Source organism: Copidosoma floridanum, unplaced genomic scaffold (genome assembly GCF_036245765.1).
Source record: "Copidosoma floridanum isolate Cflo_tuat_1 unplaced genomic scaffold, Cflo_Japanese_pri ptg000011l, whole genome shotgun sequence".
Classification (NCBI taxonomy): domain Eukaryota; kingdom Metazoa; phylum Arthropoda; class Insecta; order Hymenoptera; family Encyrtidae; genus Copidosoma; species Copidosoma floridanum.
In genome coordinates this window covers 11,028,603-11,100,691 of record NW_028321888.1, presented here as the reverse complement: position 1 = coordinate 11,100,691, position 72,089 = coordinate 11,028,603, and the positions used below count along the sequence as shown (strand labels likewise).

General features: G+C 34.6%; 4 protein-coding genes and 1 pseudogene across 4 annotated transcripts; 2 read left to right on the top strand and 3 right to left on the bottom strand.

Moving 5' to 3' along the window:
- Window positions 1-18: 18 nt before the first annotated feature.
- On the bottom strand, window positions 19-4,629 carry Aptx (aprataxin). Its single transcript, XM_089589970.1, has 3 exons — window positions 4,294-4,629; window positions 4,064-4,197; window positions 19-176 (listed from the first exon to the last, which is right to left on the bottom strand). The coding sequence occupies exons 1-3, from the start codon at window positions 4,566-4,568 to the stop codon at window positions 19-21; spliced, it is 567 nt and encodes a 188-aa protein (XP_089446096.1). The 5' UTR covers window positions 4,569-4,629.
- A 2,066-nt stretch (window positions 4,630-6,695) lies between these two features.
- On the top strand, window positions 6,696-10,204 carry LOC106639260 (BAG family molecular chaperone regulator 2). Its single transcript, XM_014352776.2, has 3 exons — window positions 6,696-7,132; window positions 8,893-9,005; window positions 9,882-10,204. Exons 1-3 carry the CDS (start codon window positions 6,922-6,924, stop codon window positions 10,113-10,115), a joined length of 558 nt encoding a protein of 185 aa, XP_014208262.1. The 5' UTR covers window positions 6,696-6,921; the 3' UTR covers window positions 10,116-10,204.
- A 4,185-nt stretch (window positions 10,205-14,389) lies between these two features.
- On the bottom strand, window positions 14,390-15,959 carry LOC149375179 (sentrin-specific protease 7-like). Its single transcript, XM_089589969.1, has 5 exons — window positions 15,943-15,959; window positions 15,539-15,835; window positions 15,337-15,450; window positions 14,591-14,780; window positions 14,390-14,527 (listed from the first exon to the last, which is right to left on the bottom strand). Exons 1-5 carry the CDS (start codon window positions 15,957-15,959, stop codon window positions 14,390-14,392), a joined length of 756 nt encoding a protein of 251 aa, XP_089446095.1.
- Window positions 15,960-21,877: 5,918 nt separating this feature from the next.
- Window positions 21,878-22,869, top strand: LOC149375178 (uncharacterized; annotated as a pseudogene).
- A 12,961-nt stretch (window positions 22,870-35,830) lies between these two features.
- Window positions 35,831-64,048, bottom strand: Rab23 (RAS oncogene family member Rab23). Its single transcript, XM_014352775.2, has 6 exons — window positions 63,824-64,048; window positions 49,507-49,628; window positions 45,496-45,658; window positions 40,026-40,105; window positions 37,812-37,999; window positions 35,831-36,141 (listed from the first exon to the last, which is right to left on the bottom strand). The coding sequence occupies exons 1-6, from the start codon at window positions 63,854-63,856 to the stop codon at window positions 36,011-36,013; spliced, it is 717 nt and encodes a 238-aa protein (XP_014208261.2). The 5' UTR covers window positions 63,857-64,048; the 3' UTR covers window positions 35,831-36,010.
- Window positions 64,049-72,089: the final 8,041 nt, after the last annotated feature.

The following is a 72,089-nucleotide window of genomic DNA, read 5'->3' as shown; positions in this document are numbered from 1 at the left end:
AGTAGAATAAACTTTTTACTACGAGGTACAATGCTGAAGTAGATGTTTCTTGAGATCTGGCATAGTCTTTGGAACATATGAACACTTATGACATTTTAAGTCCATCTTCAAGTATTCCTTACTTTTACTGAGGTTTATATTAATTCTTCCACATTCCTTAAACTGCTTGCAAATATCTTGAAAACAAAACAGTCATCCAATTTAATACCAATTTAATATTTTATGCAATATTCAGTTGCGTATTATTTCGAAAACATTAGTAAAATTGTAATAAATGGGCTTCAATCATTATAAAATAAAAAATTTTCAGTTAGGCAGCCAATGATTTTAGCCCCTCGTGTAATACTGAATAGCATGCTGAAATGAAGTTTTCAATTTTCAGTGAATCGAGTAAATACTAAGTACTAAAATTCATAATAAACTACTAAAACACCAGAAAGTTTAAGGGTTATTTTATAAAAAAGTCACACTTAGTATCAACTAAGATTTTTGACATAAAGTATCATTTAAAATTTTTTCAGTTTTCTTTAAGTTTGAAATTCGGTTTTCTAGCTTGTATAACAAAATTTTTCCAAAATTTATGATAAAATGTTAAAAAACTATTAAGAGAACTAGTCATTTCAGGGAAAATTCAATTTTTTTTGTCTAGTATAGTATTCTGAGACTCAGCAATTTAAAATAAGCATCCAAAATTCTTAATAATAAAATTGGTTTCAAGTTTGAGTACAAAATTTTATACTTAATATATACTTCTAATTATTTGTTTAATAATTTATTAAGTTTTAATCAGTATAAATTAGTTTTTATTATACTTTTTGACGCTTATCCTATTTTTTTTTAATAAATCATCTTTAAATCCCACAATAACATTTTGAGTTGAAAGCCATGAAATTATAGTTATACAGACCAGATAAATCAATGTTTGTGTACTAGCTATGTCTGAAGTACATGTGCATAAAACCTAAAAACATTATTAAAAAATTTTTAATTCAAAATGTTAATTGATTAACTTGCAATTTGTGAAAGTAGCAAATTTTAGTGAAATTCTACGTTTTAAATTTATAAGACACACTCTTTCGATCTGAATGCTCTCAATTGAAAAAAAGAACCCTCGAAAAGGGGCCGATTAGACGGTAGTTTTATAAAAGTTACTCTTTTGATAAAGTAATTTATATCCTTAATTATATGTAAAGAATTTAAAAAATTATAAGTTAAACCTCTATTTTTACGTACTTATGATTTTACTACCCACATTGCTGGTGGAAAGAAACGTAAAAATTGTCTTAATAACTGATGAAATATTACTAAAACTTTTAAAAGAAAGTACAACGTTGTTAATTAGAAAAAAATGAATTTCTTAAATTCATGCTAACAATATTAGCGTTATCATAAGTTATGATTTATTATCTACCCTGATTGTATTAACAAAAAGCATGTATGCATGCTTGGTACTCCCGATAAAATAGTGCACAACAGAAGTTAAGGAAAAAGTACTTCACTTTTTGTACACTTTTTTTTTTTTAAATCTGCGTAAAAGATTAACTACGTGAAAAGGTAAACAACTTTGATTGTATATCCATGTACTGGCTACGACGTTTTTGTGCCTATGACCTGAAGTTGGATAAGAGCTCCACGTTTGTCCAACTACTACGAAATCGTGAGGTGTACTTGAACAGCTAATTTTAAATTATAAAAAAATTTTTTGTCCACGATGACATTAGAAATATTGTTAATTAATGTAAAAGTTGTAAAAGAATACCATACAGCATACATAAAAATGCATTGGATAAATTTTAACGAGCATTACCTATTATCAAAATTATAGAAAACGGAGAAAAATTATCGCACTCTTATGGCGCCTAAGGTGAAATTTAGAATCATTCGCTTGTATTAAATTTTGCTAAAATTTAATAAAAAATTCACGTGATTTAAAAAAAATAAAAAATTTTTTATAGAACACGTTAATTAAAATTTTATTGATGTATGAATTGCTAAATTTCAATTTATAATGTTAAACTATGAAATGTAGACATTGAAACAATTAACGGAATTGTATTATTTGTAATTTAAAAAGTACAAACCATTTATTGTACAAAATATATCAAATTTTCTATTGTATAATACCTATTGGGTACTAAAATTAAGTATAAGTTATATTGAACAGTTGTGATAAAAATGGTACATTACTACACGAGGGCACAAAGTACAACCATGAGCGCCCGAAGGGCGCGATTATTGTATGTTGGTGCATAAGTTGCGTATGTTTTTCTTACCGAGGACGCAAAGTGCAATTTTGTGCTTGTGGGCACACTTTGCGCCCGGTAAATCACTTTGGGCCCAGAGGGCGTAAAAAGTTTATTGCTCGTGGGCCCAAAGTGATTCCAAGGGCGCAAAGTGTGACCCGAGAGTACAAAGCGGCAGTTGCACTTTGGGCCCATGGCAAGAAATAGTAGTTTTCCTACCTCGGGCGTTTTTGAGAGGCTGGTCGAAACTACTAAATATTTCGGCGGATAAGTGCCATCGTCTCTAGGGCTATTTTGCGCCCGAGGGATTTGCGAAGCAGGGCCCGAGGTCGGAAATGGTAGTTTTCCTACGAGTTTGAAAAGTCTCTGTTTGCGAACCGAGAGGTTTGCGGCCCGAGCCGAAGGCGAGGGACGTAACGAGGTTCGTAAAGGAGACTTTTTGAACGAGTTCCGGAAAACTGCTTTTTTGCCCGAGGAGGTACAAGCCTCCCAAAACCACCTGAGGGCGGAAAATGTACTTTTTTAAATTATTTTAGTAAAACCCAATTTTAATAATGTTATACATTACCGAAGTTGTACAAACATAAAAAACTACGTGAATAGTCAATGGGAAAAATTTAATTTTTTTAAAGCAATTAAATTAGTTTTTTTTAATCACATGATTTTTTGCGTAATTATTCATGTAATATTTTTCAAAGTGGGATCTGATCAATTTCTCTTAACAGCTATTGTAAAGGTTATACATATTTTTTCATTTTATTGTACCTTTTTTCAGCTTCAAAGAAGTTTGGTTCCACCAAAAGAGCGAATTTGTATGCACAAGTTTTGTGCAATAACATTGCAAATATTAATTCTTATTTTACCGATTTTTTTGGGCCAATTTTCCTACTCTTAACCTTAATATTACTTGTGTATCATGTGTCGCGGCAGAGAATAAAGATAATATCTTTATGTATAGAAGGCCAAAGTGGCCAATTTCTTGATGCTGAAATTGGTCTTGCGAGGAAATCTTATTATTCAAAATTTGTGTATTTAAGTTGACAACTATAATTATTTTCGTTATTTTTCTAACAGAATATTACTGTTTTATACTGTATTCGTAGTTATTTATGTAAAATATATTGGTAATATAGGTGACGAAACTAACGCTACCTGTCTTATGGGGGGCCGACTACTCCTGGGGGACGTGAGTTTTCAGCATCAAGAAACTGGACGCTTTGGGCTTGGCCTTCTAACTATGCCTAAAGAGATATATTTTATATAGAGCGCGCGGTGGCTCAGTCGGCTAGGTCGTGGATTAGCATACAGGAGACTGGTGGTTCGATTCCCGGCCAGTGCGACTTGTCGGGCAAGTACCTCTGTGATTTTTCAAATGTGCTTTTTCACCACGCAATGCTCCTCGAGGAGGGTTTTAGGCGACCTTCTCGCAGCAAAATTGACTAATTTCTCTCTACCCTCCTCCTTTAATGGGAGGCATCCCACCTCCCATCCCTCTTCCCTAATTCCTTCTCTAAAGTGCTAAATGCCCATAGGAGTGCCCTTATATCAAAGGAGTTAGACGTAGAGAGCACTATACTATAAAAAAAAAGGAGATATACTCTATACACCCCAACCCAAAATGATTCTCTGGTCGCAGGATACGAAGCCTGAGCCCATTATCTCGTTAATACTACAAATTGTGATTTTTTTTATAGGATTGCATATTTTTATTTCCTGTAGTCAATTTTAGAGAAACTAAGGAATAAATATTTTAATTCTTTGACTTTTTGAAAAGAATAATTTTAAACATCCAAGGTAGAATATTGCATGTGTGATTTTACCTGTCGAAGAAATAAAAAATGCGGTATTGAAAGAGTTCCAATGAATTTTTGTTTTCAGACATGGACTGTCGAAGTCTGTACTTATAACATGTAAATGCAATTGTTTCATACTTGGAACAGCGTGATAACCAACTCTAATAAAAAAAAAATGCATTATGAGTCGTTGTTAAAAATACATGTATATATACTTACAGAGTTAATTTAATAAATTATGCCAAACAAAAGCATACTTGAACTCATATTCATTGTGTAGACTAACAAATTCTCTCGCCACTGCATCCATATGATAGAGAATTTTCAAATCATCCCTTGTTACTGCAGTAAGGTCAGAAATATTTTTTTTTGGTAAAATCAAAATGTGATGACGAGCCTTTGGATATTTGTCTTTGATAACAACAATTTGATCGTCTTCTTTTAACTTGGCCTCGGGATTATTCATATGAGTAAGAAGACCTAAGGACCAGTGCTTTTTAATCAAACTTTCTCCAAGGGCGGAATTACTCATATTAGTTTCGTTTTTGGGCAAACTTGTAATAATATCACCAAAAAATTTGTAAGGTGTATTATTTAAAGGTATCACTACTATAAAATGAAATAGGTTAGTCTATAGGTTTGTTTAAGTCACGAAGAAGAACGGGGACGTTTTTTTTGTGGTCGGTCAGTTAGTCCCATTTCCTATTCCTCAAGAAAGTATTAGATTCGTTCACCTTACAATCCAGGGACGGTCGGGGACGGTGTGAGCGAGTCGGAGACGAAAGTGAACAAGTGCTCTTCTCCGATCGTCCGCGATCGTCCCTGACCGTACGCGATGCGCAGTTGTACACGTTAGGTTAGATTAATGCAGTATGTAAACAATAGTTTGTAAATAAAGAAGTGCAAATACAAACAAGTTTGTTTACTTTTTGCATTAATCTAACCTAACGTGTACAACTGCGCATCGCGTACGGTCAGGGACGATCAGGGACGATCGGAGAAGAGCACTTGTTCACTTTCGTCTCCGACTCGCTCACACCGTCCCCGACCGTCCCTGGATTGTAAGGTGAACGAATCTAACATGTATCACGTGTCAGTTTTTTTCTTTTTTTTGGAGTCTGTCTAATTGTCTATGCAGTACCTGGTACGAGAAAGTGGAAATGAGAAAAATAATGTTCACAAACATTAATGGTAGACAATATAGGCAATGAGACTACCTAAGGGTGCGTTCCAGTAACGCTCTCCGACAACTTACCGACAACTTAATTATGTCTTACGATATCTTGCGTCATGTTTAAGTTGTCGGTAAGTTGTTGGAGAGCTCTACTGGAACACACGGTATATCTTACACCGTGGGAATAAGGTGTTAATGTACTATACTTACCATACAAGGTTGAAAGTCCCGAGTCCCGATTCCCACCAGATATTTTCAAAAAACTATAGTACTTCGACACATTGACATATGTGTATAAACTGCTCGTTCTTTCATTATCGCTGCTGATCAGCTGATCCTTTCATTCGTCATGTTAACCTGGTTAACCCACAAGTGGTGCATCTAGCAGATGTTAGTAGAACTAAAACCTGACACTATTTTAAAGTTTAAAATTAAGTGGCACCAGGGAAACCGTAATCGCAATCTTGCCAAGCAGATGGCATACGAAAAATAAACAATCAGTAAGTATACACCAAAGAAGCAATATTTTTGTTGCAGTGTATTGAATTGCTCATACAAATATTTCACATTATCTTAGCTTTTTTACCCTATTTTGGTGCTGTGTCAGTGCAAATTGCATTATAAATTGATGACTTCTCGTACTTATGTTGGTAAACAATGTCATTAAAAATTTTTCTCATTGTTTTCTTTCATTTTAATGACCTCCAAATATACTTCGTTAAATTTAATATACAAGTGCACCTGTTACATGCTTACACTTATATTTTCACTTTGCCTATAGCCTTACAACTACACGTACAATCCAATCGTTTATTATTTTTTCTCTGAGTTATGGTGATATTAAGTTAATAGGGGATACCGAATAAGCCACTGAATGTATTAATAAAACTAATTAAATAAGTCATGTGTATTATTTTACCGGGCTACATTTAAACTGAAACCTAATGTCAGGTTTTAGTTTTACCAAAAATCCGCTAGATGCGCCACTTGTGGGTTACGATGACGAATTTCCGTTATCTCTTAATTCTCCACTCTTATCGTATTTGCGTGCAAGGCACGTGCAAAGGCCCAATGTAGAAGTAGCCTAAGACTTTTTTGTGGTCGGTCAGTCCCATTCCATAGTATACCTATGTTCACCATGAATATAGATGTACAGATAGAGGAATCGGACCGACCGACCGAACACAAAAAAAAAACGTACCCAATAATTAACACGAGAAACTTACCTAAACAAACTTGTGTGTATTGTGTACCTGTAAGTATAATAACAGTAACCAGTGGGAGTCGAGCTAGTCGAGTTTAGTTTGGTTGTCAAGTTTAGTCGAGAAAAGTTGCGCGATTAGCGCGACGCCGGCTTTAAAAATTTGATAAATCATCCTTACCTGTGAAGTATTGAAAAAATAAAACAAAATAAAAATAATTGACTTTCGTCGTAAGAACGGAATATACATAAGTAATACGATTGCCGTCCACACATGCACATATAGTCACAGAAATCAGTGATTTTTATCCTGTATAAGTCACATAGAGAGAAAGGCTAATTCGAGAAATACGTATAACAAACAGACGCCCTCGCGAACAGTGAGGATACGGCTAAAGACCAACCATAATAGCAAAAGAGGAAGTCGAGGAAGATCGAAAAGGAGGACAAAACGGCGCCAAGATTACTGACCAAGTAGACGGCAAGGTTAGGGTTAGGCTAACCGAGGCCATGGATGGAAGTCCGCTGCCCCATATAGTAGAGAGTATGGATGACTTTGGGGGCAAGCCCAAGGACCGGCTCGTAACTGTCCTCGATCGCATCGAGGTACTCGTCGAGCAGCTCAGGAAGGAAGCCCTCAGAATTGAGGAAGAAAAGGACGGCTTGCTGACAACGCTCGACACCTTGCGCAATAACGACCTCGTCGTCAATCTTGATGAAAGTAAGTTGCATTATTCCTGATGTAGTTCTGTGATATGCCCACAGCTGTACTTTTTTACCTTGAAATACTTAACAAGTCAGGACTGATTGGCTACTGTATCAGTGAATGGTGGTGATTTAATTGTCAGCTTGATCCAAAGTGCCTGGAAGTGAATTGTGCATACATATTCTTGCTTATTTATACTTAGATGTTGGGTACTCTTTAGCCATACTTCATAAGATTTATCCATTTTTAATGCGGTTGTAATACTGATATTTAAGTACACAATTTGTCTTATATTCAATAATTTGCACTTGAACTTTGTTTAGCTAGGTAATTGATGTAATTAGCCATTTTACATACATATTTTACAAAACTTTTCTTGCCAAAATCATATTTTGCTTTATTAATATGCATAGAAATTTTAAACGTTTGAAAGTAACGTTTAAAACCCAGATCTAACGAAAAAGTGTAACAGACAATACATCCATATCATTATTTTCATTTCTGTCTTATTCTAGTCTTTTTTTTTTCATTTCATTTTATGCATAAGGTAAAATTAGAGTTTTCCATGGATTTAGTAAAATTCTACTTCATAATTCATGTTTTGTATGCTGCAGTGTCTGCATTGCTCTATGTATAGATTGTATAGGTGCATATACACACACACATGTGTTATGTTTGTACCTTTAACGGCTTTAACTCGCGAACTTACACGCATTTTCGAGAAGTTTCTACACTTTACCAGCTGTTATACCTACATGCTCATAACCTTTTTGTTTATATCGTCTTTTTCTCGACTGTGTATGTTATGTCATTCTTTACGCTTTTTCTCGTATCGATGAATTTATCAGTACTTGTTATGAAAACAGTTTTATAATTTTTCTTATTGTCAGTAATTACCCCTACTACGTTGCTTCTCTATCTAAAATTCGTTACGATAAAAAAATTATAGCCATATATGATGAAAAATAATACCAAAGTATAGATATATTGTCCAATTCTTATTTACTGTAGTTTTTGCTTTGGAGTTTTATAATTTAACTTTTTATTTCCTTATAAATTAGCTTGATATATACCAGCATTGCTTTACAACTTTTCATGCACAATTTTTCTGGTGTAGAAATTCACCTTTTACAATGTATTTCTTTTACATTCTAAATTTTGTTAAATACATGATTTAGATTTATTATTATAGCTATTCTTGCACACATTTCCAATTTTATTTAATAAATTAAAGTCTTACGATTGAACAGCAAACTATCAATCACTCATCATGATTTTTTGCCCTATGTTAGAACTTTTTTGACATTTAAACTACTAGAAGTATTTTTTTTACATAAAGATTTTATTCCTTTAAGACTTTTCTAATTTGAATTAAATTAGAACTACCTTGTCAATATTAGAAAAAATCTTTATTAATCTTGTAGTTTTAGACTATGTGTGGCTAATAGAGCACCTATAATGTAAGCTCTGAGTAACTTATTTTGATTCATGCACAATATCATTCCTGATTGTTACTTTAGTATCCCAAGTTATTAAATTACACATTTTTTTACTTACACTCGCTTACTTGTTGACTTGAAAATTTATGTGTATTCATTAAGTTAAGTTTGAGATGTAGGTGCTTCTGTATATTTGTAAGTGCTTCAAGTATAGCCAGTAGGGATACAGGGAATAAAACTTACTAAATACAATAATGGTGATATTCAGATAGACATTTATAACCATTAATCTTAGTATTGATTTGTAAATTAATTGTTACAATTTTATTATTTCAGCTGATAAAGATGATATTATTAAATACACAGAGAGATTGTACACGAGATGTTTAACTATTGATGTTCTCGTGAAAGTACCACGCGATGATATCCAAGAGGATGCATTACATCAGGTAATCTAAACACATTTAAAATACTCTCTGACTTTTAGTTTTAAATTCGTTCTTAAGTCTAGTTAAGAAATTATAAAATATTGGTAAGTGATGTTTCAACAAGTTTGACAGAATTTTTGTAACTTGTAAGTGTAACTTTTTAAATTGTCTGCACGGCTGATTCTTAGTATGTGATCTTGTAGTGGGCAGTTATGAAAAAATAAATGCCAGTTTGATCATAATAAAAAACGTTGCTGTCACTTGATATCAGGCATCAGTAAAAACCAAGTAGTTAAAATATAATAAGTATGGTTAGTGAGACAACAAAGTTTATGTGGTCAATGTTGACCCAAGACTCAATAATGGTTCTCATGAATCTCAGTATCGAAGTAGAATTTTTATTGAACTTGAATAATGCATTTATTTTTCATCTTTGTGACTTTTATTTTAAATTACGAGTTATAAGTTGTGTATCAAATAAGAATAATTAATTGACATCATTGGCAGTGATTTTTTAAAACTATTATTTTTTCTTGAATTCATTGAACTAAGTTGCCTTGCTGACATAAAGCTCCTTACAGACACTTAAGTCGAAACTGTATTACTAGTAAAAGGGCAGTGATTAATATTCTTACAGGCGATTAATGGAGAATTTAATGATGAAACCTATCTGAACTTAACTTATATTTAGCTTCAATACTATTTAAAGAAACTCATAAGTATGAACGTTATCATGTTATAAGGATTCGTGTGCTCTCAAAATTTTTTGTTACTAAAAAAATTTTCTCTTCTTATCCCTAAAAACACGTATATTTCTATAACTGTAAAAATAAATAAATTATTTGTAAGCAAAATGCAATAGGTATAGAATAAGAGTAAATTCGTTTTGTATTGCAGGTAAATGGACTCATAGATAGTTTAATAGTAAATCTTCGAAATGATCCGAGTGGTACGCGGGAACGCTGCTCCACCTTTATGAACGCGTGCTCGTCTCATGTAACAGGCTACTGCGATAAGACTTTCGAGACAGCTATACTTGGCTGCACGCTCGATGATCAAAAGCGAATCAAGAAGCGGTTGCAGGGCCTCCTAGATTACATCGATAAAACACATACTATTACGCTTGAATAAAATATTTGTTAACTTGATGAGGTCAAGACTTGTAGCATGTAAACATTGTGGATACATCTACGTTTGTTTTTTGGAGATCTTGAACTGTAGTAACGTAATTCCTACAGGAACTTTTTTTTTTTACATCGTATTATTTTTAATTCAAAGAAAAATTGTCTTAAGATGCATCAACGTTGTTTTACCTTAACATCATTTGATTGATTCTTCTTAATAATAGCTGTTATGATTTGTGTATAAATAATCTATAAGATAGGTGAACATTTGTCAACAAGCTTATCTTTGATAAAAACAATTCTGCAAAACTGCAATCTTATCCGTCAATATCATTGTTACATTATTTAAAAAATCTTATTGCAAAAATGCTGACAAAGCTACAAGATTACAAACCTAAGAAATTGTTACAATCGCATAAAATACAAATACAAATGTTAATTTCATTACTTTCATTTATTGCACTATCATGTGTTTGAGTTTATGTTGCTTAGTTCAAAAAACTACAAGTTATACTTATTGAATGAATAATTTAAAAACATCCAAACAGCATTTCAAATGTTATCATTTTAAACTTTAAACCAAATCTATGAATTATTCATTTTCTCCTATGCAGAACTACAACTAGCTCAAATGTAGCTGATTACATATTTAAACTAATTTTTCCAATCTTAGACTATTTACCATTGAAAAAGTTTTAAAATATTCCAGTTACTGCTGGTCAGTCTAAAAAAATACAAAGTAAAATAACGCTGGGCCAGAGCCATTTTCAGCATGGCTTAGTTTTTTGTATCCATTACGTGGATACGTTATAAAGTTTGCATTTTAATAATTCTCTATTATAAGGCTGCATTTTTTCACAACGTTGAAACTATAGTTGTAAAAATCTTTATCAAATTAAAAACCAACCAAAAACTTTCTCTTATTTATTTAATGCAAGAAAAATAATTTTTGACTAAAAAATTGGTAGAAACATTCCTCTGACTCTAAGCAACCGATATTTAAATAAAGCAAAATGTAATCGTAATAAATTTCATAAATCATAATGCATTAAAATATTCATCACAATTTAATTATTACTCTAATGTATGCAATAAAATTATTTTATTGACTAGTACATTTTAATACTGTAAAAATTATCGAAAACATTCAATAAAAAATTTTTTGAAATGAATTCTTGTTGCTTAAACTATTGATAGTTCTTGATTTAATAATTCTTGGAAATACTAGAAAAGTTTTGTATGAATTAAAATATTATTACGTATTGGAAATTTTTTTTTTTATAACTTTAACATAAAAAAGTAACATACTGGCCAAAAATGGCTTTTCTAGAAAATCGTTTTTGATTTCTAATTACTTTATATAAATGAAACAAAAAAGAAAATTAACATACGCTCATAAACAAAGCTCTGGTTTTTGAAATACTGTTAATAAAATTATTAAAATAATAATTTCAATCACTAGATTACAATGAAATGGAAAAAATATCATGATGAATATTTGTTACATGTACAAAAACATTTATTTTGATAGTAAATACCACACTCTGGATTATAATTTTAAAGGTCTACATTTTTAACTATTACTTCAACTTGACGGAAAAATAAACAAACAATTTTTGATGTATTATAAGAAACTTTAACTTCATAAAAAAAAAATTTTTTTAAACTAACAATTTATCTCTATTATTATTATTATTATTATTATTATTATTATTATTATTATTATTATTATTATTATTACATAGTATATTACGCACAAGCTTGCAAAGGCTTCGATTTACGAACCGAGAGGTTTACGGCGTAACGAGGTTCGTAAAGAAGCCTCTTCGTACGAGTTTCGTGTACTACTTAAGGTAAAAGCACCAGTACGTGAACACTTTTTCCAGAAAGTCTTTGTTTTCTCATTTTTATTGAATTTCTGATTTGCATAACAACAAAACAGTCATTGCGCCAGTAAGTTTATATTTTTTCCTTTAAAAAAAAAACAAAAAAGTTTTTCTAGGTCATGTGTACAATTAATAAATTAATTTTAAAGTTTTTTTACCAATGACCCAGTAGATGAACAGCGTGTTCAGGTATTGGTACCGATACGTATTTTTGACCGAGTACTTGAACATCCCATGTTAATTAAATGGGAGAGAGGTTATGTTAGCTGCCTTCTACTGATTTCTATTTTTATTATGTATTGCAAATAACCAAATCGAAAAATTTCTTTCTAATTTCGTTGGTGACATATTATAAAAACTATAACGACTGGCTTGACTTACTATTATTATTGATTAACAGTGATTTCAATCATTTTTATGTGTTCGAGTACTGGGTATAGGTAAAACATAATGGTACCAGTACCTGAACAGTCTCACAAGCCACCTCATACAAGTTGCACAAATAAATAATTTTTTTCTCGTTGAGTATAAAGACTTACTGAAATATAAATTTTGTTTTATCTAAAGAACGATCAAAGGATATCAGAAACATTTTTTTTTTTTATCCACTTAAATTGAAAATAGTTTATTCAAGCTGTTCAATCTACTGGTGCAATTTTAGGAAGTGTTCACGTACTGGTGCTTTTACCTTAAGTACTTTCCCGCCTGAGAACCCAAAATCAAGCCGCTTGATTCAAGCGGCGAAGGTGCTATTTTGAGGTTAGAAGGCGGAAAAATCTGTACACAGCAATGGAGAAGTATAATATTCCGATCGGAAAGCTTTAGCGGGGGTCTAGCCCGTCTAGCTAGTGCCTACCTAGGCAGCCTAGCTAGCCTATACCTAGGTCCTAGCGAGAGTAGCGAGGCAAGAGTATAGAGGCAGATGGAGTGAGGTAACCAGTGCTCTCGCCTGCGGCAGAAAATGAGCTTGACCGTTTACTGACCGTCACTAAAACTGACGCCAAGCGTGATCTCCAACTTGGCTTAAGATAGCGCGAGATTTGAAAATACAACAAATGAGTAAACTTGAAAAATATACATTGAATCCTGTAGCTTATTTATAATTAGTCTTATATTCTAATTTTAATATCATTTGAAAATTATGATTGACACAATAATAATCTATGTACCAGTTCTTTCGATCAATGCATTTTTTTAAATGTCGCAATATGTTCTCCGAAAGAAATCTGATTAAATACAACTATACAACAGTAATTAGTCAAAATGATTAGGGATACTTTTTTTTTTTACATTCTTACAGATGATTATTGCATGCAACGTTTACCATTTATTGAGCGCATTGTATTATAGCTATATATACACATTCATTACTTTTAAGTTGAAAGGTTGGCAGCATCTTGAGAGTTGAGAAAAGGCCATCAGCTGTCAAACTGTAGCAGACCGGCACATTGGAGAATTTGGTTAACTTTGTTACAATTGCTCATTAGTTTTGCCTAATATTTAAATAAATCTTGAATGACATGCAAAACTTGAAGTGGAAATGAGTAGATGGCTTCTTAGGCTATATGCTGATATAACCTACAAAATCAGATAAGTAATCCACATTAATTTATATATCAAAATACTGTGCTATAAATGCATTAGGCATTAATGCTGTTCTTTGTTCTTTAATGTTGTTGTTGTTGTTGTTGTTGTTGTTGTTGTTGTTGTTGTTGTTGTTAGTTTACAATAAAAAGGAATAACCATCAACTAATCCATTCAATTACATTTCTGAACATATAATTATGTTGCAGTAATTGGTTTTAAAAATTTAAGTCTTGCTGTTTGACCATGTTTTTTACTTTTTTGTTTGTTTACTTTGTGTCAAATGATAATTTCAGTACTCTCCTACATCCAAGGTGGTAAGGCTTGTTTTCTCCAGGATTTGATTGAATAATCAATAACAGCTGAAACTCAGGGATCTCATCGAATAGCATCCTACCCATATCAATGACAGCTGGAACTTCCAAGTCTCATCGTATAGCCTCCTACTCATACCATAGATAGTAAGTCTCTTCGTTCAAATAATTTAAATGTAAGTTGGAAATCTTACTTTTTAAATGTGATTTTGAAATGTGTTTGAATTTGAAGAAAACAAAATTAAGAATATATACCATCTGTACATAAAAAAAATCAAACAATCACAAGTAAAACAATATATTTATATCCAATGCAGTCTACTACAATTTTATCGATGAAGAGCCATTTACCTGTGCATAATTTTTATTTGATAATTGTTGTTAATAATTACAATAATACTTTTAGGTATTACCAGACCTTGAGGCAGGATTCAGATGTCAACCACAAAAGATTAATCATAGCAAAATGAATACAATTTGCATTGTGTTTAAGAATCTCATGTCCTATACGTACTGCGATACTCCGATGCCATGTTTAAAATGAGTTGCCTAATCTCGCATCGTTTTTGGATGACTTCTTCATATTTAAACCAGTTTGAGAGATTTGGAAGTTCTATAAAATTCTGGATAGGATTCTGTAATATAAAAGTAAAAATTAACGATTGCGGAAGTAACTTCATTTATACGAATAGGCTTACCTTATAAAAACATTCCACATATTTTAATACATAAATGCCACAGTCAGTGGTATTGGGCTGTTGGGGAACTTGTAAATTGTATGTTATCATACTTTCATTATCAAATATTGTATTCTGATTTCCCGTTTCTTTTTGGAACTCATCATTTAAAAACTGTAGTATTGTTTCCGATGTAGTCGACGAAGCGTAACTTCCAAGAGAATTCAGCATTAAAATACAGGGTCTACGTACACATAATTATTTTTTTATAGGTTTACTTTTTTTATAAAGTTGTTTAATCATAGCAGACAAACAACATGACTAGTTTGACTACGTTCTGTTTTATTGATTTAAAAATTAGTAATATTTCATACACACACGTACACACATATTTAACCTTTCCGGTTTTTTAATCGTTTACTGTACCCTTGGTGAGAAAACTTGAGTTCCTACGTGTGGCTGTTCCAACCACGCCAAACAAATGTTAACTGTGGTTTGGATGTGTACCAGGGCAATAAAAATACCCAAGAGACCAAAAAATCAAGGTCCTAGGATTCACTGCATTTGCCTTGGTTGTATACGCTACAAGTAGAAACATAGTTTTTTTCTTTCAAGAGCTGAACGGTTTAAAACAATCAATGTAAGAAAAACCTGGAGGAAAAGTACTACAACTAATAATTTATTTTGCAGACATTTTTACCACTTTTGTAATGATAATTTTGAAAATTAAACTTATGAAAAATAATAAAATAAATTTGTACTTTTACCTTTTTATTTCATTTGAAATTTCATTGCTGTGTTTTGACCTTTCCAGTGGACTCAGATTTTTCCATTTTTGCACCAGACCAGGAAAACATGCGATAACAAGAAACCAATGGACACTGAAATTATTCACATATTTTGCTTTTAATTTATAAATATTTTTAATTAAATATTATAAAAAGTCTTTAAAAAAATTTAATCAATTACTCCTGATTGATGGGCACAATTACGAAATCTTTCTGAAATATATTGATTTTTGAATTATTTCTTCTTGTTATTCCGTCTGGCTTTGATAATTTCCTCTTCTTTAACGAAGAGTAAAAGAATGAATCAAATATGACACTTCTCTCCCGTTGTTGCTCATTTATAAGAACGTTATACAAATACAGCATGTAGAAGTTAATAACTATGTCATTGACATGAGCGCTTTCGTTCAAGCAGCTTAGATGTACTCTACGAATAGATATGCCATTTCTTGCAGGAGGCATGGGGTATATCAATAATCTGCAAAATTATTTTTATCATTATGTTTATTTGTATCATCAACTAGTAGCGGTGATACTGATATTATAAACTCACATATCGTTGCCATCAATATCCTTCTTGCATACCGCTGTTTGTTCGTCATGTCAACAAGTGTGGCAAGTCTCAAGTGCCACTATGTACGTATAATGTTTTCGAAAATATAATAAATATATAGTTATAACTTTTGAAAGTCATAGTTAAAGTTAGAATTTAGATTAAGAATAGCAAGGTAAAATAAATAAGTGTAAAAAATGCCAGTGATCATAGATATATTTGGACCCAAAATTATTTTGAGCTTACTGTCTCCCGGCCAGGTTCACAACGGTTCTAATAATTTCAGCTGAATGGTCAAGTCAATTTCTGGTTTTACTTGTATGTAACATGAGAGTACATACCCATTTTTTAAAGAACAATGGCAAACCAATAGTTCACGTCAGGAAGCATTTTCTGTGCTTGTGGTATTTCTGCATACCTGGTTTTTTTAAATATTAAAAAAAATTTATCTGTTTTTTTATTTACAAATTTTTTATGCCATTTTTTGGTACAACTACTTTACATAAGTTATTTTACTTTATTTACAGTAATGTTAACAATTTTTATTTTGTTATTTAATATTGTGTGCTCTAAATCATCATTATTCTACTGTAAATAATTGACAAATGAAAGTAAATCTTATAATTCTTGTCAAGAATTAATTGGTCAAAAATGTATTTTGCATATATCTTTAAAATACATAACATACTAAACAAACATGCTAAAACACACGTACAACCATATGCGTTAATTACGTATTTATTATTATTTATTGTATTTCTCACAGGACCTTCAAGATGAGAAAAAAAGTAGAGTATACGAAGCACAATTAAGTAGAGAAGAATGGCTGAAAATTCCTGCTTTCGCCGGTTGGCTCGTTCTCCTTATTAATCGCTTAAAAGTATGGTGCTCAGCGTGTGAAAAGGAACTAGGGGCAAAGTTTGAAACGTTAAAGTATCATGCGAGCTGTAAACGACATCTAAGAAATGCAGGGATTGAGGAACCCCCTACTAAAGACGATTTCAAACTACCAAGTGAGCCCTCCACAAAAGAACGAAAAATTGCAGAAGAGGAACTGAAGTTTGTTTCAATGATGATGTCATTAAACATACCTTTTAAAAATGCAACCGCATTATTAAAATGCATAATGTCTATGGACCAAACGTTATTGAAGGAGCTTCACGTTGGAGCAACAAGAGCTCATGACTTAAGTGTCAATGTAATTGGTGCTTTCCAAAAATATCGATTAGCGGAAATTTTGCGATCAACTTTCTTTTTCGTCTGCCTCGACGAGGCAACGGATGTATCTAAAGATAAATCACTTATTATAACTTTACGGTACACTGATAGAGAAGATGGCCAGGTAAAGACAGCCTTGTGGGATTTATCACCATTGTATATCGAAGGTCAAAAAGCTAGTGCTTGCTCAGAGCGATTATGTGAAGTTGTCCAAAACTCATTTAGAGATTATGGTATCCCTCTCAAGAATATTTTAGGTATTTGTACCGATGGATGTTCATCTATGACTGGAAGGAAATCCGGTTTACAAGCGCGAATGGAGGAAATAATTCCTAATATTATTAATGTTACGTGCCCAGCACACAAGACACACTTGGCTTCTAAACATGCAATGATGATGCTACCTGACGAAATTAAATCATTGATTGAAAAAATTTACACCATGAATAACAAATCAAAAAACAAACATGATTTCAGCAATACACAAACGAAGCTTGTAATTCCTAAACATCAAATACTTCGATGGGTGAAAATAAGATGGCTGCAACTGGAAGCATGTGTTGACCGTATTTTGGAGCAGTGGTCGGCTATTTTAGATTCAGCCCAAGAGCTTGCTGTAAAAAACGATGAATTAGCTACAGAAGTTCTTACTTTAATGAATAAAAGAGATATGAAATGTTACCTTTTGATGATGCAACACGTTCTTAAGAAAATAAACAATTTAAATTTATTTTTTCAAAAAGAAGAAGTCGTAATTCATGACGCTAAACGTCAAATTGAAAGAACGTACAAAGATTTATTATCGTGTGTAATGGATCGCACTGCTATTCGTCACGTACCAGCAGAAAAGCTGGACCCATTTAATGTTCTTTTGTACGTACCTTTTGCCGATTTTGACTTGGTCGAAGAATTACGTCATGTCCTGATGTCATCTACTTCTGAATTATCATCGTTTTACAGAAACTCATTTAATTTTGTGATTGCTCTGGCCGTAGAAATGCGAGAAAGGTTTGTTGACAATTAAGACACTCTGTATAAAAGTATTAAACATCAAATTATTAATTCTTATGAGTCCTGACATTCATAATTACAATTATTTCAATAAACAGTATGACACTCTTTTTTTAGATTCGATGAATTCCAATGCCCAATACTGGAGGCCGCCTCCTGTCTAGATCCTCGCAATGCTGTATCAAGAGAATTTCGAGAGGCTAAGTGCTTTGGTATATTTCTAAAAGTTTTTCAAACGGTAGTGAGTGAGTTGGATGCTTCATTAATTGAAGAACAATGGAATCGACTACCATTCATTAATCACTGGGCACACTTTGACATTGAAAAGATTAAAGTCAGTGATTTCTGGCGGTTTATAAACACAGCAGTTGACAGTCATGGTCGTCGTACGTTCGAAGAAATTGGATCCGTGGCACTTACAGTAATGGCATGCCCACATGCAAATGCTAATCGAGAACGAAAATTCAGTGAAAGGAAAGACATTAAAACAGCTAAACGGAATTCTCTTAATGTTCAAAGTGTTGATGGTATTCTGAGAGCCCGTGAAGCAATCAAATTGTTTAGCCATGACGGCTTCTTTACACCACCAGAAGAGATGGTTTATTTTACCTATCAAAGCTGTAGAAAAAAAAGTACAAAACATAAAATCAGATACGACTTTACATGAAAATATGGGTAGAGAATTGCCAATGCTTTGTATCACTATAATTATATAAATATGCAAGATCAGTCCATCACGTTATAATCAAGCAATAAATTTCAAGATTATATTTCAAATCTAATTTACTTGCTGATGGAAGTACCTCGTTTCAGTTGTAAAATAATACGTCTGCATCCATTTTTTACTCCCAGTTCCAAGTTCGCCTTTCCGTCGATAAAATTGTAGTAGACTGCATTGGATATAAATATATTGTTTTACTTGTGATTGTTTGATTTTTTTTATGTACAGATGGTATATATTCTTAATTTTGTTTTCTTCAAATTCAAACACATTTCAAAACCACATTTAAAAAGTAAGATTTCCAACTTACATTTAAATTATTTGAACGAAGAGACTTACTATCTATGGTATGAGTAGGAGGCTATACGATGAGACTTGGAAGTTCCAGCTGTCATTGATATGGGTAGGATGCTATTCGATGAGATCCCTGAGTTTCAGCTGTTATTGATTATTCAATCAAATCCTGGAGAAAACAAGCCTTACCACCTTGGATGTAGGAGAGTACTGAAATTATCATTTGACACAAAGTAAACAAACAAAAAAGTAAAAAACATGGTCAAACAGCAAGACTTAAATTTTTAAAACCAATTACTGCAACATAATTATATGTTCAGAAATGTAATTGAATGGATTAGTTGATGGTTATTCCTTTTTATTGTAAACTAACAACAACAACAACAACAACAACAACAACAACAACAACAACAACAACAACAACAACATTAAAGAACAAAGAACAGCATTAATGCCTAATGCATTTATAGCACAGTATTTTGATATATAAATTAATGTGGATTACTTATCTGATTTTGTAGGTTATATCAGCATATAGCCTAAGAAGCCATCTACTCATTTCCACTTCAAGTTTTGCATGTCATTCAAGATTTATTTAAATATTAGGCAAAACTAATGAGCAATTGTAACAAAGTTAACCAAATTCTCCAATGTGCCGGTCTGCTACAGTTTGACAGCTGATGGCCTTTTCTCAACTCTCAAGATGCTGCCAACCTTTCAACTTAAAAGTAATGAATGTGTATATATAGCTATAATACAATGCGCTCAATAAATGGTAAACGTTGCATGCAATAATCATCTGTAAGAATGTAAAAAAAAAAAGTATCCCTAATTATTTTGACTAATTACTGTTGTATAGTTGTATTTAATCAGATTTCTTTCGGAGAACATATTGCGACATTTAAAAAAATGCATTGATCGAAAGAACTGGTACATAGATTATTATTGTGTCAATCATAATTTTCAAATGATATTAAAATTAGAATATAAGACTAATTATAAATAAGCTACAGGATTCAATGTATATTTTTCAAGTTTACTCATATGTTGTATTTTCAAATCTCGCGCTATCTTAAGCCAAGTTGGAGATCACGCTTGGCGTCAGTTTTAGTGACGGTCAGTAAACGGTCAAGCTCATTTTCTGCCGCAGGCGAGAGTACTGGAGGTAACGCGGCTTAGCTTGACCAGTGTTGGTTGAAGAGGATATGAAGGAAGCCAGATGGTTCTCTCCAAATGTGACTGGCAAACTTGCGGGAAATTTAAATTGGCTATATGGAGCAAGACGCAAATCCCCAGATAACTCGACACAATTTCATGCATAATAACTTAGTAAACTAATCCCAAGCTATTCAACCCAATAACTCAATGGGCCAAGCAGCCTCATGAGTTTAAATAAATAATAAAATTTTTTTGTTAACAAAGCAAGCAAGCTGCTTGGCCCTACCGAGCGGAAAGCGGAACTCAGCGGAAGTACGAGTCCTGTTAGATGGCGCTGATGCCGGTCTCCAAGTTATACCCAACAAAGCAGACGACAGTAGTGTGTTACACTACTACCATGCAGTGTACATACACTGTAGTGTACTACTACCACAGTGTACTGTTTTCGAAATAAACAAAACATATATTATATAAAAACTTACTGTTCTCGTCTGCGGTGCTAAATATTTTAGCCGATTGCAAACACAGAGCAAAGTATTTATCTAATCCCGTTCTAGAGTTTTTATGATGACCATATAGTAAAACATGATTCAAATTTAAAATTATGCTCCCTTCTTCAAAAGGCTTTACTCCACCATAACATATTTCATTTACTTAAATATTTTTATTGTAGGACACGAAATTTTGGTGAACATTAACAATAATATAGTATTAAACTACCAACATTGTAAACAAGTTTTGTACATGCCACTCTGTATCACGTGGTCTTAGTATAACTTTGAGATCAGCATCAGTGCCATCTAACGGGGCTCGTACTTCCGGATAGAATATATTTTCTGCATATCCCACCGAAAATGCTTTAAGTATATTATGTACGTATTATGTTCTGCTCTGCTCCTTAACCTCGCTCACTAGGTGTGCGTAATATACTGTACTTCAAGAAATGAATTCTTAAACTAGGAGAATAAAAAATAGTATAATGTCTTACAACAATGGAAACTTTTTTATTAAAAAAATAAATTATTTTTACAAAGCAAAAAATACAGTAGGGAAAAAATAGTGTCAATTTAATAAGACTGTGAGAATATTTTAAATGTTTTAGCCCTCAGCATTTTGCTTTTGACTCTATGACCAAATAACCCATCGTTATTTGCACGAATATTGAAGCCATGTATTTCTTTTTCTTCTTCCTTTGCAATTGCACGTTTTATAGCACGATATCTCTTGACCCTTTCCTTACTTAATGACAACGATCGTTTCACTGTCTCACTCATTTTATAAAAAAAAAATAAAAAAAACTATTCAATAAAAATGCAGAGAACCCTTAACATGTCAGTTATACATCGCTGCCTTGTTCGAAGAGATATATATATATATATATATATATATATATATATATATATATATATATATTGTATAGTACCACTTTCACCGCTAGATGACGCCATAGTTAAGAGTAAAATTTCGAAAAAACTTTGAAAATCTAATCAACGGCGTGCTCTCACGCCTGCTCGCTAGCCCTCATTCCTTTTTCGGCACTCGGTGACGACACAGGGTCTTGAGAGATGGCTCATATGCAAGCGTTAGCAAGGAGAAGGTTAGAGATCCAGGAGGAGATGGAGGTAATCGAAGGTAGACTCCAGGAGCTACAAGGAGGACAGGACGACGAGGATGCCCTGAATTATGAGGATAAGATAAGGTTATTAGTCCCTCCTATGCCTTTGATTGCAGATTCGCGCAGGTTCCCGCTCACCACTACCCTATCGCGCGGCAAACGCATAAAACGTTTAATAAACGTAAATACAGAGCTGACCCCCGGATCCATCCCCAAGAATAAGTCAGGAGGTGGTGACTTTGATGGTTATCCGGAGGCAGATGCTTAACCTCTATACCGAGCCTCGATAGCTAATCGTTGACGGTAATAGCAAAACGACTCACAGTCGATCTGCACATGTTACAGACATTCTCCTAATAAACCAGCGCGAGGAGGAAGTAGATTATTCAGACCTGGAGGATGACAACCAGGAGGCGGAGGAGGAAAACGAATCAAAAGAGGTCAACGAATCGGAAAAGTTGCTGGGGGATGACCCGTCAAAGGAAGTTCTTGACGAATCGATCTGAGGCACAGTCCTGGTCGACAGGATAAAGAAGTAGATCGAGGCGGGTCTGCCAAAAGAGGAGAAAGAGAAATCCCTTTCAGGTATTCGCCTCAAGGGTAATGTCAACCTCGAGCCTCGAGCCTCCGAAGCTAAACACAGAAATAGCAGCGAGTGTAACGCTGGCAACGGTTAAGAAAGACTCTCATTTCCGAGACCATCAGAGGTTAGTAGCGGCATCGCTATCGGCGGCAGCCGCGGCATACTTGCAGGTCAGTGCCGATATGGACCCATCACCAGCGAGGACTACGCTACTTTCTAACCTTGCGAACTTGATAAAGCTCTCGGCAGAGCTCGTATTCCAATTAAATACGTCAAGAAAGGTGTACCTGGTTGGAGGCATGGAGGAAAGGATCCGGCCAGCGCTTAAGGGAGCCAAAACCACGGAATGGCTGTTCTAGGGACCTTCAAGAATAAGAATAAAATCGTGAACACGCGATTCAGGTCTCGGCACAGTGTTTTTTTGGCATGAAAGATAAAAAAAGTCGATTTTCACTAAAATTTGATGAATTCTTTTCTACCGGACTAATTAATATTAAAATATTCATACAAAAAATTGATAAAGCATCATTCTTACCATTTTCGAGGTCGCTCTTTCCAATGGTGCAATCCAAATTTTTGTAACGTTCCATTTTTCACCATATTTTTGCAAATTAATGTTAAAAAAAGAATTTTTTTATTTTTCTTAATACTAGATTTCTTTAAACGTTAACATTATTTTACCTATGGTATAATGCGTAAATGTTATTCATAGAAATACTTTAGGTAGCTAAGAATGTAGCTAAAGAATTTTACGTAGTTATTGGTGAATCATGCAAATAAAGTAGTCCAGGCAAATTAGTCATGAATCGACTTTCATAAAAAAATAGATTGGGAAATACTATTTTTGTATTTAATTTTAGAAAAAACCTTATACATCTACGTTCAACTAGATTATAAATTATATGTCGCACACTGTCGCGATTCTCACTTTATACAAAATTTTTAAGTACTGAGTGGAAAGTCGCTATAGCTATCAGCACTTATAGTAAACAAAAATTTCATGCTTCAAGGGACATGCTGCTACGGTCCAATGTTTTGTTTACGTACGGCTTGATGTAGCACTAAACAAGAACGAACCTGTTGTTCAGTATGTTTTTGCTTGGATTTTTCTGAGTAAAAACATAATATCTGTGCTAATGCAGTATAATGTTTTGTAAAATTTTGTATAAACAAAAAAGTAGCATGCACTGACCTGTACAGTGTCTATCGTGTGCTGACAGAGACAGGGTCTGAATTATAGGAGTTAAAATTTTGTGCATTTCAATAAATTAAAGTTATGTGACCAGCGATTTCTATTGTTTATTTAAAAAACTTGAAATATTCTTTAAAAAAATAATTATTCAGTGAGTGAGATGTTTATCAAACCGAACAGAAGAAAAAGCCAAAGATTGAAAGCTAAAGCGAAACGAAGCCAAATTTTGAGTAAACGGATGATTGATAAAAAAAAACAAGCTGATGAAAAAATTAGATTAAGACTAAAGTATTCACTAGGAAAAACAAATACTGAAAGGTGATTTATTAATATATTTAATAATATTGTTAGTGTATTCATCGACTGCAAGTCGATAGTAATATTTGTTTATGCTTAATCGTAGAATTGAAACATCTCAAAAAGAATCGGCTATTTGAGAAAATTCAAGGTTTAATGATCAGAGACGTGTAGTAAATGATGGTTTAGTCGTCGAATGTGTCGATTTTGATAATTTAATTTTGATAATTTAATTCAGAAGGATAAAAGCATAGGTAATAAATACTCTGATCATGTATAAAAATACATCGTTTGAGAAACCCATAGAATTCTTACGAAGAATTTTTTTAGGTAAAGTATCTAATGCCATCAGTTTGTGTACTGAGAATTTTCAACGAAGTAAACCATCACGTGCCATTGAGATGAAATTAAGGAGAGAACTTGAAGATGTTAAAAATGAATTAAAAATCGAAATTTAGAGATCGAAAAGATTAAATGATAGTTATAAAAAGTGTAAGAAATCTAAGCGATTGCTAGAAAAAAAAAAAATTATTTTATCTAAAAAAAAAATACGTAATAAAAATTTTATCAGAAAGTTGAAAAAAAACTTTCTAAATTTACGTCGTAAAGATAAAAAGTATTTTCTAAAGCTTTTTTAAATTCTTTTGATAAGAAAAAAGTGACATATGGTTACAATTGTATTAATTCATATTATAAGAAAAAAAATTATTCTTCCGGCACTAGTCAGTTTGAAGTAACAAATATAACTGTTATTGATTCAAATGTTTCAAAAAAAAAAAAATCATAAGCAATGTGTAATAGATTTTTTTTTTTAAAGATGCCAATTCACTGCCAGCTCCAGGCACACAGGATGTAATAACGCGAAATAAAAAAAATGAGGAAAAGATTCTTTACAGATTCTGTACGTAATCTGCATGAAAAGTTTTGCGCTGAAGAACAAATAAAAGTTTCACGAGATTTTTTCTATAAATCAAAGCCATTTTGGGTCGTTAGAAAAAAAAATTACATCTAGAGATACGTGCTTATGCAAAGAGCATTATAACTTTCAGTTAATGTTAAATAATCTTTTCTATCTTAAAATTGTAGATACAAAAAATATACATGATTTTTTAAACTCAGTGTATTGCGATAAATCTTCTGAAAGTTTTATATTTACAAACTGTGATGTATGTAAAGATCACAAAATAAAAAATGATAATGATAATGTTATGTTAGATAGAAGTATAAGTTACTTTTCATGGGTTTCTGAGCAAATTAAAAGGCCTGGAGCAAAAAATCAGATTTATAAAGTAAAAATAGTCACGAAAAAAGAAATTTTTTGTACGATTGAGCGATTAATTGAAATTTGTAATAATAGTTTACCTAAATTTATGATACATGTTTATACTTGTAGTTATCAACAACAAGCATTAATTGATATAAAAAATAATTTGAAACAAAATGAGGTTTACTTAGTAGTAGACTTTTCACAGAATTATAATTGCAAGTACAATGAAGAAATTCAAGCAGCACATTTTGGCACTGCCAAAAACCAAGTGTCTTTGCAAACAGGAGGTTATTATTATAAAAATAATTTAAACGCTTTGACTTTTCAATCATTTTCTGTAATGTCTGACTGTTTGCGGCACGATGCAAAGGCAGCGTGGGCGTTAATAATGCCTGTTTTTGAAAAAATTTATTTGATAACGCCAAATTCAAAAACAATCCATTTTCAATCGGAGGGCCCAACAACCCAATATAGAAATAAAGTTAATTATTATTTGTTTAAATACTTTTGTAATAAATTTAATGTACAAAGTGCTTCTTGGAATTTTACAGCTGCTGGCCATGGTAAAAGCGCCGCCGACGCTATTGGCGGAACGATAAAACAGATGTGCGATAATTATGTTACTTTTGGGCAGAATATTTTGTGTGCTAAGGACATGGTTAGTTTCATTAATTCTTCTGGTAGTCAAATTGATGCTTTTATGGTTGAAGAAGAGAGTATAGTAAAAATAGACAAAATTATTCCTGATAATTTGAAACCTGTGAACGGAAATGCGAAAATTCATCAAATTTTATGGTCAAATTTAAAGAAAGAGTTGACGTTTTATTATTTGTCGTGTTCCTTGTGTGATTTTGAATCTGGCTGTGAACATCATTTAATTGTAAAAGCTGTGAGTAATAATTCTAGAAATATAAACCAAATTGCTCCAGGGTGTAGAAATACACCATTTCAATCGTGTAGAGACTTTAATGTTGGAGAATGGGTTGTGGTCATATATGATCAGTGGTATCCAGGAAGAATCGAAAAAATTGAGAATTCCGCACTAAATGTAAAATTTCTGGAAAAAACGAGAGTATTACAATGGCCAAAAAATCCCGACATCCAAACTGTTTTTCCCACACAGGTACTGTGCAAAATTCAAAAACCAACAAAAAAAAATAAAAAAAAAATGTTTGAAATGAACAATCATGATTTAAAAAATGTTACTTCATTAGTTAAAATTTGTGTGACATATAATTTATAATCTAGTTAAACATAGATGTGTAAGGTTTTTTCTAAAATTAAGTACAAAAATAGTATTTTCCAATAAATTTTTTTATGAAAGTTAATTCATTCATCGTAGCAGCAGTAGCTTTATTAACAAGTGACCAGTGGAGTGAGACGATTAGTACCAGTTACGACGACCTCAGGTGTTACATTTTAAATTCGTGTGAACGTCTTGTTTCGAGTTGTACGTAAAAATTTTTAGTGAGAACCGTAATTTTATAAACTTAGCAACATGTCTTGTGCGGAAGCAAGTGAAGTGGTTTGCAAGAATAGTGCCGTTATCAAGCTGCTGAAATGCAAGCCGAAATTCCATTACCGACAGCAGCAACCGCATCGTCCACAGAATGGATATTTAAAAAATGTCATGGGTGGCGGTCTTGCAATTTCACCATCGTTTAAAGTAAAAGTGCTTGACTTTTATTTTAATAACTGCAAGCAGGATGAGCGCGAAACCGCTCATAAATTCAATATACATCGGTACCAATTACAGAAGTGGCTCCGAAATGAGAAGACTCTGCGCGAGTCTTGTCTATACGGAGTTAAGTTGGCCTCTAGCAACGGAGTTGCTGTTCCAACTCCATCGGCTTTGAGTCGCAGATTTGACAGACTTCAGATAAAATCTGCAAGCTCTACCTCCTCGCTGAAGCGTGGACGATCGAACGAGGAGGATAGTTGCGAGGAGCATCCCCTCGTCCATCCGAAGTGGATTCGCAGCGGCAGCTGTGGAACGGCCGCAACATATGATGTGGACTTGGGTGAGATACTGGAGGCTTCGCTGCCATTAAGTGCAGCTAAGTCCAGTGCCCCGTCGCCCAACAGCCAAACGCTGAAAAAACCATGCAAAAATGCAAAAAGCGATAGTCTTGTATGCCAGAAGCCAGGCCTTAAAATTAAAATACTTGATGCTTGTGCCATCAATAATAAATTTTCTAGAAAGGCCACGGCACGTAAAGTTGGAAATAAGGTTACTCTAAAAAAATGGGTGTTGGAAGATAATAACGTCAAAAAACTTGTCAATATCACAAATATTGACAAGTTTCAGCGTCCGGGACCAGTAAAAGGGACACAGGAGCCAGTCGTTGATTCATTTTTGGATGATGCGGATGCCACCACGGCTTGCCCGCTGACGCCACCCAACAACAGCTCTGATGGACCCGAGCCGGACTACAGCTCACCACCCACTGTTGCGAGGTTGCGAAAGTGCCCAATACCGTCCTGGTATTTGCCGCCAGAAGAAGACAGTGAACTGTGCGAGGTAAAGCGAAAGAAGGATTTTTAAGGACGTTAACAACCTTTGTTGCGGGGTATGCGTGTGTATATATTTATGTATGTTAAACTTTATTAAGCCATGCGGTATAACCGCGTATGGCTCCAAAGATTATTATGCCTAGCAATATTTTCACTTTTACTTAAAATTTGTATACAAGAAAAAAAAAGAATCGACTTACATTTTTATTATTATTTTTTATTGTTATTATTTTTTGTTATTATTATTTTTTATTATTCTTAATTTTTATACACTTTTAACGAAATTGAAATCGATTTTAACTTTTACTGCGTGTTTTGGTACAAATTGAAACAAAACAATCTATTCATACTTATTTTCAATTCTTACTTATATTTAACAATTAAAATGTATATTAATTCATTGTTAATGTCATGTAAACTTAACATAGATACAATGTAAATATTTGATGATATTTATTTTATAAAACTGATCCTTTATAATAAGATAATTCCTGTATAAAGTAACTATGTTGGACTCTACAAAATAAAAACTTTTGTAAACGACGACCATTTTAATTACTACTTCGAATCCTTTTTTTCCTACATACATTTCAGACCTGAGTATCAAAAGGGATTTTTTTTAGTTATAATAAAACCGAGTGAAACTGAACCTGCCGAAAAAATTGTGAGACTTTTTGTTTCCTACCATGTGGGTTGGAACTAAAGGAGTAATAAATAAAAATACGACAGCTTAAGTATTTGTAACGATCAAAATGAAATAAAAAATTAACTTATGTGTGTAGGACTCGTGAAAAAATAATTTTACTTTTAATTAAATAATTTTTTCTTCAAAAATTAAACTTTTCAAAATCAACGTTCACTTACGATTCATTTAATGATCAGATCTCAATGTCCATCAATATTGATCTTGACCTCGGGTCCGACTTATGTAGTCATGTTAAAGGAATACGACACATACCTTGTGGGGATCAAATTCTGGTACTTGACAGAACTGAGAAGTGCTGTTTTCCGCGTCACATTTCTAACTTGACAACGAGAAACTTATAAAGGAAAAACAGAGAGGTAAGAACGCACAAGTGCAGAAACAAGAACTCAACAAGAAAGAATGTTTTTTTTTTTAATTTTATCTTATGATCAGAATTTAAAAAAAATGTATCGTGATGAAAAGATATCTTGGAAGATCATACTCGGTGACGGTGGTACGACAATTTATGCATCAACATGTAATTAATTACCAATATGTTTTACGTTCAGCTTTTCCAAGAATTAAAGCAGATTTTGCTTGTTTTAGTGGAAGATATCTTATCTTGGAAGTTTTTGATAATTAATAGAACAAATTACGACATGAGATTAAGACTATTATTAAGATTTAAATATTTTTACTGATTCAATTTTTTTCTCTTTGATGAGTGGGTAGAAGTCAATAAAGTTAGTTTAAAAAAAACAGTTTTCTTTGTAACAACCTGTTTTACATATTTTTGCAAAAGTCCAGTTGGCTGCATAAAAATAATATAACAACTAATTTAGTTATAATCATCTAACATAAAAGTTATATAAATTCTTAGAAATTAGTTAAAAAAACAGTTTTTTTCGTGTATAGAAGAATGAGAAAAGAAAAGTATTATCAATAATTACAAAAATATGTCAAGCGTAATTAATCGTCGAGGATTAATTATTTAAAGTATTTTAAGAACAGCACGAATTTCCAATTGTACACAGTATCTATGGATGATCAACAGCTGAAATTCAACAGAAAAAAAAAAAAACTGAGTTACAACCTCCAACTAAGAACTTAATAGTTATAATCTTTTATCTGGAAATTGTCACATTGTCACCGCAATCTGTTAACAGACTGACATAATCTATGTAGTAAGTAAGACAATTTCGTAACTGTTACAGTAATGAGGATAAGTGTATGTAAAATATATATCGACTGGTTGTATTAAATGCTCTTTGTACATCCCAAACTACTATAAGCACTTTTATAGTTACTTTTGTTATCCAAATAGCGCCCCCCCCCCCCCATGAAATGGAACACCGTAGTACGTTTCTAGTTAAAAATGTTACACCTAGGGTATTCCTGACACGTCTTAAAACTAAAATCTTCTTATTAAAAACATATTTTTTTGGAATCCATGCAGTTTATTTTGTCAAATAATAAGCTGATAAAAGTGAAAAAAATATAATTATGCTAAAATGACCGTGCATTCCTTACGCCATAAAATAATTGTTGGCCCTAAAGGGCCGTTGACTTTCACTTTCTGAAATGTTAGAGCTAGTTGTAGAGCTCTTTACCAACATCTCCTGGTGTTACTCCGAAGATGTTGGTGTCTAATGCACCTTTTTTTGCAGAGCTCAGTCGTTTTGGTAATGTAAGGAAGGGAGATTGATTCGTGATGCTTGCCCGTTCAAGACTAGTCTTTTAAAGGTACTGTCGCGTTTGCTCAAGTTTATTTTTCATTCATAGCTGTTAGGCTCGCCCAGCGCAAACCTTGGAGAGGATCGGTGATTCCTGGTTGAATGCTTAGAGTCAAGAGAGTAATGTAGGGTTGTCGGTCGCCGGGGTTCTTAGCCTTGTAATGAACAACTTCGCTCGTGACGTCTATCAGTGAATGACTGACATGGTTTAATAGTGGCCAGCTTTATATTGTCTGTTAGTCGACGAATCGGTTCTGGAAATGGTAGTAAACATGTATTTATTGGCAAGGTAGTTCAAACTTAGGTGGCCCTTAAAAGAACCGATAAAATTGATAGTTTAGTGGGGAATGTAAATACTTATAGTGGCCCTAAAAGGGCCAGCTGTGAAACTTCCAGATATTCCTTATTATTTTTGATGATGAGGAGCCAGCTGCGGGTAGCTTGAATCTTACCCTTGAAGTCTCTGTGTACGGAGACCGTGATGGAGGGAGGTACGCCGCTGACCAAAGAATATCTCGTCTTCGGGTCTTTCCTTGGATAACCAACCACTCATCGGTCGTCGGAAAAGTGGGCCTGAAGAATACCTTCTCTTTTGACGGAGTTGCCACGAATCACTGAGGAGCCTGTTATGGCTGCCCGAATTCAGGTTTGTTCTCCATGGTTTGCTGTTGTAATATAATCTGCTCTGGTATAGCAGCACCAGGTTGGTTGGAAGGATGGCCATAAAACCCCAAAATGCTAGAGCAGATTGTGCTCTGTCTAAACGTCTCGTGGTATTTCACCGCAGACGTTGAAGTTCAGAACGTCTTTGTATTCGTGGCTTAGTGGCACTCGTCAATCATGGTGGACCAGGATGGATAGGAGTTCGACGTGAGTTGCTTGTCCATTACAATAAATGTCTCCTGGTAGAAACGTTACTACATAAACTGGCTAAAAACTCGTCAACATGTTATAATCCCATCAGTTACTCATATACGTTAACGAATTTCTAGCCAGCTAATGTAGTAATTTTCTACCAGGGTCCCTATTCGTGGAACATGTCCTTATTCATAAAATATGAAAATTCATGTCTTTGTTATGCAACTTAATCGATTAAAAAGTTGTAGTAGTTATCTATTTTATGTATCATTATGAATTTCAAAAATAATTCGAGAAATAGGAACAAAGTTACACATAAATACACCTATCTTTTGAACTGTACGTATTATGGTATCAAACTTCAACGAGTAATTGATATAATTTTAGTGAACAAATAAACATTATAACTATTTCTGTTAAATACAATATTGTTATGCAAATGAAAAAACTTTGATTATCTTAGAACATTATACTAAATTTACGTTTTTAAAACAATTTCATTAACAGGGACGTAACATAAAACAACAGGTACAATATTTCATAATTATGTAAATTTTAACCTTATAATTTTTTTATAAAACAAAGTAATTAAACAACTAAGAACTATATTTAAAAATTAGAATAATAACTATAAATTTATAGCACACCAGCTAATACCGAAATTTCTACTATTAAAGCTCACAGTTAAGAAAAAAAAATTAAAGAAACAAGTATGATAAATTTGTGGTCATAATAGGGTCATTTACCTTAGTGAACAGTGTTGTAGGTAGCCGGAATACCCAGCTGCATGACTCCTACCTCTAGGCTTCATGCATTGCCGGTGAATGACTGTGTATGTGATACGTTGTTCGGGCCTACTATAACCACACTTATTTTATTTAATTGCAGGTTGTTTCGATTTTACTTCAACACTACCTAGCAGATTCAACTGAACTATAGCGCAAAGCTAGCGTATTTTTCGTTGTGTACAAAGGTTGTGTAGTTTTCGCGGTTAGCAATTACAACGGTTTTAGCGACTTTGCGTTATATACTAGTAAGATAACATAAGCATAACACCCTACCAAAAGAAAATACAATTAAGCGTGCGTTTTTTTCGCTCAGTCTTAGTCTGTAGAAACGTACTAAATTTGACCTGTACAACCTTTAAACTAACACCAGTGTGTCAAATCTTTTGTTTTTAGATTCAACTGTCATTATATTAAAAGATAACTAATTTTCAGAACCTAATAATAACGTATGCATGTATGGTACATTAGATAATAGACATTCAAAAATAACGTAATTTTATTTTATGATATCTTTACTTCAACAAATTTTTTTCTAATTGTCTTTTGTAGTATATAAACAAGTCTAATGGTATACTCTTGATTAAATTTATTTCGTAAACATTATAATTTTTGCTACAATTTAATGCAATTGATCTTTGAAAAATTTCGCTAAGCAATTTATTCGATGTTTTACAGTGGGTAGTGATTGTACTGTCAATAGAATCTTTCTAGCGCAGACTATAGATTTCTGAGTTAAATTCTACTAGTTTTGCGATCACTGTCAGTAAATTGAAAGACAGTGAAGCAGATGGTAGTTACGTCAAAGTCATTTTATTATACATGGATGTAATAATTTTTTTTGTTTCTCTATAAACATGACATTTATATACACTATACATCACACACTTGTCTAACGCAGTAAAATTATTTAAGAATAGCACAACCAATCACTGAATTTTACCGCCAGCTTTACTATTCTTTGACCCACTGTATGTATCTATTTCAACTATTCTTACTACGAAGAAAAAGGCTTGAGTCACACGATAGTCAATATTTTATGTTAGAATGAGTATAATATATTATGTACATGTTATACACGTATAATTAAAGAGAAGTAATGGAAAAATATAAAATAAGTTTTTTTTTATAACATAAAGTACAGTGATTCTTAATACCAATTGTCACATAATATATTTACAAGTACAACTATTCAAACCCGATTTCAAATTCGTACTATTCTGTAGGTACTCATCAGCAGTGCTCCAAGTAAAGCTGGGAAAGCATAGAGATTGGGTTTTAGTTTGAGTACGTTTATTGGCATTTGTAAAACATACATATAGCCATTGGGATTGGGATCGGTCACATAGCACTGACGCCATCTGTGAGTGATCTTGATAACTATGGAGAAAAGGCTTTTCGTCAGACTGAAATTAAAGTGTACGTACATATTGTATATATGGTGGATTAAATTATTTACAGTCAAGATTGTGTTATCTCTGTTGTTAAATATTGTGTAAAGTATGAGGTATTTAAAAGTGTACATATTAGTGGCATTGTAATAGTTGTATTACTAAAACTGATTCACTAATCTTTGATTCTTTGCAAATCAAATGATTATATTTTATGTCACATGCAGACTACTCAAGCTCTTAACACAGAAATCTGGCTTTCGGTGTATGAAAATGCACTTAAAAGTAGATAAAATGTTCAAAAGCCGTACACCAGTTTGCAGGAATTTCATGAAAGGAAAACGACAAATCTACAAAAAACTATTTAATATAAATACTATAGACGCCGATGTAATACCAACATACGTTTTGGAAACATTGGGAGTTCTTGTATTATATACATCGGATGTATAATCATTAGATTTGTAAAGAATCAAAGATTAGTGCATCAATTTTAGTAATATAATTGTCCAAACGCAATTAATGCGTACACTTTTACAGAACCCCATACTTTTCACAAATTTTAACAATAGAGGTAACACAATCTTGATTATAAATAAATAAATCTACTATATGTACAGCAAACAGCATATACATTTCACTTTTAGTCTGACAAAAAACCTTCTCTCTGTAGTTTTCGATATCGCCCATAGGTGGCGTGAGCGCCATGTGACTAATCCCAATTATCCCAAATTGGGTTATTAGGGTTTCCAATACCCAAACACGCACTCGACATTAAATTTAAGTAGCTCATAGTCACTCGACGTCCAATAAAGTGTGACATTTTTCATACTTACTTAAATCTATTTGATATTTATCGTGTCACGTTGGTAGTGAACATACATATGTAGACCATTTCACAAAAAATATAAAGCAAAAAAAAATTTTCAACACTTAATTTCCATGTATGAAGTACAATGTATATTACTGAATATTACAGTTATTAAAAGTAAAATCATTTTATTTTATATGCGTAAAATATGATACATTACGTGCATTATATTTTTATTATGTAATTTTTAAAATAAATATTTTCAGCCTGCTAACCTATCACTGAATGTATTTGATCAATATTTTAATCTTAAAACTGTATTTGATACTTTACCTTTATAAGTCAAAGTATCATATGCGCAACAATTGATGTACAAATTAATCTTTTTCACGATGTTGATAAAATCACGGTGTAAGTTATATTATGTTATTGTGGATCCTTCATTGTATTCAGCATTTTGTCTGCCCTTAATGATACTTACGAACCCATAATTATACCATGCAGCACCCGAAACACAACTTTCAAACCTTTTTTACATGAATATTGATAAGTTAACAATTAACAATTTTAGTTGTTATGAAGCTTAATAATATTGAAACTAATTTAAATAACTTACTAATAATCCAAAAAGGGAGTTCCAATTATCTAATGATCTCATTTAAAAAAAAAAAAGAAAAGGTTTTTTAAGCTAATCTCTCAAAAAACTGAAATTATACTGCACCATTGCTTTACCAGGGGCTTTATCGCAATTTTTGATGTTTCGCAAAACCATGCATTTTGACATGCATGTAGAACTCACTTGCGTTGCAGTTAATGCAATTTTGGTGTACGCCACGTTATGTTAACTTTTGGATACATCACGTCTCCCCAGGGGACCTATCACGATTTTGATACATCGCAAAATCCTAAACTGTTCTCGATAGTTCCTACGAAATATCAAACGCCCGTTATATGCTTGTTCAGTTTAGAAACTGTCGAAAAAAAAAAATTATTCTTTGAGTGTTTTATCACGTTATGCAATGCATGGCAAAATAAAAAAAAAAATTTGTTAGTCCTTATGAAATAACAAAAATTAATACTTGTGTGGAGTTTAGTAACTGTATATTTAAAAAAATTTACTTTTGCGATTTATTGAATACCATGAGAGAACCACTGAAATCTGATTCCAACTCCTCGATATCTTACAAGTTCCTTTGAGTGGATCGATTGCTCTGTTACGTAACTCTTTCTATCTTTTGGATGGGCTTAATTATGTATATAACGTTTAATCGACCAACTTGCGGCGTTTTGGGAAAATTAGGATCAGGGGTCTTATTTACTCCTTTGACATACGGGATACTGTTCGAGATTGATCGTCACGAGAGTAAATTTACACTTTGGGCTGTTTTTAATGACAGTTAAAAAATCTATGTAGATGAATAAATGAAACTGTAACGTGACGGTCAGTGGTATTCCGCATACCGTAACAGTGAATCAGCCCCCAGACCTCTGGTTAACGTACTAGGAGTATATGTCTTAAAAATCAATGTAGATACTAGCACTATGAACTGGTAGAATTCTGCGTCATGTAGGAACTTATACTTTTTGAAAGCTAGTTTTTACCATGATTGGCAGTAATTGCTGCTGTGCAAACAGAAAAAATAGCTATACTCAGTATTTTGAATAGTAAAATTACTTTAAACAATAAAAATTTCCTAGCCCACGGAATATCAGCAGTATGCGCATAGAACTGGTACCATAATTTTCAGTTTTACAAAGCGTTATTATTTTTATTTTTTTACTGTTTCGTTGCCTCATTACACTTATCCATACGCATGGAACTTATGGGTATTTAAGCTCTCATTAAAATGTTAGTCCAAAAAAAATAAAGATACGAGAAAAAAAGAGATTGATATTGCGTTAATAAATAACGATCGTACATCAATATGTAGAACAATTTTATATCTCTTATAAAGCCGATAGTTTTGCTAAAGTAACCGGCAGGCATTCTTTACAAAGTTTCGCTTCTTATGATGTCTCATCTTGCTGCTCGCTCGCAGGACGATCGTTCCATTGCTCGGATTCCGGCCGCCCACCGAGCCATTCGGACTGAAAGCACCTGCAAAAATATAAACAAATTACAATTCAGTATTACTAACCAGGAATTGATCCGAGAAAAAATTTTAGAACGTTATTTGTGTTAAACTAAAGTTTTACTTAGTACGATAAATGTATGAAACTTATTTAGTATTAGCTTTCCATGACCATGACTTTTTACGATAATTACATGGTCTACTGAAGGCTTCACTAAATAATTCCTCGATTACAAAGCACATTCAATTTTTTTCATGGGTCAAAATATTTCGTAAAAGTACAAACAAATAAAGGAAAATAAATGTTTCGCATACGTTGCGATCGCAAGTAGAGTCTTAAGACGATTAAGTCATAGACGTTTGTAGCACATAATAAAATGTGTGCAATTGAGTGCATGAGGCATGTATCTCTTCTATACTATACAGGTATTTGCGTGAGGCACTCAAAAAATTATCCCCCCCCTCCACAAAATAAGGAAAAATTCAATAAATTTCTCCGTTATTTTAACCCAATAAAATAGTAACTAAACCCATCACCGACCCCAACCCCCACTATCTCCTCACTTTTCTCCGTCACGATTTTTCCTCGGATTTTTCTTGTCCCCCCACAAGCCCCTGCAGCTCTCTACATACTCCCATCGATCCTTTACTCCATTAATTGGGTGGGGGGTAAAGGGTTTACCTACTTGTTTTGTCACCAAGGGCTGCCACCTTTGGATCCCGCACAAGTTTTATTGCAAAACACATACTGATTTACATTGCTTTTAAAACTTTCATCTTTAAATAATGGAAAAATTGACTATATTTATTATTTACAATGTCTATAAGCTTGCATATATGTATATTATACATAGTTTATAAGAAATATACTTAGAATACTAATAAAACAATAAAGGTAATGAGTGAAAAGTGTTTTCATCTATTTTCCACAATGCCCAGGAGGCAAAAGGATGGACTTAACTCATATAACTATAATTGAAAAAAATGAATAATCATAAAAATAGTTTTTTAATTTCTTATTATTTTTTATTACTAAGTATTTAAGTTGTTCTAACTGGAACTTTTTATTCAATCAGTACGTCTTAAGTTTCTGGTGCGTTGAAGTAGTGTGTATTAATAATACATTCTTTTGGACAACTACATTTATTGTAAAGAGTTTATTTAAGTCTAACTGCCGCACGGAATAGTAGTTTTCGTCAGATAAGTGCCATCGTCTCTGGGGCTATTTTGCAGCTCAAGGGACTTGCGAAGCAGGGCCCGAGGGACGTAAGGTAGCCACGGAGCGATGGCGCTTATGTGGCGAATGCTATATTTTTCCTACCGAAGGCACACCTGCAGCCTCTCAAAAACGCCCGAGGTAGGAAAAAGTACTTTTCTATATAAAGCATTTTTCCTCTTGAATTTTCTATAAAATACCCATGGAAGAAAATGTACAGGTATATTCGAAAAACCTATGGAATGAGCTGCAATGGTAAACAATTGGTTATATTGGTTCAGTTGCAAAGTAACGGATGAAATAGCAATATTTTAAATTTGTTCATGATTAATAAATTAATGATCTGTAATGTATTCTCATCTATACACCCTAATATAACGTCAAGAAGGACTACCACGAGTAAATATTCTCGAACAGGCAATCGAGTTAAAGTATTAGATATATTAGCTACGAAAAACGATTTATAGACTATGCACTCACTTATAACGGAGGCCGAACGAGGCCCGGACGTGTAGAATCTAAAGTCATCCTCATCTTCGTAGCGACGCATTTCGTAGATACATCGAGCCGCCAGGTGCCGGAAGACGCTTATTACGCCAACGTCCTCCTTTACCGAGGTGCGTAGTAGCTTGCAGCCTAACGCTCGGCCCAGCCTTTCTGCTTCGTCTCTGTTGATGATAAACATTACAATAATAGAGAAACATTACATCCTAAGAAATATGTTTTTTTTTTTTTCGAGAAATGCACCTCGAAAGTTCTTGTACAAATGACTATAAAAAGATTGCGGAGGAATAGAAAAACTTTTTACGTAGGTCAATCCGTGTGACTATACCTCATAAGTTTAGAATGTTTCTAATGAGCGATTTAATTCTGATTTGAACAAACCTTACATATCCCTGTCGTTAATGAGTAACGAAAATAGTGGAGCACCACAATAAATGTAAGATTAACAAATAATGATATTTCTTCCAGAATTCCACGCGACTATCAACTCTACTACAGAACTACTAAACTTTACTACAGGACTAAGTATCTGTGCATATTGCATTATATTAAAATAAAAATGATTGTATACGTATATTTACCAGAAAAAAAAGGCTAGATCGGAGAATCCAAATCATGCAATGACTTTCCAAGGTTTGCGATTTTTTTCTTTTCTTTCTTTTTTTTTTTTTTTTTTTTTTAATATACACGAATTGTTTCTATTTTTCTCATACTCCTTCTCTCTGTTGTTGCTAAAAGTATATGTTAAAACAAAATAATATTCTTTATATGCTGCAACCAGAGTTTGAACGTATTCAAGCTTGGCAAAGGATTATTGAAGATATCACTAGTCTTTTAGCAAATTGTTCGAAAAAAAAAAAAGAACTTGCAAAACTCTCATTAGCATTAATTTTTTCAATCGTTTTTAAACTTTTAAATATTTGTTACTTTCCTCAAAATGGTATCAAAATACTTAACAACCCTTAACTAAGAAGCATTTAGTTGAAAAATTGAGAATCCTGCTTTTTGTGTCTTGCAGTTCTTATATTTTTGTCTTGTATTAAGAGATATCTATAAATGCTGTATTAGAAGTTTTTCAAATGCTACTTGGATATAATTAAATTGAGATATTGAAACGTTTTCATCATCAACCATTTTTAAGTATTTTTAAGATACTAAGATAACTATTTCCAAAAGAGAAAATAAAGTTTTTCAAACCTCTGAGGCTAAAAATTATTACTTTTTCTATTATTTTGACCATCAGGATTATGTCACGTAAATTAAGGAATTCACAATTTTCCTCGACTGCGTATGGGCCTAATTTACCCTGAGCGAAAAATTTGCTCGTCATCTTTAAAATTTTTAATAATTTATGAGTTATAGGGTCTTAAAAAAGTGTAATGAAAACAGTGAAGCTTTTTTGTTTCTACAATTTTATAATTGAGATTATTGAGATTAAATTTAATGTGATTGGAAAAAAAAGATTTGGATTTGAAAAAAAAAGGTTTTTTTTCCATTTTTAAAAAATTTACTACCACACTGACAGGAATAATAATCATGTTTTTTTTTGTTTAACAAAACAAATGAACCAGGAACTAGAGATATTACCACAACCAATAAAAATTTGATAAAATACAATTGTAATAAGTTATATGTAGCTAATGGAATATTTCATAGCTATGCTCTTAACATTCTAACGTACTAGTATGTATTTTGTTTGTGAAAATTTAGTACGTTGAGTGAAGTTTCTATAACTACGAACTTCAAAACCAAACTGTTATGCTGTAACACATTTGTAAAAAGACGGAAAAGTTTTTTAGGTTTTTTTTAAGTAAAAGTAAAGAATATCTCAATCCTAGATTAAGACTTTCAAATATTCACTAGCAAAAGGCAAGATTACGTTTTTTTCTTTTTTCATTATTATTTTATTATTCAACAGTCATGTTTTATACCTTTAAGCCACATTCTTCCCGAGTAAGTTTTCTTGCAAAATAATTACGTTACGAAAATAATTGAATAGCTATAGAAATAAATAATATTTGTTCAAATGCTAGTTCTCATAAAAACCAAAATGTTACAATTGCCGAACAAAAATTAAAAACAGCCGAGCTGGTCTACGGTAAATATTCTAAAAAATTAACAACAACAAAAAAATTTGTTGGAATAAGTTTTAAAATAAATTCTTAAACCCTTAAAAAAAATTATACTTACGGATCAATGACGCATTGCTCCACCAAGTCCATTTTGTTCTGCACTAAGACTGTTGGAATTTCACCACACTCGTTTTCTACCTGTAAAGAAGTCAAATTATTAAAAGGATGTATTTTCATAATACATTGGTAAAGGATTTATGTTACAATATTTTAACTATTCACGTATTTAAAAACTTACAAATATACCGATAAAAAGTATTTATTAACCGCATACAATGAGTTAACTTGGTGTATCAAATTGAATTAAATAAGCTTTATAATTTTTAATATTCTAGCTAAAATGGGTAAGTTGGCAAATTTCAAAAACTCAAAAATTGTCAGTCTTTTGGAAAACACTGAATTAAATTACTGTTTTTTTCTTCTCTATAACGATAAATTCATTTAATTAGTGATTATACAGATAAAAAATGAATTTCATAGAAATTTTTCAAAAATGTTTTGTATAAATTATGCCATTATCGATATCATTTTTTACAGACCATATCAATATTCTATATTTACCATAGGCCCCTCACTCTGGGACTTTAATGTTCTTGATCTTTGTGAATTTTTTTTTAAATGAATAGTAAAGTGTCCAAAGTTTTCTGATATCCATGACAGACGTAAAGGAATTTTGTCAAGCGACATTCGAATCGAGTTAAATAAAAAAAATTATTTTCCTAATCATGCAGCAAAGTCTTTGCGCCCTCGGAAAAAACTACGTTCGGACCTTGAGCACTAACATACAAAAACCCAGATCTTCGGACGAGACTTTTCTTACTTTGCGCCATGATACGAAAATTTTTATTAGTTATTCTTTGTTGTTTTTTTTTTGAGCTTTATTTATTTAATAACTCTCCTATTTATTTGGCAGCATAAATATTTACTACATCTCAGTGAATTCTCCAATTATTTGCTAGCGATAACCTCCACCATAGTATGGACAGCGATGCGAGACATTAAGCATGAAAATCAGCCTAATAATACTTAAAAACCGTTAAAAAATTGTTGGGCAAGTTGAAAATAACGTTTTATGTACGTAAACTGTTACGAGACATAGTATGGAGATGTTACTGTATGAAATGGGTGTCAAAACAGCCGCTTCGAGCGAAACCAATGTAAATAAAAGATTTAAAAAAAGATCGGTTTGATACGAATTTCATTTAAACTATTACTTGTATACATGAATAAATTTGGAGTTTCGTAAAAGTAACGGAATTTCGATGAAACTTTTCATGTTTTCATCAAAACATCCGGCATAGAGACGTAATTGACCATCGCTGTAAATACTAAGAATCATACATGCAGCCGTGTTAGTTTTGTTTATACTTTTAGCCGTTACCCATATGCTATGGTTGTTTCGTCTGCTCCCACTTTTCAGCTGCATACTTATAGAGCAAATGGTATTATGCCTGTAACTAGTACAGCTACACCTTAGGTACGTACAATAATAAATAATATGTTATAGCAAGCTTGCGTGATGGTCAAATTGGATACAGAGCATCACTCCTTTTACCAAATACTTGTGGTAGCGCTGGCCCGCAGTTCCTCAGTTTGTTTTTTTTCATTGCAATTGGTGACATCAGGTTATACACAATAACTACAAGTAAGAAAGCCATGGACATGCAGAAGATTATGTGGAAACGACGAGAAACTCTGCGGATGGAGTTAGAAAAACTGGATGCTTGTCTGCTTCGAGAAGAGATGCAAGAAGTTAAAGTCGTGATTAAGGTGGAAAAGTTACAGTACCGAAGTAAGTAATTATCCAATAATTCCATAAAAATTGTCTCTTCATATACCCATCGCCTTAATTTAATGTTATTATTGTTATACATGGGAATGCTTGGACCTTAATAAGTATAAAACCGAGCTTTACAACTTCGATATGTTGTTTTTGCCGTGAGAACTATTACCTAACCTATACAGGTATCTTGTCTTTGTTCTGAAACTTGTTTAAATACACCAGATATGTGAAATCCAACGCCTTATTCATTAGTTAACTTAAATTCTGGTCAATTAAACATGTATATTAGTTCAAATGTAAGCGCTCCAGATACAATTTCGTACGAACACAAAAAACAATAATGTTGACTCTACATTCCATTACTATGTTACCAGTAAATTTTAAGTTATTGTTTAAGTTCAAACTACAGGGCTATATAGGCTCAAGGAAAGTACCTGAAAGTTAATAATGTTCAAAGTACTAAACATAATAGACTAATCGCTCATGCAGTTCGTATAGAAAAATTCAATGACAGTACTTTTTATTTTACGTGCCTGGTGCTCGGAAAGTGAACGTTTTCGTCTGCTGCGCGGACGACAATATTTACTTCCTGGACACCGGGATACGTAAAATCGTATACGCACCACGTTCGGAGGTTAAAAAAAATGTTTTAGATTTCAAGTTAAACGCCCTCGGCTTCGTTTCGGACGTGTCTTAACGTGAAATCTGCGACATTCTTAACCACGCTACCTATAGGTGCGTAATAATATACTATATCGTTATTTGTCGTTGTTTCAGTGATCGTTTGTTCTAATTATCATAAATTTTTCGTTGAAAAAGATAGCCATTTAGCCATATACCGCTCTGACGTGGTGTGGAAAATGTACGACTTACCACTTTTTTCCAAAAAAAAGTTATCAATGCATTACTCAAAATTGAAACCCAATATCATGAAAAATCGATGTTTTTAATAATTCAAACTTACGGTTTGCCATAGTTTGGATGAACATTTACCGATAACAAGTGGCTTAATGCATTGAAAATCACAACTCAGTTGACAACTGCTAACAAATAAAGCTTGAATTCTTGAAGCTTCAGTTGATTGAAGCTTGCGGAGAAAAGTGGAAATTACGATTTCTCATTACTCATCTAAAATCTTAGCTTCCATTCAATAAACAATATTATATAGCTATGAAATAAATTTAAACTTGTCGATGAAATAAAAAAACTTCAGCTTTCTCCGAACTTCTTTTAAGTCTGTAAGTGATATTTCTTTCATGACAGATAAAATCTTAACTATTCACTAGTTACTTGGTTTTTAAGTTGATTCGTCAACGAACTCTTTTTTCCTATATACAGAGGGCCAAACGTCCAAAGTTAGTAAAAAAAGCCTTAAGTAGCAAAAAGTACTTTATGCACCTGTGGGTGTAAAACCTTTACCTAAATGTAAATAAAGTCACGAGATAATCTTACGTTAAACGTATGGAAGAAAATAAAAGAAAGTCTGTTGGCAGTTCATTTTCACACGCAGTGTGGGATTTCTTTTCAAAATCGTCAGTAGTTATAGATCTCGTTAAACTAAGAATCATAATCTGAATTTGGCACATCTTTTCTCATGACCACAAATTGCAGATAAAAGCTACGGAATTTTTTATCATAAAGCAATTTTTCCTTATTTACTATACTTTTTACCATGAAACAACGGTTATTTTTCCCCTGTACATATAACGCATAATAAAGTACAGCAATCACGTGACTTAGTTTTACCATCCTGATATAGTTAAATAATTATAAATAAGTGAGCATTGAACGTTTCCTGAGTATATAATATATGAGCTTACAATAACTTAATTAGGATTTTTTAGTAAATATTTTGTATTTACCTCTCTTTAAAATCGTTCCATTTCTACCATAACGTAACTTGAAATCAAAATGTAATAATGTGTAAGTATCTGTATTATCGACTGATGTAACTTTTTTCTCAATCAAGAGAACAACTACCGTAGTTTCAGAGTAAGTATAATGTCAGTAAGGATAAATTCTACAGTAAATAAAATATTATCGTAAAGCTACGGTAAAATTTACCAAACATTACATTAAAAATTATAGTTAAAATATTCAGACCCAACGTAACCATTGCTTTTACAGTAAAAATTTCTGTAGCTGTTTCTTGCGTGTATGCTATGTAAAAAAGTTTGGATTTTCAAAAACGAATTTTCATTTTTTCATTTTTTTTTCTATTTTCTAAGCAACGTGTTCTAGTCATAATACCGAAAAGTATCTGTCTCGGGTTACACACTATAATTTTTCAGTACAATTTCACATCTTTATCTACTAACGAGTTAAACACAACTAAAATATCATTTGGCAGTAAGCCGACTACAACTCGCTTTCATACAGCGCCTTCCGGGACACCGAGCACTCCGCTACTTACACCCTCATTCTGAAACCACCGAACCTTTTTAACTATCAAACTCAATTCACGATAAGCAAGGTATTTGGCCATTTTTATCGCTCTTGAACTTAAAGTTACAGAATCGCATTAAAAAACCAAATTTGTTTACACCTATGCAATTATTGATGTTATTATATTTTTCGCACATGCACTGCAATTACATAAATATTAAGTGCACGTATACTGCATCGCATAACTCAATAGACGATCTCAAACAATTTTAATTACCATGTTTGTGTAGTTGTGTGTAAGTCCCATAAAATTATTAGTCCACGACAGTTGATCGAAGTTACGTGACACGTTTGCAAGATTGGAAAATACAACGGATTTTATTTTTCTCGTTGTGCCAATCGAAATATATAAATGACAAAAACAAGGAAGAAAAGTATATGACGAAGGAACGCAAGCATACAGAGGCAGAGTAATTTTTATCACTAGCAGTGCAAGATAGTATCTTTAAAAGCGTTCCCGATTGGAAAATGACGCATTACCGGTTTTGAATTTTTATTGACTCCCGGCGATCATGATGCTGCATCCAGAAGATCCGTACAGTACTGACTCAATCGAGCTGCTAAAATAGTCTACTCTCAATACCAGTATATTTTTCACGTTAATTTACTACATACCTACTTCGTTATTAAACGGAATCGCAGGAATCGTATAGTATTTCGTCCGATCGCAACTTGGAATGCAGAGATAAATTAAAAGATGATGAAATTTACTTTTAGACATTAAATTTTTAACGGGATTAAGATCAAGTGTGAAATACTTTTTATTCGTGCCTTTTATGGGTCACTACCACATGAGCTGTGTTTGTATACGAAAACTTATAAGCAAAGTTTTTTTGTTGCTGGTTTAGAAATGCACTAAATGATATTTGAAATTTTACAGTTGAGTTTTCTCTAAATTTTTTTTTCAAAATCATCCATACAATTACAAATTATTATTGCAATAAAAAATGTGAGGTTGGCAGACACTTTTCTTGGTTCGTTTGAAGGTAGCCTAAAAGCTATCAAATTTAATAGTTTCATGATAAATCTTCCAAGTAAATGTATTATGTTTCAAACTATGTTAAATAAATTTTTTGTTAATTTTAAAACAACATATTTAGCTTGCTGTAAATTTTAAAACTACTAAAATTTTAAGGCTCAAAGTTTTTTCCAACTAAAAAATTTTTTCCTCCAACACTATTATAAGTAAACGCATCTAAAATCGCTACAATTTATTTCGTGAATAGACTGGTAATTAATATTTTTTAAAAACATAATTGCCATGGGAATTTATTCTCTATGTACTGTAAAGTAAACCAACCTTGATTTTCCACGAGGGAATGGCCTCGAAGGAGTCGCGATCTGTTGCTGAAAAAGCAAGGACACAGGCATGGGCTCCACGATAGTAGGCTGCAGTGATGGCATCGAACTCTTCCTGGCCAGCCGTGTCCCACAACATCAACCGCACGTCCTCGCCATCGATTCTGAAAATTTTTCAAACCAACTATTAGAATACCTTGATCATTAGACTTGTTAAAATGTACTGTTATTGTTCGTACAAGAATAAAAAAAACCATCAGTACGCTTATAACTTCCGCTAAATCAGTACTTCGTTTGGTAATATAAATCATTCTTACATCGATTTCCTAAAGACAACGTGGTCTCGCAAAAAAAAAAAAATTAGATAGAATTTTCTTGAGAATAAAGTCGTCAACAATGCATTTTTTTATGGTTACAATACCCATAAAGGCTATACCGTAATCTTCACAGGCTGGCTCGAATTTTTTTCAGAAAGTCGGGTATCTACGAGCATTAAGTCTATTTAGGTACATACTGCAGTCATAACCAAACTGGAGGAAAGGTAAAAGTTGTGAAATCGAGTGTGAAACCACTGTCAAGTGCGATATTGTCATCAGGAAAGAAGAAATGATATTTCTCTTAATGGGCATTAGAAAAGGGAACTCAGCTATGACTGATATTGTCGCAAGACACGCTGCGAAATATTTCAAGCGAGACTGAATTAATAGGTCTATGCACCGGGAAAAACAGGATGAAAATGAGTTATTAACAATATTGCAAACATGTACAGTGGATACAACCAATTATCAGATTTGCGTAAAGATATGATTCAATTTTTTATTTAACATAAAATGGTCTTTTTTACTTGTATTTAAAAAGAATATTGTTTGTAAATAATTGTAAATAAAATCTTACTAAGTACCAATGTACTGTTTCAACTATAACATTTTAAACACACCCTACACAATTTTTTTAATTAAATTACTTCATTTCAAGTTAAAAATTTAAAATAAAATGTCAATTTAAACTACGATAAAATTTAATTTGTGAAATTACACACATCAAAATAATGTCAGTCAAATGTAAAGTAGTTAGATAAAACTATTTTGCATAAAGCATAAGTACGTCTAAAATAATTGTTATTTGACAAATGTGTTACAAATATTATATCAAATACAAATGTATTTGAATGTTCATTTCAATCACTTTAATGTGATACAAACTGGCATTCACGCACGGGCAGTGCCACCATATTGGCAGCATTGACTGCGATATAACGTACTACATTATCACTTATCTACTTGATCGATCGTTGCGATAAAAAAGTCTTGGCATCTTGCTCTTATTATCCCGTGAAAAATACATTTTTTTTCGCAACTATTGCGAAATAGTTGTTTAGTTGTTTAGTGTGATCGCAAGGTACGAGTTACCGTCACCGGCCACGAGTGCGAGTCCATCACACGAATGCGAGAATTCCCAAATGTATTTGGGAATGTTATGAATCATCAACTTGCTAAAATTTTAATCCACAATTAAAATTACTGCACATTTTAATATTTCACCTAATGTACACTGATTAAATTCCTAAAGTGGATCCCTTGAATAGAAGTGCAAATAATCGTGACAGCGGAGTACTCTTGATTTAAAAATTTTCAAGTACCGGTGATACATGTTGATGGTGTTTATTTTAAAAGCGATTATCGATAGTAAATTGTATGTGTAGGTATTCTTGATTATAAGGTATGTGGTGAGAAAAAACGCGATGCTCAGACGAATATCCGAGGAGCAAGAAAGCACGGCCGAGGCGAGAGAGCGGGAGGAGGAGGGAGAGGAAGGAAAGAGTTTTTCCATCGCAAGCGCATACCTAACGGAGCGTCGGAGTAGAGAATGCATGGGTTTACACTGTATGTAGACCGGCGATTATGACAGATCGTGATGAGACGCGCTTCATAAAGGTTTTCAGCGTATACTTGTGGTATGAGCACTTACGATTTTTCTTCTCATGGAGGACACAGTATGCTCCCGTATGTAACAATATGAACTGTTTGCGCTACGTTTGTACCTAAGCAATACAATCTCCAAATCAAAGACAAACGTTAGCTCGTTAATTACATATATATGTCCGTGTAAAACTCATAGTGGTTTTCTCGAGTTTATAAGCGCTAAACAAAACTTATTGAGATTTCTTTCGGTTGTTTCTTGAACAGCGAAAGAAACAAGTTATTTCAGTTAAATCGTGTAGTTTTTATTTCCTTTGATAAAAATCGAAATACCGTGCAATTTTAAAAACCACAAAAGTCATTTTTCAATACTCGTTGAAGATAGTTGTCTATCTCGAGTCAATTCAAATCAAAAGATAAATTCTAGGTCTTTTACCCAAAAAATAGCTAAAAAATTTTTTTTTGGAAAATCAAAAAGTCATAATAACTTTCGTATAATACAAAAGAATTTTTATTTATTTATAAAAAAACACACGTTATTATCTTTTTTCATATTTGACAAATGTTGATTGATTGTAAAAGACTCGAGCAGTTTTGTACTCAAGACAAAAATCCTTACAATTGATACCAATCAAATTTCCATGTATTAATGATCATTAAAAAAAAATAGTTAAAATCTGTCTGTACCATTATCTCTGTTAATTCCTGGGTGTTTTTTTTTAAATTAGGTTCTCTTGATTTGTGAAAGATGCCATTAAAGTCCATATGCCTAAATTTTTCCATTACAATATTCTAACATACCTTCTTGTAAAAAAAACAAAAATTTCAATTTTTTAACTATACTCATCTTAACACTGCATCTAAAAAATAATTACAGCATCAAAGTGTAAAAATATTTTAATTTTAACTAACAAAACCCCGTTAGAAAGTTTTAAAAGTGTAAATTTCACGTCTCAGTATTTTCCTTATGTCTCAAAAGAGTGTGAGAGTCTGAATATCTATATTGTAACATTTAAATTGAATTATCTTCCAGAAACAGCATTAACATATACGGAAGCAGGCTTATTGTTGCTAATTATCTTAAAATTTTCGTCCAATTACTAAGCTCAGATTTTTCGAAGAATCACTTATTGCGTTTAGGATGAACCCGCTGGGATAAAATCCCAGCTTCGTCTTTTGGTGGAGCCACTTAAAATAACATTGGCAATGTCATGTTTGGTCCTGGACTCACCTGCAGCCCTCCGTTTACGCAACAACTTCCAAAGCTCCGTCACACTACCCCATATGATTTTTTTTTTTAAACGCAGAGCTATAAATTTATCAGAAACTAAGAGACTTTAGTACAGCATCAATTCAATATCTTAACGGCTTTTCCTCGCGATCCCCAATTTTACCGTTCAGGGTTAAACCTAATCTTATTTTTACTAACTTTTATTGTATACCCTACGCCTATTCCGAATAGCCCACAGTATGACTTCAATCGCGCATCGTATACAGGAGTTTTAATTAAAATTAACGTATCGCTACTTCGACTATGGACAATTTGCAAAAGGTCTAGGGTACGAGATTAAATTACAATTTACTGTCACGCTAGAGTAAGTACCTGATCGAGCAAGTATGCACGGGACATGAGTACCCATGTCATCACTGGAGCGACAAGTAAGTGACTTTTAAGTGAAATTCCGAGTGCCGCGGTATGGACAGTCCAGATTGGATACAAGTGTATATTGCTCAACGGTAGCAGCGCGTTATATCTGCATATAGGGCTCCGCGCATTCCTCCCGACTCGTTTCACAAGCTGTGTACGTACCCCACTGTGCGTGTCCAGAAACCGACGCGCTTATCGAATTAATGGACTTGCAACGGTTACGCGTACGTTTATTAGGGCCAGTGGTCAAACACCGTTGCTGGACATATCACGGGGTTCTTACTTTCTCTCACACGCCCGTTTACCGGACGTCATTTCGTCCTCGCGAATTTATTTAGTTTATGTAGTGGCCATTTTTGCAGTATATTACGGACGATTCCCTAGTGATCCGTTTATAGCTACAGGTACATGGTGCAACGGTATTTTAGACGTGTAAGGTACTTACTCGACCTCTCGCTCGAGGAAATCGACGCCGATGGTCTTCTTGTAGTCGCGGGTGTAGGTGCCCTTGCAGAACCTCTGTATCATGGAGGACTTGCCGACCGCGCCATTTCCCACTATCACCACCTGTTGACACACAAGAATGCGTTAGAAGGTTGAGTTGGAAAAATGTAAGAAAATAGAGAGAGAAAGAGAGCAAGGAAGACCAGGTGGTTCGATTGGCAAATGTGTACCCCCCAGATTGGAATCCATTCCCTGGGCTAGTCGAACTCTCTCATGTTCCTACAACATTGCAACGACCACTGGACAGGTACTTCCCACAATGGGAACCGGTTTCGCGCCGCTCCGCTCGCAGCTTCTCTCTCTGCGCTCTGTCGGCTGTATATGAGTCCGCAAAAAGCTTGCACGTGTCTCGTTCGTCATCGTCCTTATCGTTTTGTATTTTCTTTTACGATTCGCTCATCGTAAAATTGCCACCAGCTTGCGAATTCCACATCCGCACCTATACATGCCGACTTTGCGACTATCTTCACCCAAGCTGGATTATATTTTCAGTTTAAAGTATCGCTAAATACATCGTACGTAAAAGGGTCGATTTTTCCGTGATAAGTGTACATGCATCTGGAAACCAGCTCATAAGTGGATGGCAATTGATCTTATGTCAAAGATTGGTCAGTTTGTGAGAGTCGCAGAAGGCAACCCGAGAGAAAATAGCGCATGAGTAAATGGTAGAGCCGAAAATCGGTTCTTCGATTTTTTTTACTCGTGTGGTTTCACCATTTGGTCGCTCGGCCATGACCGTCCTGCAAGCTCTAGTTGACATCTTAAGGTAGTTACCGAGTTACACTCTTTGTGGTCGCCAACTGGTAACAGTATTCGTGGAAAAACATATGGAAAAAAAATCGCTGACCAATTACTTCTTCTAATATGAATGGCAATTACCTCTGTGAAAATAAATACAATAGAATAAACGCAAGAGCGATTGCACATCTCGTTCCACGAATCAATATTGTACTTTTGGGAATCGTAGAAGCGAGCGTGACGTTATTAGCTGTTTTTATTCATAAAAAAGGTGAATGTTTCACTTCAATGTTCTCTAAATTAAAAAGTTTCGATAACTGCATAAGGTAGTTCAAGAATTTTTCATACTTGTTTTGTCCAATATTTGAAAAAATAAATAAACTGTCAGTTATCATTTGTTTCACTCAACATTGTAAATTAAGGACACATACATTTTAAGCCATCTCCGTTATTAGTTACAAAAAAAAAAAAAAAGAGAAAAACACAGTTGATTCACATTCTCATTTTCGCTCCCTCACCCTTCATTAGATCAAAATCATCACAATCTTGTGATTACCCTTGTTACTACTAACTAAATTGACTAAATGTCTTACGGATGTGCACATAATATATTATGTAGAGAACGAAATAGAATATCTCAAAGTTAAGCAGAGAGAGAAGTTCAATATGCTAAAGAATATACGCAAACAAAACATGCTAAAAAAGTATCCTCATGAAAATTACCCCAATTGTGTGAAAATTACGGTTACACTATATTAGCTGTGATTCGCCAAGGAAGAATGTTTTAATGACCTCGTGAGAGGTAATCGAAAGCACTTGATACATTAAACTTCATTTGAAGGGTATGAAAAAATTCTAAGTACATTTCGTATAAATTAAACAAAACCGAAGACAACTACTTAGCCACAGGATGAAGGTTGTCATGTCCATGTGATTTGAATCCCGAATCAGTTTTTCAAAATCGTGAGTTTTTCTCACCGTTCATTTTTACATACATCTACGTATAAATGAAAATAACAACAGATTCTAGCATTAGATAAATCCCCAAAAAATGAACCTGCGCCAGTAAACGCCGACACCCAAGTTTTATCGTTTTATCAGCTGAAAATCTGCCACATGTGTTGAACAAGAATTTATTCGTTTAATTATAATCCTAATAAATACAATATTTACCAGATCGCATGTGCACGATGCGAATAACTGTAATATTCAGTTACTCAATTATCAGTTGTACAAGCACGGGTCTGCTACTCATTTATAAAATGTATTATCGAGGTACTGAGCAATCCTGCACCCATTTACTTGATTTGTTTTCGCCACGCAAAAGGAATCGTTCCATTGGCCGGCGCAGCTAAGTAAGCACTACTCAGGAAATAAAAAAAAGTAAACAGAGGATAGCTCGACCGACTTTTGAAAAAGTCAGCACGAGCCAAAGGCGGCTCTTCCTTTCGAATGATATACGTTCGCATCACCTTTGCGAGGTGGATATCAGTTGACCAGCGAACCGGCTCGTTTAGCGGCTTTTCTTCGGCAAACGTGATTTTCCTTGTTTATTTTTTTCACGCAGTAAAAATTGCCCCTCGAGAATTTTGATTTTTTCTTTCCGCCCTGAAACGAACGGAAACGAAGGCCTCCGAGCTTTTTTTCTCGTTTCTTATTCTTATTTTAATGTAGCTCTAGTTAGATAAGTCGAGACGCCGTCGCAACTTTTCCGGGCTATACGACTCGAGATCGTCAGTGTGGGTAATTGCAGCTATTAGTAGTTGTCAGCGACCAACGAGTGTCCACGATATCTTTCATAAACATGTCGTGCTGAGCTACAAATGATACGTCCACGTCAGACTTTGCGATATCGATCATGGCTATTAGCGGAAAATATCGTAATAGAAGAGTCTGTATCATCATTTGTGCCAACTAATTGAGCATAAGTGTATTTCATTAAGAATTAAGTTAATATGAATCAATCACTTGACAGAAGTGTGATGCTCGATAAGATGTAATTTATTTCTCGTGAATTGGAAAGACAAAAGAGGTTTTCCAAAGAGATGGAAAAGTACCTTCTTTTAGGGAACAATTAAGGAGCACAAAAGTATAGGATTATTCAAAGTGAACCAGCATCTATGCACGAAACACTGAGGCAGACCATCTGGTATACACTCTTAATTAAAAGGTAATCAATTAAAGTACTCTAAAGTTTTGTTTGTTATCTAACTATTTCAAGTGTTGGACGATAACCAAACGTGCGTTGTGTATACGTAATATGCAAAAAAAGTCTTGTATCGTGTACTTGAAAATCTGATTTTTGTACATCCAAAGAATCCTTGTGACAGAACCCACGTCAAGTAATTGCGTCGATCATTAGAAATTTTTATATTGTCGATGAGAAAATATTTTTGAATCCATCAGAAGCCATTTAAAACATTATTCAAACCTCGACGGATGGAATCCGAACAGCATCAGCAGACCATCGATTTTCGTGGCGCGCAAACGTTCTCCAGCCAAAAGTTGAGATCTCATTCGCATTCGCGGATTGGGCGGCGACTGGATGGTGGAAGTGAGGATGGAAACAAAACGGAAAAGATGAGGAGAAAGAGAGAGGAAGGTGCCGATACACGGGTATAACGGCACTCGCGAGCCGCTCGATATCGCACTCGTCCTTCGCGTCCTTCTTTCCGTTTCTCTCTTTGCTCGTTCGCATGCACTTGTGACTGCACAACAAGTGGGTCAGCTGGGTTTGACTGCCGCGGGATTCTGTGCACGGCTCTCTCTCGTACGTGGAGTATATACCCATACGTGCCCGTGTAGGTGCTGACGGAAGAGCAATGGCGTTGCGTATGCGACGTGGTCAGCTGCCTCGAGTGCGGAAACCGGTTGCACGAGGTCGTGCCTGCACTGCTGCTGGGCATCTGGTCTCTTTATCCGAGGAGGAGTGCTACGTTCTGCTACAAAAGTCACTGACCATGCTCGCGTGCGATGGACAATATGTATTCCATTGTGACGTTTTCATTGATTAGTTAAATGCCGTGAAAGGAAAAAAGGGGTATTCTTGTGCCTTTAGGCACCCTGGCGCGCAACTACACTTGATGCGATGTAGCTGCACGGAAGATCGTGGTCGGGCAGTTAACGTAGGCTAGTCGTTGTCTCGTTCGATTTGGAATTAATTCAGACTTTGTGACAACTTATCAACCACAGTTTGATAACACAACAGAATAGGCTTCGAAAAAAAAATTGTCAACCGAAGTTTCAATAAATGAGTAAAGAGCGTTAACTGAGAATAGGTCAAAGTGTTCTCGTCAATGGCTTTTTACACGTGCACTTGGATCTCTTGCGCTTGTTCCAAGTCCAAACATTAGTCACCGGTAACAATAGATCCAATCGATTGTGCTTTGTTTCTTGAAAAGGTGACTCAAGCCTTTATCGATTGTACCGGCTATTACGTTTATTTTCAACGCATGCCTGACAACATTGTCTTCTTTTCACAGAGGCGTTAAGGTTTTATGACCTAGGGCCGCACTTGGCGTCCACCTGCAGACAAAGTACTATTCCGCCCGAGGGTGGAAAGTGATTAGCTCGTCCAAAGTGTGACTAATGGGCACGAAACGGCACTTTGCCTTCTCGATAAGAAAAAATGATGTCCTTCGCAATTTTGGCACAAACGTACAACTATCGCGCCCTTTGGGCCTTTGTTTGGCCCAAACGTCAAAAAATTGTTCCCTTTGTTGGGTCCAAACTTGACGATAAACGTTAAATCGAACGAAAAGCGTAAAAAATATAATTTAAAAAAAAAGTGTTCCTGAGGGAAAATCGTTTGCGAAATGAATCGTATATGTACGTGCAGCAGCTGAGAAGAATCGATACAGTTTAATAAGTAATATTTCATCGATTGGTGGTACAAACATAGACGTCGCGATACCTACGTACCTACGTAAGCGTGTAAGTAAGCCTATGCCAACGTTAAAATGAGCATGGGTCGTTGAACTCGGTCGTCGTTCGGTGGACGATTGGTTAACCGGTGATGTTTATGGAAAAACGTTATTTTAAATTCAGTGTTTCCCCTATAGTATAGCGTATGAATGAGGGCAAGGTCCACAAATGCGGCCTTGAACAATGTCGGGCCACTTTTGACGCGATTATTTGTACACGCAGAGTTGTCGTTATCGTGTTACTCAAAACGTATTATTGATCACCAAGTTAGCTCGTAATATGTGTGTTTCACGTTTCATGCCTAGTGTCGGATAGAGTGCAATTCAAGAGACCATAAAACGTTAAGTATCCGATGGCTCGTGAAAACGCGCATAGTGCGGGTAATAAAAACAAAAAAAACATCCATCAAAGTACTTGCATGATTACGATGTTTCAGGAATTTTTCGTAATATTAATAAGCAAATAAACTTGATGCGCTCTGTAACGACTGAGTGCAATATACGTCTAGCATTGAAATACATATTGTACTGTACAAAGGTATACTGATTTCTTGCTTAAGGATGTTGCCTATAAAATAATAACAGAATCTTTTGAAAATTGAGAATAGTAATTATATGTAGATGATACTGAATCCATTCGTATTTTTTCAAACATTAGTTATGGTATTAAATATTCAGAAACAACACGATGAAAAATCGTGTGTAACACGCACTGAGAGAAGGATTTTTTAGTAATTAATTTCATATGTTACCCCCTTCAGACCTGTATAATATGTATCTCGAAACCATACGTATTGTAACAGCAGTTGAAATATTGATATTTTGCCATGATAAAAATGTGTACATAAAATAGAGGGACTGCACATAATCTTGTTCTATTATCATTGCATGATACATCGTTTTAACGATATTAGAATTGTAAAAGTATGAAGATATCAAATACAAAGAAAAAAAAAATAATATATGTGTAGCAGTGATCAACATAAATATGGCAAGTTAACTATTTACATACCGACTGTGTGCAGTTAAAATTTAAAAAGTTATAAGGTAAAAGTACCAGTACTTGAACACTTCCTAAAATTGCACCTTAAATCACATGTAAACTAATTTTATGTTAACATACTTGTACGTAGATATTAAACAAATTCTTCTCTCAGTGTGGGTTCTTATGGGACGGTTGCCAAATAATTATTAAAAACTATGATAAAAATAATACATGTCAGCAAAACTTACAGGACCGATAAAAAACTATTCAAGGAGTTACCTTGCAAAATTTCAACCCATGTTATACAGATTTTTACAGATTTAAACATTAAAATCCGTTAAAATCTCTTTTCGAATTACACATTAGGTTAGTTGTATTATATTATGCTTATTTATTGTATTCAAGGTATCAGAAATGTAAGTATAGATACCTAGTTACCAAAAAATATGTTAACCAGGGAACATCCTTAATTTCGTGAACTGACACTTTGATATAAACGAGTTTAAGAGTATCTAACAGCTGAGGAGTATTGAAGGAAGACGATGTGTTTATAATAACAAATCCGTGTTATTTTATACGTATGACGCACGATTAGTTAATGTTCATGAATAATAAAACCGTTTCTAAATACGATCTCCTTAATTCGTCAGAAATTTGTTTGGATTCAATTGAAAAAAAATGCAGCTCTTGCCAACAAAAGCGTGTTTCGTTTGTTCACCTCTGAACAATGGCAATCATTTTGACGAGAACTTATTCATTTTCGAAAAGCCTTTAAAGTAAAGCCACTTCCCAAGAATCACAATGACCTTCCTGCCTTCGTATTTTCCAGTCCCGATTAGGAATAAAACAATCCCACAAAGCTCACGGCTGAGAATTGACCTTTCACACTGTGACAGGCAAATTTTTTACCTTCCGAAACCCAACTTTCCCTTCTAACGCACCCAAGAGGTGAACACGCGCATTATGTTCCATATGATCCAAATATGGGCCAGCCGTCACCGCGGCAATTCTTCAAACTTTCAACGAGCACCTTTCCCACGAACGAACAGCGTGCGCACGAGCTCGCCTCCTCTTTCACTCGCAGTTATGAAAAAAAAAAAAATTTATATAAATGTGGATACATGTACATGCCCACCGAGTAACCCGTTACTCGCATCGGCGCAAAAAATCGACAGCTCGAGCTTCTCGATTCAATTCTAATTATGCTCCGTGCGACACCGTGTTGGATAGGCGCATTTTCCAACCGCCCCCTCCTCTCGGCGCGCGTATAATAACAGCAGTTGCCGGGAGATCCCGCTGATTATTATCGAAAATGAGCGAGCGGGGGAGCTTCGCCGCGCTGGTGTCTCTAATCGTGTGAATATCGCTGCTGCCGAGGAGGGGACTATAAGTACGTCTTTTCGTCCTCCCCGAGCCTGGGAGAAGGAAACGCCGGAGTGTGAATGCAAGAACCTTAAACTTTTTTTCTTTTTTTTACTTTTGATACTATAAATAGCTCCCTCTGTGCGGTAGAGTCGTGCAGATCGGAGGGGGTGTGGTGGGTAGGTTCGTTTGATTTTCCATCTTTATCGGAAATTGGTTACTCACGTTGGAATTCATATTGTTGCGCGCGGATATATGCGCTGCTTTACACGCGCGGAGGAGTTACTCGTTTTACTTAACGACTTCCCCTGTGCAGCACACGCCCTCGTGCGTCGTGACTCCCTGGGTACACGGTGGGTTCGAGCGCTCCTTGTTATTTCCACGGAGACTGATAACTTGGCTCCTCGTCGTCGTTCGTTGTTGCTCAATTATTGTGCCATAATGGCCCTTTTTTTATACTCTAGACTCCGACAATCCCTTTTTTCTTTTTTTTTTAATTGGATCTCGTTATTATTATTATCATTGTCGTTATTGGAAAATTTCAGACCTGTGCTTATGAACTCTCCTAAAACTATAGCGCGTAGCTTTGCTTTTTTACATTTTCGCACCTATACTTTGGATCAATGAAACTCAACTGATTAAATTTAGTTGCACCACTGGCACCTGCGTTTTTCAGCTTAAAAGTAACAAACAATGTCCCTATGTTCACTGAGAGACCCAATTACTGATAGTCAACATATTAATATAATTACCTGTATGTTTTCGGACAAGTGACGCATTATATTAATAAACTTGATATGTTAACTATATGTTAACATATTAATCTTCCAGATCAATATAGAAAGAGTTGATCAAAACTAAATATGTTAGCTTCAAAGATGTATGTATAGTTGCTTGGAATTAAAAATGTCTATGATAACAGTTATCATATATGTTAAGAATTAACGATCAGGTCTCTCAGTGTTTTTACTTACATCTTAATTTCGGTTTGATCGTAGGAACATCATATTCTAATACAGTTTGCACGTTATCACACGAACCAGCGAAAAACAACACATCCCAAGTTTACTATCTAAATTGAATAATCAAGTTATAAATAGGTACTGTTCACGAATCCTATAGTACTGTGCATGAATCAAATAGTGGTATATGCGACAGACCTGTAGGTAACTCGATCGTTAAAGGTACTTAATACACATATACGTACACCTTTGACAAAGCCAACTTTTTGTCAATTATGCTAAAGTTAATTAATTGCACTTTCGTAACTAAAGAAGATTATTCGCAGCATCTCATATCTGATGGCCAAACAGTGACAGCTGAGACAAAAGTTGATCTTACTGACAATTAAACTATGCCTATTCTAGTGCCAAAAGTATACGTTAAATTGACTTTCGTGCATTTCACTATTCTCCATGTACAACGTATATTTTATGTACATGTAATTCCTCTTGGATTCAGCCAACTTATGATCATTAACTGTGAAGGGTGGGCACCTCGCTATCGTTAAGTTGCCAATGTAGGTACATATCTGAAATTTCAAATGATAATAGGGAGAGGTGAAATAAAAATTCTCGAGGATATGCTGGGGAAGGGTAGTGCCACGAACGTTAAATCGCTTGATATTATCTGAACAGCTACGCTTATGCTTTACCTATACTGCACACGCTATTTATATTACAGAATAGGTGGGACTCGATGGGCAAAATTAACCGTACACGAGCGAACTGCGCCTCGAGAGTTGCAAAGACGTTTAACTTTGAGAATGTGTACACGTACTCATACATTGTATATACAAATAGGTGTGCGCGTACACGCAAGTGCACACGTGCGACAGAAAATGGAAAAGAGGCTGGAGAAGTTTTCTCCCGGCAGATGCTGATTTGCTAATCAGGCATTACCCGTACCGTTAAAACGGGTCGCTCTTCTCTTGCGTGCATTTGCACACGTGCATAATACTTACGTATTATGCTTGCATCTTTGTGCCTGACATTCCAGCTTTCTGTCATTACGAGCTTTTCGAACAACTCTTTAACTCCTGGATGATCGTCCGTCTCGTTCCTCTTGTGTCTCGAATTATTATCCCACCAAACTTGAGGTGTTGAGTATCTTATTATCTATAATTACGGGCCACGTGCTTGAAATGCATTAGAACATCGTGTCCATGCAAGAAGAAACGCTAATCTTGCACAGTCCGAGCAATCGAATTAATTTGTTATAAAAGCCGTGGATTAGTCATTTTCAACCCTCCATACATTATAACGCGTTCGTTGACAAGTAACAACTGTTCAAAAGTAACAACTTTTATTTTCATCGTTTTGTATTCTGGGATGGAATAATAGAATACATTAATATTTTTTTCTATTTCACTGATATTACAAGCCAGTCCAATCCCTTGTATTTGTAAAGAGTCTGCATTTGCTTTCGTATAGGTATTTTGTTTGAAATTTTTCGTCAAATATTCTTCAAATAACGTTAAAGCTTTTTTTTTCTTGCAAACAACGCTCATTAAAATTTTCTGTAGAATTTCGTACAAGGGTCTTGCAAAATTTCCTGCAAAACATCCTCTTGGGCTCACGAACAATGTTTTGCCAGGACTTTTGGATGATTTTAGGGTGCTCGTCCTAAAATACACTCGTTGCAAGACATCCTGCGTACAACTATCCTGTAAGATATTTTCTCGGATATATTGCAGTGAATCTTTAAAGAATTCTAGCACATAAACTCTCCCAGTAACTTTCTGTAGAATACAATTTTGGTAATTTTCATCAAATAAATTTCAGATACAACATTACTCACAGCTGACGATGAAAATTCAATTTTATCCACCGATAAGAAAATGTTTTTCATCAAGCAAACTGTGACAGTTATTTCCTGTCAAGGAGTAACATTTAAATATTCGATCTGCGTTCTAAAAAAGGTTGGCGTGTTCAAAAAAGCTTCATTGCGGCAATTTTATCCTCGTCATTCCGTGGATTACCCTAATTGTGCTTTAATTACAAATGAATGGAAAAAATAAATGAAACATAAATTAAGTCCTGATGAAAACCAAAGATATGTTAGCTAAACGAGTGTAAAAAAAAAAAAAAAAAAAAAAAAAAAAACTAGTGAATCAATGTAAGTAAAGAATAATACGATTGTCGTTAAAAATACCCCAAAAACAACAACAAACCAACGATTGACGTGTCTAAGCTTTCTATAAAATTTTGGCCATCATTTGGGGTGTCTTTTCCACACAAAAGCGCACAACACGCGCTTGACTTGCCTCAGTACACCCCGCGTACGGATAGATACGCGCACGAAGGCGTGCACCTATAGGTTTCATGGAGGAATGAACGAGGTATACACACGTACACACGAGTTACACGCGTAGATACGGAGTACATAGACGATACACGCGTACGTAGACGATGGCAGCGCAAGGACGCAATGGGGAGGGCCTCAACCTTATAGCCTCGTGTCCGCTTATGTATGTATATATATTTTTTTACGCGAGAGTGCGGGTGTGTTGATATATGTACATGCGAGCGTACATCGCACGGTCTCGGAACAACCAACACCTGCGCCTGTATCTCTGCGAGCGGTGCACCTGTGCTGCGGATGTACATATATATATGTATAATGTATACACTTTGGAGCGAATATACATGTATATATATTTTCCCCGACAGCGCACGCACATGTGCCCGCGACATCGCTCTCCTGATAGTTCTCCGGAGCAAGCTCTCTCTGCTCGACCGTGGCGGCGGTCTCTCCCTCACTTGTTCTTCTTTGCTCGCCTCCATTACTTCCTTCTACCTGCCGCCGTTGCCTCTTATTCGGTCTCTGTCTTTGCATGCAGGTACACGAACAAGTCCTCGAAAAATACTCGGAAAACTCCAGCAATATGGATGCCATTTTTTTGCCTCATGCTCTGGAAATGTTAGTCAGGACGCGTTAGTTAGTTAGGGTCCTTTGGTACTCCAAAGTTGCTAAATTCATACCGAAAATCATATAGTTTTGTGGGTAAGACACGATTATTATAGAGCTAAAAGTACCACCGGTGCGACGTACACGGGGCTACTGTCAATATTTTAGAAATTTGTAGAAATTTTTTAAAATCCATAGCAATTATCTTATAACTGTTTAATTATTTGCGGAGATGAAAGTTTTAATTTTCGAGTCAAGTAAAAGTATTTTTATACGCTGTTATTTAACTCGTATTGTCTGGCTGTCTGTGGCGGGTTAACTGAGATCGATTATTCATTTACTTCTAGAGTGACTAATTTTTTTTTTTCCACCAAAAATGTTCTTATCATTACAATAAAGTTATAATAGATTACACCAAATTCCTCTTTTTTTTACCCAGCTTTTAATGTATAGGACTTTGGTTCGCCGATGGCTTGTCTTACCTTACTCGTCTGTCACTACTTAATTTTGTAGACGATGAACTTTAAGATCAGACGCCAAATAGGTATAAGTACTGTAGACTGCTTACTTGGTTCAATCGCAAACAAAAATTATGAGTTGAAAGTTAAAAATAAAATTTAAAAATAAAATCCATATAAAAATACGTTTTTGTTGATAAATTATGAAGTAGAAATAGTTTTTTTATCCCACGCGTAACTGTTAGTGTTAGAATTGATTTATGTTCTTATAAAATAAAAGTTTAGAAACTCTTGCTTTTATCCTTACTGTGCGGTATAAAAACTTATTTTCTGCGTTATTTTTTATTGATAAAAGCATATTTTCATTAATTTTTCATACGCTTTTTTTCTAAGATTTAACATTTTTCTAAACTATACTATCAACCCCTAAGGAGATTATTAATTTACATTCCATTCCAAAAGTCAATTTTTGTAAAAAATTAATCCTAATTTTATTATTCTTTGAAAATTATGTAAAATAATTCAAATTATAGAGTAAAATATATCAAACTAGTGAAAAAACCAAAGAACAATGCTCCAAAATCTTGCCTTCCTCAAAATAGGTGTACTAAATACATTGTGCTCCGACTTTTAATTAATATATCTTTGAACTGGCATCACTATAGACTTTTTTAAATTTAAGTATGTTATAAATAATACGATTAATAATAAAACTTTGTAATAATCCCCTTAATACTACCGAGAAAAAAAGATTTTGTAGAAAATTTTACTTTTAATCAGCACCTGCGAATTTGATAAATTTTGGTGTAAACTATACACCTGCAAGTTTAAGATCTATCTTAGATCAGCCTAAGATGTAAAAAAATTTAATGTATATCTGTTAAATGTTTTGTACAATTTTTTTAACAGCCAAAGCACTCATACAATGAAATTACTACAAAAAGTTACTCTCAATTTATAATTTTTTCCTTGTAGAAAACGTTTTGAAATTGATGGAAAAAAAAATGATGCATCAATACTTTATAATTAATTACAAATGCTTAGAAAGAACAAAAAAAACGTTCTTTAAATTTATGCCAGAATCAGAACTTTCGATTTTTTTTTCTTAAAGAGATTAAAAAAAAGAAGAGCTTGAAGTACATCAAATTACGAAATTCTAAAAAAGTAAGCGAAAGCTTTCCGAAATTTAAAGACACGAGACAAAAGTTTTTTTGTAGACTCGCGGGTGTAAGCACTGCGTGTGTATGTCTCTAAGGCCGCTTCGCTACGACTTTCACACATCCACGGATACGTAAATGTGCCGGCAAAAGGGAGTCCCTTCACCCCCACGCAACCGACACTCGCCATCAATGGATCGTATATACGTACATGTGAGCCTCAGGTGGGTATATATGTATATAATATATGTAGCTACTACACACGCACCCGTCGAGTAATTATCCATCGACTCACTCCCTCAGACTCTTAAATACACATCCACCCGTTAAAACTGCTGCACAATGAACTGTAGAGTACGCACTCGTTGGCTGTGTTTATTGTAGTGCAATGATGAAAATTTTAAGGTCAAACCATTGGTGCCGGTCTTCGAGGACATAAAAAGGTACTACTTCTTTTTTTTACTACAAAAATACTCACAATACCCGCCAGGTGCATAATACGTAAGTGCTACCCTCACGGTGCCTAAATAGCTTACCCAAGTCCACCCCCCACTCGCTCAACTACATACATCGCACATATGGTAATACTGTTTTTAACCGCTCCTATGCCAATCGCGTGGAGTAATCTACACATTTCGGTTGCAAATATTCGCTGAACGTTCACGTCCTTCACTGTTGAATGAATCAGTTAAATTTTACTGCAGATCAGTAAAATGTCGTCTATTTATCACAATAAGTAAACGACTTTTAACTTATAATAAGTCAACACTGACTTGTTCGACTGGTCTAACTTTCGAGAATCGGTTGGAAAAAAAAATTCAAGTTTGAACTGCATGTTTGCTGTTCTGCATTGACAATTGGTGCTGGAAGAGAGGAAGGGTGGCTCGTTTTCATGGTTTACTCCTGTGTGCTTCTATCGATTCGTCCACCCCCTTCCAGCCCCAAATTTTTGAAAGTCTTTTTATTACAGCACCGAGCGCGGATCCAATTTTCAAATGCTCAATGTTTAACTATCTTTTTACGATTTCCGCCTCAATGTGATTTCTTGCGTGGAATATTTATCGCTCTGGACGCGAATGGGCAGTATAGAAACGAAATGAAAATGAGGGAATGGCACCTTTCAAAAATCTTGCAAATTATCGGTACGTTGGTTGGATCGTTTATTTTCACGAAGGCATTCCCATACCGATTCAACGGCACGTAGTTTGTTTGAAAAATATCAAGCTAGAGTACGCATGTGTTGTAGCGAATAAAGACACGCGAGAAATACCAGTCTCTTCACGTGAACGAACGTTTGTCGCTTGTGGAAGCTTAATTGAAAAAATAGCTGCCTATATGTTTCATCGAGGTGCAAACAATCCGAGGTACATGAAAAACAAATAGGATTGCGAAAAAATGTTCCATTTACTGATAATAACCCACATTAGTAATTTTTATTCGAGTTTTTTCCCTCTCGCAGTCGCTTGGATTATTATTTCACCGATAAGCGCTCGAGTCAACGTAGCTGGACATGTTTCCTTATCTAATCGGTCGAGCGCCGAACCAACTCAAAACACCGCGGAACAACAAAGACAAGGGAAACACCGCCAGTAGCGATAACGGAGGAAATAAAATCGAACCACTTGTCCCACGCTCGTGAAGCAAGAGGAAGGGGGGGAAATCACCCAAAGAGAGTGTAGGGAGGGAGATAATCGGAGATTCAAATGGGCGCTTTCGCAGGACGAACCTTGAGTGATATCTCGAGCTCTTCCTCCCGCATTCTGAGCGCCGTCTGATTAGCATAATACCCAGCCGCGGTTTCCGGCGACTTCCCTCCTCGCACTTGATACTTATCCGCGCCGCTCGCCGCGTGACTCACTGAATTGCACTGAAAAATTTCAAGGTTCACTTGTCATCCGCGCACTGCACGCACGCCGCGAACGAGCCTCAATTAGGAGTCAAGTTGAAGCCGTGTTCATCTCGCGTACAGCACAAGAAGAAAAAGAAAAAAAAAAAAAAAAAAAAAAAACCGGGTCGAACTCTTTGATTGAACTACAAATCGCGGTGTCCCGCCCAAGTGAACATTGGGTGTGCAGTATCGGCGAGCTGAGAGCAAGGGGTTTCAAGGCCGAGGGGCCCGGCGCACGCGAGTCCACGGGGTGCTTGGCCGACACTGCGGCGAGAGACCGAGGGAGCCGGCATACGCGCTCGACTCCCGCCGCCGACCACTCGGGGAACACCTGTGCTTTCTCTCCCCTCTTTTTCCCGTGCACCATCTTTTCCCCCTTCGCCCACGAGTATATAAGCGCAGGTTCATGTTTTGTACGTGCTTCTGTCCTTCTTCTGTCGGTCTTTTTCTCGTTCTCGTTCCTTCTCTCTCTCTCTCTCTCTCTCTCTCTCGCTTTCCATGTACCTAGGGGCTGCATTCAAGGTGTGACGTGAGAAAACACGCTCTTAGCACGGATTTTTCAAATTCAATTTTGTTTGTATACACGGTGACTGTAAGCTTCATTAGGTGTGTTTCTTGGTAATATACATCATCTCTGTTGTTCATTGTTGGTAAAGTTGGTACTGTTTTTTTCTTCTTTATAAAAGAATAAATCAGTGTAAGTCGTTGCACGAAAAATTGCAATATTTTCATCTAAAGTCAAAGAAAAACTAGTAAAATTAGTACTTGCGACGTTTATACTTGGGTTTTATTGTGTACAAATAAGCTGTAAGCTTGTATACTTGACTCTTTCACCTTGTTAAAAAAAAAGCTTAAAAAAATGATAACGGTAACAGTTGCATTTCATTGGCTGAATGTCATTACCCTAACTGTAACCGGATCGCGATTCCGAAGCTCTAAATAAGAGAATTTTGTATTACCATTGAATTGCCAGCAAAATTGCTCGCCCCAAAATCGAATGACATTCTAACTTTGTTTTTCCATCTCAATACCATGCCATACGTTTTTTTATGTTATGTCAAAACTTGTATTGTGAAAAAAATAACCAAGAACATTTTAATATAGTTCTAATATTAAATTATTAAATGTGTCGTTTCAAATAAATATGACCTTGTATGACCAAGTTCTTATGAAATATTAATTTTATAAGTTGAACAAAAATATCGTTAATATGTATAAGACACATGTCATATGGTGTAAAACACAAATATGCATCGCTTAGAAATCATGTCTGTAACATGCGTATAATAAATGTGCAGGTAAGTGCGTATTCGTGTTGGTAAATAAGTCTTGTTTCAAAATTCCGTCAACTGAATCTATTAACTTGAAACCTAAGATTTTAGGTTATCTGGTTATTGATAGCAGCTGAAAACTTATAACCATTACCATGCATTTGATTTCTGGGAGGCGCAGTGCGATACTACAGGAAGAGATGGAGGGTATCAAGATCATTGAAGGAAAAGGAGTAACCAATGACCAAGAACAGGAAGTAGGAGCTTTAAAGGGAGAAAAAAACAACAAGAGAAAGTTCAGAGAAAAGAACGAAAACGAAGGCAAGCAGAATGAAGACAAACAGAGAAAAGTCGATGAAAAGGGGAAAAACACAAGAGATAATGAGGCGGACAACGTGATGACTTAATCACAGGAGGAAAAAACTCAAGAGAGTAACCTAAATAAGGAGAGTTATTCACTTTGAGCGCAATTCCGAAATTGCGCCCCCACTGGGCACTTTGAGAGCAATTGGTCATGATTAGGAAGGGACAGTACTATGCATAGAATTGATTTCTATATGCTTGGAGAGAAGCGACATTTAGGGGTTGGCCACCTGGTAAATGGAGCCAGAAGCTTGATTTAATAATAATTACCTTTTCTAATGACGACCAATCGTTCTCAAAGTGCCCAGTGGGGGCGCGATTTCGGAATTGCGCTCAAAGCGAATAGACCTCCAATATAGCTTTAGACTGAAGATAACAGCGACCCTTTTGGAGTTGTGGTAAAAAGTAAAGCACAGCCAAATGGTAATTACTCGGCAAGAATCAACAGGTTAACTTTAAGTAAACGTATTTGCAATAAGTACCCTAGAGTCATTCAGATTTATCCAAAATCAACAAGAAATATAGAAGTCATCTTTAAAGATTGTAAAGAAGCTAACAGCTTAGTAAATGACTCTGAAATAATAGATAAGAAAAATTGTGAAGCCTTTATCCCATCATTCCGTTTGACTAAGAGAGGTTTCATAAGAGAAGTGGATCAGGATATTTCAGAGGATGAAATCCTTAATTAAATTAAAGCTGGAGTGAGGATAGCAAGTGATGGAAGAATAACGAAAAAGAACAAAGATTTCACACGAGCAGCAGGTCAACCCCAATGGACTCCCACAGGATCAATAATTGTCTCATTTTTAGGTCAGAAGTTGCCTCAATATGAATTCATATATAAAATTGCACATCAAGTACAACCCTACGTACCCTCGCTAAAAATATGCTATTCCTGTCTGAAGCCAGGCCATATAACGTCCCAATGTAAGAAATATTCTGTATGTAGGCAGTGTGCTAAATTGGATAAGAGCAGATGTCAAACTTTCATAAAAAAGTGTGAGATACAAAGAACCATGGTTAAAAAAACAAATCATTTGAAGATGCTAGAAAATTAATCCATGGAGATGAGAGAATAACATGGCCTATTGCCACCATGAAAACGTCCCATCACTTTCAAATAAAGTATATATACCACAATACTACTCACAACCAAACAACACAAAAACTCGGGATATCAAACAAAATCATACTCCGAAATGAACACGACGGGGCTTTTAGCCTATCCAGCCACGATTTATATATTTATTAAGACAGTGCGTGCGAAGATCGACTTTGCATGCACCTATAGAGTTCGCAAGGAACGCCATTCGCGCACTGCTTCAAGTCGTAAGCGAAGAAATCGGTGCCCGAGGAAATTTCGTAACCTAGCAATAACAAATAGCAGTGACTCGCAATAGCGCATCAATTATTTAGCATAACCCTACGCCTCTGCTTATCAACGTTGCTTGCACACGGAGAGATCTCTGGTACTACGGTAGTATGTATAGCCGCGTGCAACAGTAGTATAGTGCGTCGTATACGACTGTAGCGCCCGCGCGCCACAACGAAAGTATATGGCCTCTGCTACCGTAGTATACAGGCCTCCGTGCAACTGTAGTGCGTGAACTATACTACCGTTGCTTCTGCCTTATACTACAGTTGCAACGCTGATATACTGAATTGGTATATTACCCCGCTTACCAACTTTGCTCCCGGGAGCCATACCAAATCGGTATTGACCCCAAGCAAATGTGCGCGCACACACACACACACACACACACACACACACATATATAAGTGTGTATATATGTATATGTACGTCATTTGATGCGGCGGTGGCAGCGCTGCACTATACATATATATCTATAACCTCGTGTTTGCCGCTCGTTGGAATGTATATGTATATATATGCAATGAACAATATAATATTTTCTCGAGCTTCATAAAGTATAGCATACTACTATACACTGGATGGGATCTAATAAACGCATATATATGCGCTGCTGAAAATAATGTATACAATAGGTAATTTTATCCTAAATGAAATAGTAATTAACTACACATACATCGTTTTCAACAGCTCTACGCGTTCTAAAATAGCCCTCAATAGTATATTGCAAAAATAAGGTTCATGCTGATAGCCTCTGTTTCGCAAAAAAGGACTCGTATTGTATTAGGCAAATGAATAAAAGATAATTATAATGAAAAACATGTATTTTAACAATAAATCATTTGAAAATTATTTTTATTTACAAATAGCAACGTATATATTTTAACTATTTATTTTTGTCAATTACAATGAAATTAATCTCGTACAAATAGCAGTACGTATTTTGCAATCATTTATAAAAAAAATATATATATATATATATACATATACCTTTCAACGAGCGGCAAACACGAGGTTATAGATATGTATGTATAGTGCAGTGCCGCCACCGCCGCATCAAATTACGTACATATACATATATACACACTTATGTGTGTGTGTGTATGTGTGTGTGTGTGCACATTTGCTTGGGGTCAATACCGATTTGGTATGGCTCCCGGGAGCAAAGTTGGTAAGCGGGGTAATATACCAATTCAGTATATCAGCGTTGCAACTGTAGTATAAGGCAGAAGCAACGGTAGTATAGTTCACTCACTACAGTTGCACGGAGGCCTGTATACTACGGTAGCAGAAGCCATATACTTTCGTTGTGGCGCGCGGGCGCTACAGTCGTATACGACGCACTATACTATACTGTTGCACGCGGCTATACATACTACCGTAGTACCATCAGAGATCTCTCCGTGCAGACGGCGGAGGTAATGAAAACGATCTAATGAGGCACGGAGGTTGGAAATCGGCGACAGTAGCTAGAAGCTACGTCGAAAAGTCACTTTACAGCCAAAAAGAAATAAGTAAAAAAATCGACTTAACAACACCACTTGCCAATTCACATGCAGTTGCAAATCAAATTCCTTCTACGTCTAATATGAGATTTGATAATGCAACTGTAGATATAAATAATGTCGAAGCCAAGTCGGGGGACGATTCACAATATCAAAGGGTGGACTATGTTCCGACAACCACGCAAAATTCTACATTTGGATCGCCGTTGAAGAAAAGAAAGAGAAGTAATGAAAAGGAAAATTGTGAAACAATGGAAATCTCAATGAAAAATAAGAATATTAAATTGAATTTTACAAATTTTTATGTTACGATAAACATCCATAATGACAATAAAAAATAAATAAAAGCACGATAAAAGCATTTTGTTCAGATAAGTCGATCTTTTCACATACTGTTTCAAAAAATAGTATATGTAACTCGTGCGCGAGACGCGATGCCTGCACTTGCCATCTAATGTACTAAAAAGGTGTTTTAATTAATATGTAAAAGAATAAAAAATTATCTGTTAAAGCTATATAAAGTCTAAATTATTAATAATGACAGTAGTATGAAAAATGCGTCAAAAACTTAATCTTAGAATTTGTCAATGGAACTGTAGAAGCACAAATAATCAGTCAAAGCAACTTGAGAGATTTATACTGGAATTGGACATTATCATTATAGAAACATGGTTAAAACCGGATGGGTTCCTCTTCCATATTACGAGATAGTGACGGAGTAGCTTTTCTTATTAAAAAGGGTATGATTTTCAATCCCCTTCTGATGCTCTAGAATTAGGAGCAATTTCTATACAAACCGTCAGAGATCCACTAACAATAGTAGGTACCCAACTGGTAGAAATAATATAAAAAATGACGAATGGTTAAAATTGTTGAATAAAGTTTTGGAAGTTAGAGGTCCTCTATGTATGATAGTACGTGATTTTAATGCACATCTCCGGTCTCGGGATTCAAGGTGAAATGGAAATAATTGCCACAATGGTTATATAATATTTAATAAGACTGATGTTAAAAAGTTTAGTATTTTACATAATGGTAGTTTCACATGTGTATCAGGTCCCGACCTCGTCAGGTCTTCCATTGATCTCTCATTAGTTTCGCAACAATTAGCTCTTATGTGGAGTAAACGGTGGGTTGAGGCTAATAACTGGAGAAGTAATCAGTTCCCAATCACTGTTGGCATATAGCTATAAACATTAAAGCTGTGATTTGTTTGGTATACATAAAGCACAAGGAGTCAGTACCACTTTTATTATTATTATTATTATTATTACTTATTTTTTTATTGTGGTTACTATGGACTCCTACAAGGTCTCGTTGGGCTTGAATAATTTAACCCTTTTGAAGTACGCTATCGCTAGCGTTTCTGAAGGTGTTAAGAATCTCGTAAACACCCCACTTTGGGATGGAAAAGCTGAATAAAATTGGAAGTAGCTGCGAGGGGCTGCGCACTTTTGAAATTTTGGTAAACAGTCTCAAGTCTTTTTGAAACTTTTATAGAATTTGAAATACTTTTTCAGCCTTATCTAATGACTTCAAAAGTGCGCAGAACCTCGAATCGCCACCAGATGGTTGCTCTTTTGTGAACTCTGAATAGGAGCTGCGAATACCTCTTGTGATGTCTTGAACTATATTACATAGTATTCCTTTTATTTCTTATTTACATAAATTTTTGAATCAAAAAGCTTCCATTTACTATTTTTTAAACATTTTTTATCATTTTTACTGAGTCTATGTTACATGCAATAGATATCTACCTACTACTTACAAATTACCTGATAAGTTGAACCGCAGTATCCATACTCAGATTTTAAATTTAATAAAATGCAGTTTTATGCGTCTGTACTAAAAATTTAAGCATTTGCTTCCAAAAAAATTTAAAAATAAAAAACAATGTCAAAGTTCGCGTTATTGACATGGCTCTCTCATGAAGATTAGTGAATTTTAGGATTACCCTGCAAAAAAACTCATACGTAAAGTTGAAACATGAAAATAAAAACTGTAACAGAAGAAAGTAAATGTGATTAGAGAAGTATTAATTGTTGAATATAAATAAAAGGTAATAAAGTAAACATAAACGGCTTTTTATAGACCTAAAGTCTAGAAGCTAGGTTGACTAATAAGTATCTCTGATTTATAAAAATTGGTCCACTTGTTGCATTTTTGAGTGACTACTCTCAGAGCACTCCAAAAGTATTTTTCTAGACCAGAGTTATAAAAAGAGAGTTAAGAAATCGCTGAGTGCTGAGAAAAAGTCACTCGTATACGCCAATACTATTTTTCGCGTACTGGAGAGTTTAGCATGGTGATGATTATTCTGATGACATATTCCACACAGCATTTCGAGTTGAAATAATATTACTGCAATATTGCGAAATTACAGTCACATTGTAATTATGTGTATAATAATTTATAAATTAAATTTAATTAGTTATTATTGACCAATAAATTATGCAATTAGTTATTATTGACCAATTAGTTGTGTATTCTCATTATTTGTGCACGCTGTGAGCGTTTACTGCAACTACAATGTACTTCGCTGCATATAAAGCCTTGTGAGACTAAGTTAGCACTAAGTTAGTACAGCGACAATTGTAAATGGCACGAAAGGCGAGCGAGAGCAAAAAATGTGGCAAGAGATCTAGTGAATCCGCGAAATGATGAACGATAAGTCGAGGCGTTTCATCGGCGCGAACTTCGCGGCCATTAAGCCGAATTTGTAAATTATGGGCCTTCGAGGAACGCAAGGTTCTGGTTGTTATGAAGGTCAACTAGCGTGAACAGGTGAGAACCTGGGGCCGTTTCGGCTACAAACCGCCTCGACGTACAAAAAAACATTCGTATGGAAATAACATGACCAGATCAAAGCTTTGTTCGCTAATCCGCCATCGGTAGAGTAGATCGCTGCGCTATGCAAGGTGGTAGGTATGGGGTATGTGGCTCGCGTTTCGGGAGCAGCGCTCGGAGACAATATATTTTTTCCGAGGATGCAAGGTTTAAGTTGGTAGCACCTTGCATCTCCGATTCCAGTTCCCAAGTCCAAACCGCTCCCGTTCTAAAGCGCGAGAATTTGAATTACAATTTATAGACACTTGAAAAAAAAAAAAAATTTATAATCATAGGGAAGCCAGTGCAAATTGCATTAAAGAGCAGTAATGTATAATTTATAAATGTATTTGTATAATTACTAATACATAACCTAATATTCGATTTCAATGAGGCTCTTTTACCGTCAAGCTTGAATCAGATGGCGCCAGGGCACGTCGCGGCTGTCATGGCCGTTGCACTTACACACCGTCAAATTTACAGTATAGTAGTGTATTGTGTCCGTGAGCCTATCTGTGTGATGAGCAAAGCATAAGACATAACCTTTGTAAATGATTGCTGTTGTTTGCAGACAATTTTTGTTTGCATTTACGTTTAAAGATAGTAGGAAAAATGAAGTGCAGTGTAATATCCTGCGATAAGAAAGTGCAATTTAAATTTCCTTCTGATAGTGTGATAAAAAAAAGTGGCTCGAAGCAATTGGGAGACCAATCATTAGTAAACAAATACATAAATAGCCTTGTAAATATAAACTAAAATGTACACTT

Excerpts from the sequence above, each read along its gene's own strand:
- Aptx (XM_089589970.1), bottom strand. The coding sequence starts at position 4,568 with ATGAGTAATTCCGCCCTTGGAGAAAGTTTGATTAAAAAGCACTGGTCC. Across the intron at positions 4,198-4,293 it reads CACAATGAATATGAGTTCAA|AGTTGGTTATCACGCTGTTC; the intron begins GTATGCTTTTGT and ends TTTTTTTATTAG. Across the intron at positions 177-4,063 it reads ATTTTTTATTTCTTCGACAG|ATATTTGCAAGCAGTTTAAG; the intron begins GTAAAATCACAC and ends TTTGTTTTCAAG.
- LOC106639260 (XM_014352776.2), top strand. The coding sequence starts at position 6,922 with ATGGATGGAAGTCCGCTGCCCCATATAGTAGAGAGTATGGATGACTTT. Across the intron at positions 7,133-8,892 it reads CGTCGTCAATCTTGATGAAA|CTGATAAAGATGATATTATT; the intron begins GTAAGTTGCATT and ends TTATTATTTCAG. Across the intron at positions 9,006-9,881 it reads AAGAGGATGCATTACATCAG|GTAAATGGACTCATAGATAG; the intron begins GTAATCTAAACA and ends TTTGTATTGCAG.
- LOC149375179 (XM_089589969.1), bottom strand. Across the intron at positions 14,781-15,336 it reads ATTTCAAATGAAATAAAAAG|TTACGCTTCGTCGACTACAT; the intron begins GTAAAAGTACAA and ends TTCTCTTGGAAG. Across the intron at positions 14,528-14,590 it reads ATGTGGAATGTTTTTATAAG|AATCCTATCCAGAATTTTAT; the intron begins GTAAGCCTATTC and ends TTTATATTACAG.
- Rab23 (XM_014352775.2), bottom strand. The coding sequence starts at position 63,856 with ATGCGGGAGGAAGAGCTCGAGATATCACTCAAG. Across the intron at positions 45,659-49,506 it reads TTCCTCGAGCGAGAGGTCGA|AATCGATGGCGAGGACGTGC; the intron begins GTAAGTACCTTA and ends AAAAATTTTCAG. Across the intron at positions 40,106-45,495 it reads TTCCCTCGTGGAAAATCAAG|GTAGAAAACGAGTGTGGTGA; the intron begins GTTGGTTTACTT and ends ACTTCTTTACAG.